At 39.4% G+C, this 60948-nt stretch overlaps 2 protein-coding genes across 5 annotated transcripts; both read right to left on the bottom strand.

The window, feature by feature from the left end:
- Positions 1–214: 214 nt before the first annotated feature.
- Positions 215–41363, bottom strand: LOC108697831 (carnitine O-palmitoyltransferase 1, liver isoform-like). 4 transcript variants are annotated; one of them, XM_041571636.1, is made up of 19 exons: positions 41209–41363; positions 29725–29888; positions 27881–28020; positions 26241–26412; positions 24307–24408; positions 23549–23686; positions 22275–22352; positions 21635–21742; positions 19042–19126; positions 16040–16235; positions 12983–13171; positions 8690–8795; positions 8464–8580; positions 5290–5454; positions 4839–4973; positions 3366–3518; positions 1440–1553; positions 911–1003; positions 215–801 (listed from the first exon to the last, which is right to left on the bottom strand). In XM_041571636.1, the coding sequence occupies exons 2-19, from the start codon at positions 29863–29865 to the stop codon at positions 730–732; spliced, it is 2304 nt and encodes a 767-aa protein (XP_041427570.1). In that variant the 5' UTR covers positions 29866–29888; positions 41209–41363; the 3' UTR covers positions 215–729. The 4 variants fall into 4 exon arrangements, with proteins under 4 accessions (XP_041427570.1, XP_041427573.1, XP_041427571.1 ...); XM_041571639.1 differs by having other exon boundaries at positions 26241–26409; XM_041571637.1 differs by lacking the exon at positions 41209–41363 and adding an exon at positions 40826–40955.
- A 12811-nt stretch (positions 41364–54174) lies between these two features.
- On the bottom strand, positions 54175–60720 carry LOC108697830 (pro-adrenomedullin). The gene is made up of 4 exons (XM_018228269.2): positions 60506–60720; positions 57089–57185; positions 56822–56989; positions 54175–55627 (listed from the first exon to the last, which is right to left on the bottom strand). Exons 2-4 carry the CDS (start codon positions 57172–57174, stop codon positions 55390–55392), a joined length of 492 nt encoding a protein of 163 aa, XP_018083758.1. The 5' UTR covers positions 57175–57185; positions 60506–60720; the 3' UTR covers positions 54175–55389.
- Between the last annotated feature and the right edge of the window lie 228 nt (positions 60721–60948).

Raw genomic sequence — 60948 nt, 5'->3', positions numbered from 1 at the left:
GCCACCTTAAGTCTCTCTACATGCAAGATGTGTGCAAAAGGCAGTTATTTTGTTAGATTTTGTTTGTACTGGAATCAGTATCTGAGTAAGCTCTATTACATCTGCTAGGAAAGGAAGCCCCCCTATAAGATATATTGGAACTGACTGTCAATGAATATCTGCTGCATGAAGAGAGAATGAAGAGAAACAGAGGAATAGTGACTATAAACGTGATTATTTCAAAAACTATGGAGTATTTGTAATTGATTGTATTTAGAAAGTTTCTAAAGTGTGAGGAAGCTTCCATTAAATTTTCATTTTCACGACAGTTCCCCTTTAAGTGTTGGGGAGGCAAAATGGTCACAGGTTGGACATTCTTGATATATATTCCTGAAAAAGTGTTCAGCTGTATTAGAACAGTTCCCAGGTGCCTTTGTGGCAATGGTTCGGACATTTTGTAAAACATTTCCCAGCACACGAGTTTTAAATAGTCCCCGGCATAACGTTAGGTATTTGATTGGTCTCTTCTGATTGTACGTCTACATTCATGAAAGTACTGTATGTGCGTGTTTTGCTCGTGTGAGGCAGTGCTGTTCATGCAGTATAGTTTGCTTCGTGTGTGCCTTTCAGGCTAAAGAAAACAACTAAATGGTCCCTGTATTTGCTTTGGATTTACGTTTGTATTGCTTCCAGTTCCAGGAGTTTTTCCACAGATGCTTTATTGTAGGTGAACTGGAAAGAGTTAGAGAATCAGTCCAGCTTAAACAAGGCTAAAATGTCAAGGAGTGATTCCTTAATGTGTTTTCCAAACCGGTGAGAATCCTGCAGACATTTAAAAAAAAAAACAGAGTTAGTTGGAAAGAAAACATACAGCCAATTACCCTCAAAAGTGTTCTCTCCTCCCCCACAATAAAAAGGTGGAAGAACTCACCGTTTCATGGCTGGAGAATTTGCCGGATATATGGAAATTGATAAGATTTTCACCAACAATAATGTAGGAGACTCCATATCCATCATCAGCCACCTAAATAATAGGAAGCAGTATAAACAAAAATTGATATACTTAAAAAAATTAGAAAAAAATAGCAAATGTAAAGAGGCACACTGGTTATTTATTCATATCGCACATGGGGCAGATTTTTGGAAGAAAACACTTTGGGGCGAGTTTACTAAGGTTCCAAGGGTAAATTCAAATTTAAAGAAAAAATTTTGGTCAAAACTCACAAATTCAAATTTAAAACCATCAACTCTAATTTGAATTTGAATGTGAGATTTATCCCATCTCGACCCTGGAAACTAATTTGACTATTCTCCACCTAAAACCTGCCGAGTTCATGTAGAAGACAATGGCAGAGGTCCCTTGAACTATTTGAAGATGTTACGGTAATTGTAGAGATCAGTCAATGACGAAAATGACGCCCAATAGACTTCAATGGGAACTATAACGAACTTTCACTCACCGGTCCAAAGCCACCGCCACATGACACATACTCTGGGTGGTTTACTAAGTCAAACAGTTCCACTTGTTGAATAGGGGTCTGACTAGTTGAGAGGCGCCAGGGTTCGGAGAGTACCTATATTCAAGAGAATCATTTATATTTTAAATTGCTTTATAATTATCAAAACAATTCAATGGTGGCAAGGTATTAACCTAAAATATGGGAGATAATCCACTATATCTATATATATATATATAGATATATATATAGTGGATAATGTACTCCCTACTGTAATTTATAAAGATATTATGTTACCGAGGAGTTATGTGACCATATAAAAGCACGAGGCCGAAGGCCGAGTGCTTTTATACAGGTCACATAACTCCGAGGTGACTTCTAATATCTTTATAAATTATAGCAGGGGGTACATTATGTATTATAATCTACATTTTCTAGGTGCAGTGTCTTGATTCCTAAAGATGTCTGGCTTTGCTTTATGAACTACAAAATTAGCCTGTTTTGCTTCTGTCCCATTTGCTGTTCTACAGTACCTGTAGTTGAATTCCTAGTTTTGTTCTACCCTTGCCTTCTTGCCTGCCATGGGTAACACCATAGGAGAAAGGCCAGGGAGGGAGGGAGATTGAAGGTGGGAGAGAGAGAGGTTATGCAAAAACTGGGAGGGTCGGTGGAAAGAAGGGGGGGCAAGAACAGAGAGAGACCATGTGAGGGGAGGGAGATCGGAGAGGGTTCCTAGACAAAGTGAAAAATGGAGAGGCAGGTAGTGAAACTTGAGACGGGGGTGTGAGAGAGATAATATGAAGAGGAAAGGGAGAGCAGTAAGGCATCATAGGATGAGGGAGCAGACATGGATGTGCAGGGGGGAACGAGAAATGAGACCGAAGCAATAAGGGGCAGTATCCGAGGAGTGAGAAAGTTTCCATTCTTAGGGGATAGAGGGCTGAGTTTTGTTCGCTTCTGTGAGACCCCCTCAATCCCAGCCTATCCCTCCTGTGCCCAGGAATAACCTCAGCGCTGATCATTCCCACGCTTACTTGTCTTTTGGAGCACAAGCCTTTCTGCTGCTGCTTCCCTTCCCTGCCTGCGTTGCCATTTGTTTCCTATTAGATTTATTTGGCTGAATGCAAAGTCCATTGGCTGCTGATATATATATACAGTATATCCCCCTCCATGCATTAGAAACAGCAACAACAGCAGCAGGGCTACTTGGCAGCCCGAGCACTGTGTTAGGCTGCAGCAGTCACTCAGCACTAAACAAGCAGCGCTGCTCCTAACAGGAGGGGGGAGGGTGATTAACGCCATATTAGGTCAAAACCGCACCTCCTTAGATGTCTCCGGCTGACAGTGCTGCTCCCCTGGCTGGGCTTAGAGGTTTGGCTCTCGTGAAAGGAGGAGCGCTCCGTGCTGCGTGTGCTGCGTAAGTAACATTTAATCCTGGCAGTCAGATGGGAGGGGGGAAAGAGCGGAGGAAGAGCTGCAGGGAGACGGAAGTGCTGACTCAAAGAAACGGCGCGTTCTGACGTCAGAACGCGCCGTTTATAAGGATATAATTTACAGTCTGGTCCCATAGGGAAAGGACCAGACTGTAGATTATATATATATATATATATATATCTATAAATATATATCTATATATATCTATCTATATCTATATCTATATCTATCTATCTATCTATCTAAATCCCATACAACTGGTGCACTCTAAACTGTCCTCAAATGCCTGGGTGCCAGTCAACACATTAGTATAGCAGAAAACAAACAAACCGCACTCCAAGTACTTTGTGTCTCAAAAGCCAAGTGAAGATTTATTCTTGCTCAACGTTTCGGCGCTCCAACTGAGGCGTCTTCAGGAGAGTTTGTTTGTTTTCTGCTATATATATATATATTTATTAACGTATAACCACAACTGCTCAATACAAAAGCATGTACCTCTTTCAGGAAAGGTGAGTCCACCCCAAGGTACTTTGATACAACATACAGACAGAAAAGATGTCTATCAATTCCACCTCCGGTCATGGCCTGACGGTAAAGCATCTGATGTTTCTCAGCTGCGAGTCGAAAGAGCTTTAACCTTTCCTCATTCTGCAGACATAAATGTTTGGGTTATTATTTAATCCTCAATGGAAAAAAACAATCAACCAATTGTGTTAAACTGAGTGGCTAATGGCACATGTGACTATAGAATCAATCCCAGGGGGAAAAAAGATGATGTTCTAATAGGAGAGTTGCTTTATAGACAGTGTATTGTAGGTCTACTAGTTACTACTTAATGTAAACATAAAATCTTAGCCCCAACCCTGAGTAACTTTAATCCTTCTCAGCTATTGTACTTTTCATGCACAAAATCAATTGCATGTACATTTGTAATAATATATGCATTATGTTGATACATATATATATATATATATATATATATATATATATATATATATATATATATATATATATATATATATATATATATAGCTTGATAAAGGTCTGAATATGTGACAAACGCTGATTTTGCACAATAAAAAGGATATTTTCATTTTTAAAGGGGACGTAAAGTCTAAAAGTCTAAAATAGAATAAGGCTAGAAATGCTGTATTTTGTATACTAAACATAAACATGAACTTACTGCACCACAAGCCTAATCAAACAAATGATTTATACTTTCAAAGTTGGCTACAGGGGGTCACCATCTTGTAACTTTGTTATACTACTTTGCAAGACCAAGACTGTGCACATGCTCAGTGTGGTCTGGGCTGCTTAGGGATCGTCATAAATTATTAAAACAGCACAAGTCAAATAATATCTGACAGAAGCCGATACAGCAAGACTGACTAATAATCAGAATATACAGACTGCACTGGGTCCTGTGTTGTCATGTAATCTAATGTGGATTTTATAGTTTTTGTATTGTTTAATACAAACTTTCTCCAACTCTGCAGAACCAGTGGCTGCAGCAAAATAATCCTCCAAATAGAATCCAGTTTATCTGTTTAAATTTGGCTTCATGATCTTTGTCATATATATATTTAAATATATATTTTTGTGTATTACATATTTATATTTTACAATATTTACTATATATATATATATATATATATATATATATATATATATATTTCATGACATCACTCCACGCACTTTCCCACAGTTTGCTGTTTATTAGACACACATGAATAAATGTTGGTTACTTTGATAAAGGCTAGAGCGCTAGTCGAAACGTCAGTTCTTCACTTTTGCAGACCTGTGAGTGCGGACATTGTAGTACATTTCTCAGATAAAGCCACTCTACTGGCTTTATCTGAGAAACATTAAAACAAATCATGTGAAGCATACGGCAAAGCAATATGATCCCAGATATAGTATGTAGTTTGTTGTGTAAGGACTGAAATGATAATAAATCTCGTCACTTACACTTTGAGATGGATTCATCATTGCCTTTGCAAAATCAGATGATTCCACCGTACAGGAGCGCACTGTTTCTGTCCTTCCTTCTCGGAAAAGTCGGGTCATGGATGCTTCGTAGGTTAGACAGAACTTTCCCTTGTCCTTAAAAGGAAGACAGTCGTAAAAAAACAAGTCCAAAACACTGCATTGCTACAGTTTACCCGTTTCCAGCTGCAAGCCTGAGCTACATATTAGATGATGCTATGGTGCATATGAATCCTCAACTCAGAATAAAAGCCCTTTGGTGTCTGTGTATGTCGTCTTTTCCTGGTTTGATACCAACGGACTGATCAGAAATGCTATAGCGGATTTCATATTTTCCAATTTATAATCCAAATGGATTACTGGAGAATGGTGTTTAATATTTGATTGAGAATTATTCTTGAAAAACAACTAATCAAGGGGCAAAGTGGCTCACCCTATAGTGTGCAAGTTGCAGAGCAATTTGAATGAAGGCATCAGGGCTGGTCCTGCACTTTTTTATTAAGCCTTTACCAAACTCCTTGAAGGGAAATGTGTGGAAATCAACATCGTCTGCCAAGGCTTTTGCAATGGTCAGGGAGCTCTCAATGACTTCTTGGCACTATAAAAACAAGAAATTGCTGTAAACATTTAACACATTTTGTAAATACAGACATGGGACCTGTTTTTCAGAATCCAAGCATTTTGGAAAACAGGTCCCATGCCTGGCTTAGTGCTTTCCGGATAACTAAAAACTTTCTGTAATTTGGATCTTCATACCTTTAAGGAGAAGGAAAGCTACCGAAGCAGTTTATTGCCAATACAGTAGCATTAGCCACAATAGTGCAAGCTATACCACTATATATATTCTGTAGAATGCTTTACCATACCTGAGTAAACAGCTCTAGAAGCGCTCTCTGTTTGTTTAGGATAGCAGCTGCCATATTAGCTCTGGGCTCAGATTACAGCAAGGAGGGGAGGAGGGAGGGAGAGAGGAGCAAACTGAGCATGCTCAAGCCCAAGCCCTGGAGGTTTATGCTGAAAACAGGAAGTCTGATACAGAAGCCCATGAGTACACAATAGAAGGAAAGAAATGTGGTGTTTCTTTTGACAGAGGACTCTGAGCAACATTATTTGAGGGTTTACTGGTGTATTTATATAGACCTTTCTGATAAAGCTCATTTAATTTTACCCTTTCCTTCTCCTTTAAGTCTACCAGAAAATCATGTAAACATTAAATAAACCCAATAGGCTGGTTTTGCTTCCAATAAGGTTAATTATTTATTAGTTTCGATCAAGAACAAGGTACTGTTTTATTATAATAAAGAAAAAGGAAATAATTATTAAAAATTTGGATTATTTGGATAAAATGGAGTCTATGGGAGACGACCATTCTGTAGTTTGGAGCTTCCTGTATAATGGGTTTCCAGATAACAGATCCAATACCTGTAATTCAATGTCCAAACCATTTACTTAATTCCATATACAGTTTATAAAAGCAGTGTTATAAAGACAAACTATTTGCACCAATTTCTCTAACTTAATAAAAGGACACTACTTTCTATTAAAGCATTTCATAGTGATTTATTTTAATACTGTTCTCTTTTTGCCCCTCCAGCATTTGTTTAACTACAAAAAAAAAAAAGTCTAGCTTGTAAAAGTGGAGCAATATAAATGAACAGATTCAAGTGCTATGTTACAGTGAAGAGTCTGTGTGGCTAAAACACTCTTCTTGTTTGTTATAGTTATACAGGAGCAGTGACCAGCTCCATGTTGTAGCTCCCACCCATCCCAGCTATAGTCAGGTGATCCCACTGGTGTCTAATGGAAGGGCAGTCAAATATGGAGGTTTACTTTGAAAGCAGCAATTGGGTTGCAGGTAAAACCTAGTCCCTTTGTAAAATGTATAATGAAGCAATAGAATTCTTAATGAATCAGATGCAATTTGAGTGTAGGACTGGCCAGATATGGGATGACTTTGATGTAGTTGTTCAGCTTAAATATATTGTAATATATGGACAAACAATCCCTGTTTTGTTTAAAGGGTAAGGCATTTTTCAGTAGCAGTATGCACAAAATGTCGCTGTCTTAAATATATTGATAATGGGTTGAGTGCAGAGGACTTTTGTATTTGTCTATATGTATTTTGTGGTCACAGCCTTATTGCACCCCCGCCTAATGGTTTTAAAAAATAGTGGTGAGCACAACTTTCCCTTGTTTGCTAAAACACTCTTCAGGCCTTGCACCCGGTTCACAGCACTGAGGAATATGATGGAGTTCAGTACAAAGAGCTGCACAAAGTCAGACAAGCAAACAACACGTGCCTTTGCCAAATAAAGCTTATAGTAAAAGTGGCCTTACATGACCAACCAGGTACAGTGTCTGACCTATAGGGCTGTGAGCCAAATGGACAGATACAACACAGACCACCTTTACATTGATCTGCTTGTTAAAGTATAAGGAAAGTCGGTATTTACTTAGGGGTGCCAAAAGTTAGGCACCCCCAAGTGATTATATATACTTACCTGACACCCTGGGCCGGTGCTCCTATCAGGAGAACACTGCACTGGTCCGGGGGTTATTCAATCGATCAGCTTCCTTCTTCTTCTTTCTTTGCGTGGGTGCGCATGTGCAGTAGAGAGAAAAGCCGAACTTTAAAGGAGAAGGAAAGGCTTGCAGCACTTAGGGGTGCCAAATGTTAGGCACCCCCAAATGATTGTATATCCTTACCTGAAACCCCTGGCTCCTATCAGCAGAAAACTGCACCGGCCTGGAGTTATACCAGTGAGCACCACGGAGCAATCTTCTTCTGTCTTCCTCCTCCTTCGCGCAGTAGAACAAAAAGCTGAACTTTAACTAAAAAGTCGGCTATTTGGTTCAACTGCGCATGCGTCTGCCCCGGGAAATTTGAAGAAGACGGAAGAGGATCGATCCGTGGTGCTCACTGGTATAACCCCGGGCTGGTGCAGTTTTCTGCTAATAGGAGCACTGGCCCAGGGGTTTCAGGTAAGTAACTACAATCACTTGGGGGTGCCTAACATTTGGCACCCCCAAGTGCTGAAAGCCTTTCCTTTAACGAAAAGCTGGGTATTTCGTATTGCTGGAAGAACCCCCGGACCGGTGAAGTTTTCTCCCGCTAGGAGCACTGGCCCAGGGTTTCAGGTAAGTATATACAATACTTGGGGATGCCTAACTTTTGGCACCCCAAGCCTTTCCTTTTCCTTTAAGGCTCAAAATAGTATGAAGCGAAGAGGATCAGCGGCTCCTCTTTACTTCAACTGCTCATGCAAAATACAATTTTGGATCAAAGGCTTAGTCAACAAATTGACCACCATCCAAAGTATATGAGTTTGGGATTATGGGGCCACCATACATACACTGAAAATGTTATCAGTATGTGCTCGACATCATATGAATTAAATATCACATTCACTTTTACATAAAACATTCTAGAGGAACACATAGAAGATAAAAATGTGTTAAACTCACTTCCTTCAAGTTGCTGTGAATTACAACTTTTCCAGTCTTGATCAGGACAGCAGCTAATTAAGGAGCAATAGAATTGCCACATGTTGTCAGTCTGACAACCCCAAATATGTCTGTAGAGCAGATTGAAATGCTTAATACCAACCTCCTCAGAGATTTCCCACTGGAGCCTTTGGGGTACAGGTAAGTTGGAATCCGCTTGGCCCTTGCAGTTTCCTTCCTCATTGTATCCAAGCTGAAAGCAGTCAGTAGCCAACACAAACTACATACAATAAAACAGAAAATATTTACGATAAGTAAGAGAAAAATTCCTTCGGCAAATGACTAAAAGGGCAGCAAGCCTCTAACTGTCAATAATAATGATTTAATACCTCCCACATATGTCCAACAACGGGTGCATCTGCCCAGGAATGCTCAGCATTCAGTCCTATTTTCCCATTCTTGAAGACAATAAAAGTAAAGGACTTATCAAACCACCTGAAATATTGAAAAGAAAATGAATTATTTATTTTTTCTGCCCAGTAAGTCTATAAAAGTCTAAAAAGGTCTTCTCGCTGAACAGTAAAGATGAAAAGAAAAGGCCCTTACCAAAAAAACAAATTAGGTTTCCCATTCAACGTTTAGGGTCTGGCCACACTGGCAGATTCGGGGAGATTAGTTGCCCGGCGACAAATCTCTTCTTCTTTGTGGGCGACTAATCTCCCCAAACTGCCTCCCATTGGCTAGAATGGGATGGCAATCGGTGTGATTCGTTTTCCGAAGTTCCCCAACGAGGAATCTTCGGAAAACAAAGCGCTCCGAGTGCCATCCAGCCGGTGATTTCCTTCTAGCCATCGGGAAGGAAGTTCGGGGAGATTAGTCGCTCCGAAGAAGAGATTTGTTGCCGGAGTCAATTAAATTTCCCTGTTTAGCTCAAGACATAACAAAAACATCGATTTTTCATGATTAAAACAATAGGCAAAAAGTATGTTCATAAGCCCTATTTTTTGCACCCATGTTGCATGGGGAGGGGGCATATTATAGCCTTTAAATGTTTCTATTGTCTATTCTTGTAATAAGCTATATCTATGTATTTTGCTTTAACAATGCTCTGATGTTCACGCTTCTTTTTCAGTTCTGTACACTTATGGGCAGATTTATCAAAGGTCGAATTTGGAATTCATGCGATTTTTTTTTACTGTAATAAATTCGAATATACTCAACTCGAATGGGAGGTTATTTAAGAAACGATTCTAATAGGCCCAACCCAAAAATCGAATTGAATCCAGGATTCGGTTCGGGATTCGGCCTTTTTCAGCAGGATTCGGATTCGGCCGAATCCTTGTGTCTGGCCGAACCGAATCCTAATTTGCATATGTAAATTAGGGGCGGGTAGGGAAATCACATGACTTTTCATCACAAAGATTTTTTTCCATGTTTGCCTTTCCTGTCCCTAATTTGCATATGCAAATTAGGATTCGGGTTTGGTTTGTTATTCAGCTGAACCCTTCACCAAGGATTCGGCCGAATCCCAAATAGTGGATTCCGTGCATCCCTAGAATTTACTATTCAACCTTTGATAAATTTGCCCCTTAAATTTATTTCTTAGGAATCTTGCACCTGCTATTTCACAAAGTTTGTCTTCACTTGTGCATTAAATCTGTGGGTTTAATTAAATCTATCGGTTTCTTTTCTTATTTCAAGTGATGTGAATATATATTTTGTTATGTGCAGGGCTGTAGTTTGTGTGTTTTTACAATACATGCAGACCTAAAGCATGGTGATCCAAATTATGGAAAGATCCCTTATTTGGAAACCCTCAGGTCCGTTGCATTCTGGATAATGGATCCAATACCTGTATAATAATAATTGGTTTCAGACTGAATCTTACCACAGTGGTTGAAAAGATATGTTTTAAATATAGCAACAATTAAGCATGACAGCAGCTCATGTAATTCCATAACTGTGTTGTGTGCTGAGACACTTAGGGGGTTATTAAGTCTGAATGCCAAAAATGTGAACAATTCAAGTTTTTTTACTATAAAATTCAAATTTTTAGTGGAAAAAATCTTGAATTTACGGGATTTATTATACCCCGAGGATGGAAAAAGTCAGAATCGGAAAAACCGGCAACTCAGAACTGCCGAGGTTGCATATAAGTCAATGGGAGAAGTCCTGAAGATATCATGTATGTAATGGGTTTTGTGCAATAATGTGAAGATTTTGTGCATTTCAGGCAAATATCCCCAAAAAATTGGAGCTTTTGGGCAGAAAATCCTAAAAATTTTGTGATTCGAATCTTCATACGATTATCAGAAGTTTTTTCCAGCACTGGAATTTTTCAGGAAAATGTATTGATAAATAAGGAGAAATAACCCGTAGGGATTTGGTAGGAGTAGATTTCATAAAAGAATGAGGTATTTTTAATGTAAAAAAAACTTGAATTTTTTGGGATTTATTATACCCCGAGGATGGAAAAAGCCTGAATCTGAACATCCAGCATCTCAGACCTGCCAAGGTTGTATATAGGTCAATAGGAGAAGTCCTGAAAATATCCTGTATGCTCTGGGTTTTGTGCAGATCTTGTGCTTTTCAGGCAAAAATCCCCCAAAAAATTAGAGCTTTTGGCCAGAAAATCTGAAAAATGTGCGTGATTTGAATTTTCATAAGATTATCATGATATTTGGAGTTTTTTCCGGCACTGGAATTTTTCAGGAAAATGTATTGATAAGTAAGGTGAAATAACCCATGCAGATTTGGTCGGAGTAGATTTCAGAAAAGAATGAGATATTTTGTGATTTTGATAAATAACCCTCTAATAGATCAAAAAGGACTCCCACTAAGTAAGGTTGCTGGGTTACTTAACCCTTTTTGCATGGGACCCTGATCTTCTTTCGAATAAAGGATACCTAAGGGGTCATTTGATACAGACCAGGGTAAGAAGTGCAGAGCACTGAGAAGAACAAGCGCACGCCCCTTGATTTATGTTAATTCGACTGGGAGGTTATTTAAGAAAACATTTGAATATCTAATATTCTATCAAATAGTCCTGACCCGAAAAATTGGAATCGTATTCAAATTGTATTTAAATAGTATTCGAATCGTACAAATCGAGTTTTCCTCCAGATAAAAAAACTCGAACGTCAGGAAGGCTATTAACACCTCCAAATGGTTTTAAGGACTTTTAAATGAACTCGGCAGGTTTTAGGTGGCGAATATTCGAATCAGGACTGTTTCCATGGAGAGGTGTGATAGATCTTACATTCAAATTTACATTCAAATTTGGAATGTGGGAATTTTGACACCAAAAGAACTTCGACAATTCACTATTCTACCCTTAATAAATCTGCCCCTTAATGTCACCTAATCATATAATTTTATTGCATTGATGGTAACAAGGTAACCCTTAATTAGTGCCAACCCTTAGGTTACTAACCCTTGGCTTACAGTCTGCTGATGACACTTATTAAAGCTATTTATATAAGGATCAAAGGAAGCGACGGTAACAAGGAATGTTTATATATGTGAGGAACAGAAGTGACAATGACAAACCAACTCACCCTGAGGGAAAAACACAGGTGATACTGAAATGACAAAGTTATATGACGCTTGTTCTAGTCCTTAAAGGGGAAGTAAAGTCTAAAACAGAATAAGGCTAGAAATGGTGTATTTTGTATAGTAAACATAAACATGAACTTACTGCACCACGATCAACTAAATGATTTATGCTTTCAAAGTTGGCCACAAGGGGTCACCATTTTGTAACTTTGTTAAACATCTTTGCAAGACCAAGACTGTGCACATGCTCATTGTGGTCTGGGCTGCTTAGGGATCATCATTTATTATCAAAACAGCACAAGTCAAATAATATCTGCCAGAAGCCGATACAGCAAGACTGATTAATAATGAGAATATACAGTCTGCACTGGGTCCTGTGTTGTCATGTAATCTAATGTGGATTTTATAGTTTTTGTATTGTTTAATACAAACTTTCTCCAACTCTGCAGAACCAGTGGCTGCAGCAAAATAATCCTCCAAATAGAATCCCAGTTTATCTGTTTAAATCTGGCTCCATGATCTTTGTCGCTGCAGCTGGAAACAGTAAAGGGGATGTAAAGGCAAAAATAAAATCCAATACAAATCTCTACACAGTCGCCGACTGCTCTTCAGGGAAACAAACAAAGCTGCTTGAGTTCTGCATGGCTGGGAAGTAAGGCGGAGGCTCCCCCTGCTGTTCATAAGTATGATTGTTTCCCTGCAGAGCAGTTAGGGACCGTCTGACAATTCCTATCCACAGCAGTAAATGAAGGGAGAATTTCACTGCATACAGTTAGGTTTCTAATAAAAACGGTACACATTGTTTTAATTACAGTATATTGGAGAGAGGTTTCTTTTTCATTCCAGAAAGTAAAAATGGGATTTTATTTTTTTGCTTTTACATGCCCTTTAACTTTTTGCTAATAAATATTTAAAGACCATAGTAGTACAGCCTTGTATGTACATAGTATACGTACAATCTGAAAAATATTGCTGTAACACTGCTGCATTGTACACACTGGTCTTAACATAACCTGTGCTTGGCATCAAAAGGTATTTAAATATATACAGATATGCAGAGTTACAGAAATGGTTTGAGTTCAGGTATTTGATAAAGAAAAAAAATATGAATTTGACAAAAATCCAACCTGTCGTAGCATTTCCCATGCAGAAGGGATTTGGCATAAGCATCTAGAGAATTCACTGGATCTTCCGTCCTTAATCCTTCCTCATCGTCTTGTAAAGTGACAAAGAAAACTGCTCTTTCTACTAGATCCAAAGCCTGTAAGTTCTTCCCACTCCTGAAATAGGTTTTACGAGCCTTGGCCCAAGCAGTTCTATAAAAGAAAATACAATGCAAATTGATTAAAAGTTTTAGGGGCCGATTCACTAAGGGTCGAATATCGAGGGTTAATTAACCCTCGATATTCGACTGGGAATTAAAATCCTTCGACTTCGAAGTCGAAGGATTTTAGCACAAATAGTGCGATCGAACGATCAAAGGATTATTCCTTCGATCGAACGATAAAATCCTTCGAATCGAACGATTCGAAGGATTTTAATCCAACGATCGAAGGAATATCCTTCGATCAAAAAAAGTTAGCCAAGCCTATGGGGACCTTCCCCATAGGCTAACATTGAGTTTGTTTGCTTTTAGATGGCGAACTAGGGGGTCGAAGTTTTTTCTTAAAGAGACAGTACTTCGACTATCGAATGGTCGAACGATTTTTAGTTCGAATCCTTCGATTCGAAGTCGTAGTCGTAGTGGAAGGTCGCAGTAGCCCATTCGATGGTCGAAGTAGCCCAAAAAATACTTCGAAATTCGAAGTTTTTTTACTTCGAATCCTTCACTCGAAGTTAGTGAATCGGCCCCTTAGTCTGACAGCACAGATGTGCAATAGTGCCAACGCCAATAAACTGTCTTCTTTTCAGTTCAGCTGGTTTCAGATATTTCCGACATTTTATTTTCTATTAGTTACAGTTTTTCTAATACAGATATGGGGCCTATTATCCAGAATGCTCGGGACCTGGGGTTTTCCGCATAACAGATCTCTCTGTAATTTGGATCTTCATACCTAAAGTCTACTAGAAAATCATATAAATATTAAACAAACCCGATAGGCTGGTTCTGCTTCCAATAAGGATTAATTTTATCTTTGTTTGGATCAAGTACAAGCTACTGTTTTATTATTACAGAGAAAAGGGAAATCATTTTTAAATATTTGGATTATTTAATGATAATGGAGTCAATGGGAGACGGCCTTTCTGTAATTCTGAGTCTGGATAGCGGGTTTCCGGATCCCATACCTGTATTGAACTTTAACGTTTTTCACCTTCTTATGTCTTTCTAAAGCAGGTCGGGGGAGGGGGGGTCGCTGACTCTGTAAATTGTTCTAAATTGATACATTTAGTTCATTCATTTGTTATCTTTATCCCTGCTGATCAGAATCTCTGAGTTTCCTTAAAGGCAGCTGTTAGAATTGATACAATAGTTGCTAATGTTTTCCAGATGCTGCTAAAAATTGTATCAAGTAATGTAGCAAATTGTAAACAGTTCAGGAGCTGCAGTTAAATGTCAATTTAGAAACATGCCTTCCCCCCAAAAAAAGGAAGTCAGAAAACTGAACTGAAAAAGGTGAATTGAGGTGAACAAGGTTTTTTAATATGTTATAGAATGGCTAAGCAGCTTTTCAATTGCCCTTCATTTTTTTTTTTTTTTTTTTATAGTTTTTGAATTATTTGCCACCTTCTTCTGATTTTTTTCCAGCTTTCAAATGGGGGTCCAATAAAAGACCAATGGCAAAGGTGCTAGGAATAGGGCATTATTTGATGAACTAAAAGTTAACATAAAGCACCATCAATTTAATGGCCACACGGGTACAGCCCAGATATCCTTGTTTGCACAACATGCTGCATTTTATGCAATTAAAATGCATTCATAATACAATATAATAAGAGAGGCGAGATGAGTGCAGTTGTGTTTAGAGAAATGTATGTAAGTGCTTTATATGCATTTTATTGTTTTCAGCACACATTTTTAAGACATATAAAAATATCCAGTCATATACGACGAGTTTGTTACATATAGAACAGAATTGCACAGTATGGTCATTTGTTCCAATAAACACAGTGGGGCTCATTTATCAACATTGGCCAAATTTGCCTATGGGCAGTTAATCCATAGTGGCCAATCAGTGATTGTCTTTTTAAAGCCAGCTGCAAGTAGAACAATGAATGCAGCAATTTGATTGGTTGCCATGGGTTAGTGACCAGGGATATGATAAATGATCCCGACTATTACAATAAACAAAAACTCACAACTAAACATAAAGCAAAGTGCAAAGTCTGTACAGGTATGGGTTCCGTTATCTGGAAACCAGTTATCCAGAAAGCTCCGAATAATGGAAAGGCCGTCTTCCATGGGCTCCATTTTATCCACATTTTTAAAAATGGTTTCCTTTTTCTCTGTAGTAATAGAACATTGCCTTGTACTTGATCCCAACTAAGATATAATTATTCCTTATGGGAAGCAAAATCAGCCTATTGGGTTTACTTAGGGGCAGATTTATCAAGGGTCAAAGTAATAAAATTCAAATTTCAAGCTATTTTTGTGTACTACGGCTATCAAATAGGCCAAAATTCGATTTGAATTTGAAAAAAATTTGACTATTCGAATATCAAAATTTATCATGTACTGTCTCTTCAAAACTTTGACAATTCTAAAACCTGCCGAATTGCTGTTTTAGCCTATGGGGACCTCCAAGAACCTATTTGATGTCAATTGGTGGAGTTTTTTTTTTTTAAAAATACTTTGAATTGATCTTACTTCGATTGAAACGATTCAAATACAGCCTATTCACCCGCAGAAAAAACTCTTTTTGTACTTCGAATTTGGAAGTTATGGGAGTTTAAAAAAAACTCCCATTACTTTGAAATTCGATCCTTGATAAATCTGCTTTTCTAATAGACTTAAGGTATGAAAATCCAAATTACACAAAGACCCATTATCCGGAAAATCCCAGCTCTTGAGCATTCTGGAATACAGGTCCCATACCTGAAGTATGAGGATTAACTGCATATTTCTGCTAAACTATGACTTAGATTTTGGTATTAGGAACTTTTTAACCCCACCACCATCCTAAAAATTATGAGAGTGGAGATTAAAAATATTTTACTGCTTGAACTTGAATAAATATTGCTCTTACCTTTCTCCAGCAGTTAATGCAGCCAGCTTCTCCTCTCCAGGCTGAGGTGGGCTCGGGTCATTTAGGATATGCTGGAACTGGAGCTCTAGCTCTTTAGGATTCAGGAGGCGTCCTCCATGGTACACCCAGACTCTAAAGAAGCGACCCTTATGATACACCACTATGTGCTTGCTGTCTGCATAGTGCTGGATAGTGTCTGTGCATAGATATGAGGAAACGTGCATGGAAACAGCAGACGTGAGACAGAAAGAACATTTCTATTGGCCAATAACTATTAAGTAGCCATAAAGGGGTGGTTCACCTTTAAGTTAACTTTTAGTATGTTATAGAATGGTCAATTTTAAGCAACTTTTCAATTGGTCTTCATTATTTATTTTATCGTTTTTGAATTATTTTCTGACTCTTTCCAGTGTTCAAATCGGGGGGTCACTGACCCCATCTAAAAAACAAATGCTCTGTAAAGTAACACATTTAGGAGCAGATTTATCAAAGGTCGAGGTGAATTTTCTAAATGAAAAAATTCGAATTTCGAGCTATTTTTGTGTACTTCGACTAGGGAATAGTCCAAATTCGATCATTCGAAATGTATCATGTACTGTCTCTTTAAAGATTCGACTTCGACCATTCGTCATCTAAAACCTGTCGAATTGCTGTTTTAGTCTATGGGGGACCTCCCAGAACCCATTTGGAGTCAATTGGTGGACTTCGAAATTGGGAAAAACTTTGAATCGAATTCGATCAAATGCGCTATTCTTTCGATTCGTAATTAGAATTCGGCCAAATACGGACCTATTCGATTGAAAACGGACCTATTCGACCTAAAAAAAACCTTTGACTTCATTTCGGTTGGTCTTTTTGAATTGAATGTCGAAGTTTTTTCAATTCGAAATTCGACCCTTGATAAATCTGCACCTTATTGTTATTACTACATGTATTGCTAATCTTTCTATTCAAGCCTTTCCTATTCATATTCCAGTCTCTTTTTTAAATCAATGCATGGTTGCTAGGGTACTTAGGACCCTAGCAACCAGATTGCTGAAATTGCAAACTGGAGAGCTGCTGATTAAAAAGCTAAATAACTAAAAAACCACAAATAATAAAAAATAAAAACCAATTGTCTCAGAATATCACTGTCTACATCATACTAATAGTTAACTAAAGGCGAACAACCCCTTTAAAACATCTTATTTGAATCTTCATAAATGTTTTTAAAATTTGATTTAATTAAAATTTTAAAAGAAAATCACATTTGATTTAAAATAAAACCCTCATTCTAAAGGCCAATTGAATGGTAAAATTTTTCTGTGTTTTAACAGTTAACTTTTAATTAAATCTCAACCTCGTATTCATTCCTACAATTACAGATGGAGGGCAATATCATAGCCATTACAAGACCTATTTCTTTCTGCCTCGGAACTTACATCTTAAATGCAGAAGGCTCATGTCTGAATTTGATAATGATGTTTCTCTGAATGGTTTAAATGATTTTTATCGAATTTAAACATTTCCTATCAGTGAAATCAGATGCACAAGAACAGAAATTAGGATGTTAGTAGAGAGCGCTACAGCACTTCTTTCAAGCAGTTAACCCTTTATTGGAAGTGGATGGAAAAATTTTAAAAAATGTGACAAAAAAGACTTATTGAGCAGTGCAATGCTTTTTAAAGGGGAACTATCTTGAAAATGAAAATTTAGTATAAGCTTCAGCTGAAATAAGAAACTTTGTAAATACAATCAAATAAATATTCTGCATCGTTTCTGAAATAATCGAGTTTATATTCACTATTCATCTCTCAGCATCTGTTTCTCTTCATTCTTTCTTCATGCAGCAACAATATGCTTTCCTCAAGCAGCAATAACTGATTCCAGTACAAACAAAATCTGACAAAATAACTGCCTTTTGCACAAATCCTGCATGTAGAGAGACATGAGGGGGCAAATTTACTTATGGTCGAATATCGAGGTTTCAATTAACCCTCGATATTCGACTGTCGAAGTTAAATCCTTCGACTCCGAATATCGAAGGACTTACCACATTTCTTTCTTTCGAACGAACAATTAAATCCTTTGAATCATTCGATTCGATGGATTTTAATCCATCGAACGATTTTTCTTCGAACAAAAAAATATAGCAAAGCCTATACCTTCCCCATAGTTTTTTTAAAAGAGACAGTACTTTGACTATCGAATGGTCGAATGATTTTTAGTTCGAATCGTTTGATTCTAAGTCATTGTCGAAGGTCGAAGTAGCCAAAAAAAACATTCGAAATTCAAAGTTTTTTTTTATTCTATTCCTTCACCCCGAGGTCTTATGATTTTAATTAGGGATGCACCGAATCCAGGATTCAGTTCGGGATTCAGGCTCTTTCAGCAGGATTTGGGCGAATCCTTCTGCCTGGCCGAACCAAATCCTAATTTGCATATGCAAATTGGGCTGGGGGAGGGAAATCACGTGACTTTTTGTCACAAAACAAGGAAGTAAAAAATTATTTTCCCTTCCCACCCCTAACTTGCTTATGCAAATTAGGATTCAGTTAGGTATTTGGCCGAATCTTTCACGAAGGATTCAGGGGTTCGGCCGAATCCAAAATAGTGGATTCGGTGCGTCCCTAATTTTAATACAGTGAGCTCTAATACATCTTCTAGGCAAAAGGAGCCCCCTATAAGATATATTGGATCTAACTGTCAATGAATATCTGACACCCAACTGCTGCATGAAGAGAGAATGAAGAGAAACAGATGCTGAGAGAGGAATAGTGAAGATGAATTTGATTATTTCAGAAACTATGCAGAATATTTATTTGATTGTATTTACAAAGTTTCTGATTTCAGTATGCTGAAGCTTAAACTATAGCATAAACTATTTTATTTTTAAGTAAAAAATAAAATAGTTACACAATGATTAACCTAAGACTAGACAGAAGCGTTCCAATGCAAGAAATGCAAGCCACAATAGGATAGGATATATATAATATCCTACATATGTACATGTTTGTTCCTACCTGTATCCACTCCAGGGATGCGACATGTGTTAAACATGTGCTCGTATTGAGCTGAGCACATTGGCAAACAATCTTGGATCATCAGCTGTGTGAATAGAGAAATGGAAGCAATAGAAAGGAGAGAGACGGAAATAAACAAAAAAGGAGGAAGGGAACATGTATACGAGGACAAATGAAGGCAGACAATGATAGGGCAACAGAAGGAGGAGGATTCAGATAAAACAAAGCAGCAGTGAGATGCAGTTTGGAGGTGTGCATATGTTTTGGGATTAAAAGAAACCCACAGAAAAGAGGCACCACACAAAAAGCAGGTTAAAAAGAGAAAAGGGAAGCAAAGAGAATACACTAATCAATAAAGAGACAACACCACTTCAAAGGGATAATGTTATATATTAATAAAGTAATTGTCTCCATACTATATACCAGAGTTTGCTCACACATGCAAAGATATAGACAAACTTTCACCCTTTCAGGAGGTCAGTTTGTTACATTTTTATTTGTACGGAGGGTTTGCAAAAAATATTAGGTGCTTTTACTGTAAGCATTAAAGGGATTCTGCCATGATTTTTATGATGTTGTTTTTATTTCTAAATTACACTGTTAACACAGCAAATAATTCACTCTACAATATAAAATTTCATTCCTGAACCAGCAAGTGTATTTTTTTAGTTGTAATATTGGTGTGTAGGTGCATCTCAGGTCATTTTGCCTGGTCATGTGCTTTCAGAAAGAGCCAGCACTTTAGGATGGAACTGCTTTCTGGCAGGCTGTTGTTTCTCCTACTCAATGTAACTGAATGTGTCTCAGTGGGACCTGGATTTTACTATTGAGTACTACCAGGGAGCTGTTATCTTGTGTTAGGGAGCTGCTATCTGGTTACCTTCCTATTGTTCTGCTGTTAGGCTGCTGGGGGGAAAGGGAGGGGGTGATATCATTCCAACTTGCAGTACAGCAGTAAAGTGTGACTGAAGTTTATCAGAGCACAAGTCACATGACTGGGGGCACCTGGGAAACTGACAATATGTGTAGCCCCATGTCAGATTTCAAAATTAAATATGAAAAAATCTGTTTGCTCTTTTGAGAAATGGATTTCAGTGCAGAATTCTGCTGGAGCAGCACTATTGACTGATGTGTTTTGATTTTTTCCCATGACAGTATCCCTTTAAAGGAGAAGGAAACCCTGCAGAAAAAAACCCGTACTTCCCTCCCCATGTAGATCCTCCTTTCCCAAGGCTAACTGCTCCCCGGGGAAATGCCCCATACTTTATATTCTTACCTCTTGTCGCAGATTCCGGCGGCGGACTTCACGTATCCATCTTCAGATTCCTCTGTAAGCTGACTGGGAGATCAGCAATCTCTGTCAATTTCGGCGCCAACATACCATCTCACAGTCAGCTTACCGAGGACCCGGAAGATGGATGCTGTTAAGTCCGCTGCCAAAATCTGCAACGAGGGGGTAAGTATAAAGTATGGGGCATTTAGCCTGGGGGGAGAAGGGAGGGGGGTCTGCATGGGGTGGGGGGGTACAGGGTTTTTTTCTACAGGGATTCCTTCTCCTTTAAGGATATTTTTTCAGGCAGTTAAAAGCATCCCATATTCCGCCAGCTTTGTGTATGCAATTTAGCTCATGCCCAAGGCAGTGCAGAAGCTACAAGTAGATGTAATGACCCAAGGCACATACTGTGGCAGTGAATGAAGATTCTGGTAGAGAAAATAAACTTTGTCAAAATAGAAAACTCCAACTACAAAAGGCAAACCCCCAGTCATTTCGTACAAAAACGCAATTTAGAAGTTAAGAACAGACAGAAAATGCTGATCATTGTTAGGTACCATTCACCATGAAGGGAAAACTGATGAGGCTGAAATCTTGGATCACCCACTCACTCGCCTGTCTCCTCTCCAGGAATGCGGGTGGTGTTAAAGGTGCGCTCCCACTGGGACGAGCACAGTGGGATTATGGAGCCAGGGACTCTGCTCATGACACAGTTTTAAGAAGGGGAGGCAGAATACAAGCACGGCCAAGAAACAGAGCCATCGCAGAGGGATACCATGGGGTAGATAACAACGCAAGTAAATTGATATGAAGGTTTGGTGGGAACTCCAATCCACTTCTCCAAGCAATATGAAGGAGATCTAACTCACACAAGATCCCTCTAACACAGAGTCATATCCTTATTTTAGCTTTGTGACCCAAAAAGGGTTTTCAAAGCAGTTATGCATCTTGTTTTAATTTTCTATTGTAGGAAAAAATTACATATTTCTTAAGGATAACACAAAGACCCACTGTAAATAGAATAAAGAGTCTTTTTTAGGTTACAAATCTGCCAGATCTATTTACAGGCCTGCTTACAACAAACTAAAACCCCTTCTTAATAGGAAGTTCAAAATACAGGTATGGGACCTGTTATACAGAATGATCAGGACCTGGTGTATCCCAGATAATGGATCTTTCTGTAATTTGGATAGAAATCATGTAAATATTAAATAAACCCAATAGGCTGGTTTTGCTTCCAATAAGTAAGCTGCCCGATATCTTACACCCAAATTCCACACACACACACAAATATACGTTATTTTCTTATATTTTTCTCACCGGCTTCAGCTCTTCACGAGTGAGTTTGCGTCGGTACAATAGGATAGCATGAACAGTGTTCGCTGCACGTGCCGCTTGAATTGGAGTAGGAGTAACGTACAAAAAGTCCTAAAGACAAACAGGGAACACATTTTGATTTTAATCATAATTCTGACAATAAACACTATCATTTGGTTGCAGGTTTGGCAGTTTTGAACCAAACTGTCCCTCCACTAGTAAATTAAATCTGCAACTTGTCATAAGCATCATACAAAACTAGGGATGCACCGAATCCCTAGTTTTTAGTTTAGTTTGGGATTTGGCCAAGATTCTGCCTTTTTCAGCAGGATTCGGCTGAATCCTTGTGTCTGGCGGAACTGATTTTGAATCCTAATTTGCATATGTAAATTAGGGACGGGAAGGGAAATCACATGACTTTTCGTCACAAAACAAGGCAGTAAATTATTTTTTTGCACTTTTTCCTTTCGTACCACTAATTTGCATATGCAAATTAGGATTCTGATTCAGTGCGGTATTCAGCCAAATCTTTCACAAAGCTTCGGAGTTCAGCCAAATCCCAAATAGTGGATTCGGTGCATCCCTATACAAAACAGCAAGTTCAATTTGGGGATACGTGCATTAAATATTAACAAACACTCACCATTGCATAATAATTGCTGTTCACCATTATGGGTCCTCTTCCACGAAGGTAAATATAATCTTCCCACCAATCACTCACCTAAAAAATTATAAAAGTAGAGTTACAAACTGATGCTGCTATGACGTTGCTGAACTTTAAATATGTTAAGGTTAATATCGCTAGAGAAATTTTAAAGTTTATACAAGGCTGCCTAAATGGAAGCTGAAGGCCAGATAAAGCCCTCCAAGGGACTTCTTTTGGCCCCAAACCTACTCAAGGGGTACACCAACATATTTATAAGTTTGAGCAGAAATGTCAGAGTGATAATGAGCCACTCCAGGTAATTTATGTTACCATTTAGAGTAAAGATACATTGGGTTGGCTGACATATCTGTTTGAACCTTGTAAAATGTGGTATCGCTTATTAACCCACTACTATGAATTCGATTAATTAGGGATGCACCGAATCCAGGAATCGGTTCAGGATTCGGCCTTTTTCCTTGTGCCTGGACGAACCGAATCCAAATCCTAATTTGCATATGGAAATCACATGACTTTTCGTCTCAAAAGAATAATTTTTTCCACTTTTTCCTTTCCTGACCCTAATTTGCATATGCAAATTAGGATTCGGATTGGTATTTGGCCAAATCTTTCACCAAGGATTCGGGGATTCAGCCAAATCCCAAATAGCGGATTCGGTGCATCCCTAAGATTAATAGTGCAATACAACAAAGGAAAGGCATTGCTCTAGTTAAAGGAGAAGGAAAGGCTAAAACTAAGTAAGCTTTATCAGAAAGGTCTATATAAATACACCAGTAAACTCTAAAAGTAATGCTGCTCTGAGTCCTCTGTCAAAAGAAACACAGCAATTCTTATCTTCTATTGTGTACTCATGGGCTTCTGTATCAGACTTCCTGTTTTCAGCATTAACCTCCAGGGCTAGGGCTTGAGCATGCTCAGTTTGCTCCTCTCTCTCTCCCTCCTCCTCTCCCGCTGTAATCTGAGCCCAGAGCTATGAGTGAGCAGGGAGAGACTCTGGTAGGAAGTTATATCACAGTAAACTAATATGGCGGCTGCTATGCTAAGCAAACGGAGAACTTCTAGAGCTGTTTACTCAGGGATGATAAAGCATTCTGCAGAATAAATATAGTGTTATAGCTTGCTTATTGTGGCTAATCTATTGGCAATAAACTGCCTTGGTAGCTTTCCTTCTCCTTTAAATAAATAGTTATTGTATAACTGGAGGGTTACTAATTCATTTAAGGGTAAGGAATATCGAAGGATTGCGTTCTTACATAGTTGGAGGCCCACCAGGATTTTATCTTCAGATACCACTGCAATCTTGGAGCCAAGCTCCCTTCAAAATCCTTTGCAAGAGCGGTCATTCGTTTGAACTCTTCGTCACTCATCAGTGGTCTAACAGAGTCCAAGTACTAAAAAAACAAATAAAATATATGCGTCACTCATCAGTGGTCTAACAGAGTCCAAGTACTAAAAAAACAAATAAAATATATGCTTCCCTATGTGTAAAAAACAATGTACATGAAACTATATAACAAAGTTAGCTGCAAAGATGGGTCTAGATTGTGGACAAACTTGCTATAAGGTAATTGCTATGCACATGCATTGTTTTGTTTGTAGGTTCAGGATTTTAACCCCCCATATACCCAGATGTATCTATCCGTCCTCTCTATTTGCACCGCATTAAGAAAAATACTTTTTACAACAATTACAATTACCCACTGAGATTCATTTTCCTAATAATGCTTGAGATTGAGAGCAACGGAAGTTTTATTCAGCAGGAATTGAACGGAAATGTTGATTTTAGATGATGCAATCAGTACACATTACTGAAGCTTCAGATAAAGCACACACCCTGTACCTGTAACTCCACAGAAAAAAAATTGGGAAAAAGGCACAAACATTGAAAATTTATGGACTGTCAGACAGTATAGGAGAACAAAATCCTTCTTTGAAAACTTTCTTGCAGACCCATTTAAAAATATTTGTCTGTATTGTTTATATCGAGAATTGTTTTCCTTAGCAAACGTACCCGCTGCACTGTATCTTTAATTCCTGGAACAGGAAGATGTGGCAGTACTGCTTGGTAGCTGTATAGCATTGGATCGCGGCCAGAAAAAATCTTTACCAAAGCCTATGACATGAAAGAAAAGGGAACACAGCAGTAGATATAATTAAATTACACAGGACGGGTTAGATAAATACATGTTCAGCATCAGAAACATGAAGTAGTTCACTTTAAAGCTGTGCAGACCTCTTAAAGTGATACTGACGCTAAAAAACTACTTTATAAGAGGAATTTAAGTCTAAAATAGAATAAGGCTAGAAATGCTATATTTTGTATACCAACTGTAAACATGAACTTACTGCACCACAAGCCTAATCAAACAAATGATTTATGCTTTCAAAATTGGCCACAGGGGGTCACCATCTTGTAACTTTGTTATACATCTTTGCAAGACCAAGACTGTGCACATGCTCAGTGTGGTCTGGGCTGCTTAGGGATCATCATAAATGATCAAAACAGCACAAGTCAAATAATATCTGCCAGAAGCCGATACAGCAAGACTGATTAATAATCAGAATATCAGACTGCACTGGGTCCTATGTTGTCATGTAATCTGATGTGGATTTTATAGTTTTTGTATTGTTTAATACAAACTTTCTCCAACTCTGCAGAACCAGTGGCTGCAGCAAAATAATCCTCCAAATAGAATCCCAGTTTATCTGTTTAAATCTGGCTCCATGATCTTTGTCCCTGCAGCTGGAGTTGGAAACAGTAAAGGGGATGTAAAGGCAAAAATAAAATCCAATACAAATCTCTACATAGTCGCCAACTGTTTTACAGGAAAACAAAAACAAAGCTGCTTGAGTTCTGCATGGCTGTGAAGTAAGACGGGGGCTCCCCCTGCTGTTCATAAGTATGATTGTTTCCCTGCAGAGCAGTTAGGGACCGTCTGACAATTCCTATCCACAGCAGTAAATGAAGGGAGAATTTCATTGCATACAGCCAGGTTTCTTATAAAAACGGTAAACATTTTTTAATTAAGTTATTAAGTTTATTATTAAAGAAAGTAAAAATGGGATATTATTTTTGTACCTTTACAAGCCCTTTAAAATATGAATGAACATTAAAAGTTACCTATAGGTCATGTTTATCATTTTTTGCTGAAAGGTCTGTTTTTGCAAATAATTTTTAGTTGACGTTCCTAAACCTGACTGTTTTGCCAACCAGACTGTTCCATCTCAGCCTGTTGGTTAAAGTTTCCAATGCCAACGGACTCCTGCTGCACAAATATGGCAGCCCCCTTATAGAGGAGCACAGGAAGTCAGATAGGTTATGTAAAAGCTCTGAGCAAATACTTTATGGCAAAATTAGAAGTAGCAATCAAAGCCAGTACTATGGTAGATGTAAAAATGGTTTAATTTCTTGTGTCAGCATCTCTTTAAAGGAACAGTAACACCAAAAATGTGAAGTGTTTTAAAGTAATGAAAAAATCACGTAGTGTTGCCCTGCACTGGTAAAACCGATCTGTTTGCTTCAGAAACTCTACTATAGTTCTTATAAACAAGCTGCTGGGGAGCAATGCTGGAAACTCAAAAAAAGGCTATATGGCACAGGATAAATAGTGTATAACAGATAACACCATTATGTTTTACAGAGCTTCTCTGCTATCTGCTGTGTAACCTGAGCCTTTTCTCCTTTGAATGGCTGCAACATTGCTACATAGCAGCTTATTTATATACACAATAGTAGTGTTTCTGAAGCAAACAGCAGTTTTACCAGTGCAGGGCAACACTGCATTATGTTTTTATTACTTGAAACACTTTTATTTTTTGGTGTTACTATTCCTTTATAATAACACTATCCTTTTTATATGGAAGCACAATAAATACCAATTTACAGAAAGAACCAACTGTTTAATTACAATTGCATCTTCACAAAAACAAATATTCAGTACTTACAAACCATAACTTAGTTTTGGCTGACACCTTGCCGTGTTGCTCATACATCCATCCATGGTACGATAAGAGTTGTTTAAGAATAAACCTCATGGTCATAATAAGTGCAAACCAAAGTCCAGTAGAAAATAGGAGGGCACTTAAAATGCTCTGGCCCTGATGAGACAGATAACTACTGCAAAATTAAGGGGGAAAAGACAAGAGCAATTAAGAAAGGAATAAGGAAGGTATATCACTGCCAAATATACTGCTGATATCTTACTATGATTGCATTTTAGACATTGTAAAAAGCAAAGTACTCATTTACACAAACTAACTGGAATTCAGTGTGCTTGTTCAGGAGGTGTTTGTTGAATGCTTCAAGTGGAACTATTGCAAAAATGAAAATTTAATATAAGCTTCATCATACTCAAATAAAAAACTTTCTAAATATAATCAATTAAATATTCTGCATCATTTCTGAAATAATCAGGTTTATCTTCACTATTCCTCTCAGAATTAGTTTCTCTTCATTCTGTCACGTGTTGGTTGTCAGATATTCATTGATAGTTAGATCCAATAGATCTTATAGAGGGGCTTCCTTTCCTAACAGATGAATTAGAGCTCACTCAAATAACGGATTCCAGTACAAACAAAATCTAACAAAATAACTGCCTTTTGCACAAATTCTGCATGTAGAGAGACATGTCTGGTGATTAGAGTGAGCTCTAATACATCTTCTAGGCAAAAGGAGGCCCCTATAAGATATATTGGATCTAACTGTCAATGAATATCTGACACCCAACTGCTGTATGAAGAGAGAATGAAGAGAAACAGATGCTGAGAGAGGGATAGTGAACATAAACTTGATTATTTTGGAAACTGTACCAAATTTTTTATTGATTATATTTATATTTCAGTATGCTAAAGCTTATATGAAATTTTCATTTTTGCAATAGTTCCCCTTTAAATTAAATGAGGCGTTTATCCTTATGAATATTTAATCTGCACAATTTCATGTAAGGAAACACTGGGAACCTTAAAGGACAAGTAACATAAAAAAAAACAAACAAAAAAAACAAATTTGTTAGTTTACATCGAGAAAAAACCCACCTAGACAAATTTAACTTTAAAATCGCAAAGTCTTTATTAAGAAACAACTTACCGTAACTCCACTTGCGATCAGGCGATCCATCGTACTGCGCTCAATTTCTCCTCCCTGCCTTCCTTATACGAGATAGCCAGGGAAGAGAAATCGAGTGCCACACGATAGATCGTCGCCGTGTCACCTTTTCGAAAGAGGAGTGGAGTTTCGTTAAGTTATTTCTTAATAAAAGCTTTGCGATTTTAAAGTTTAATTTGTCTTGGTGTTTTTTTCTTCTATGTATACTAATGAATTTTTTTAAAAAAAAAAACATGTTCATGTTACTGGTCCTTTAACTATGCAACTGCTTTACTGTTGGGAATTATGAGAGACAAACTCAGAATACTATAGGGATCCACTTCCAGATACAGGTATAAACCAACTGTGAAAGAAAAATCAACTCTGCTCATACACTTCGTCCAGGAATACCTATGTCCTCCTGTTTCAATTCTGCAACAGTGTCTTTTAAAAGTGGACCTACTGAGAAATCAGTAAAATAGGAAAATAAAAAAAACCATACCTTACAGGCAGATGTTCTTTTATCTTTTCTATCATTCCCATGGATGGGTCAACACGAGCAAACAAGGTGCCCATGATAGCAATAACGACAAAAAACCAGCTCGATGGGCTGGCAGGGTAAACTCCAGTGATAAAGCTATTCTGCAGAAAGGACACAAAATAAATATAAATCCAAGTATTGGCATTTGGTAGATCCCTTTAGATGATGACTGGATTGTATCTGCATGTGTATAAGATCATTGGCAAAATTAAAGGGATTCTGGTATGATTTTTATGATGTATTTTTTATTTCTAAATTACACTGCAAATAATTTACTCTCCAAAATAAAATTTCATTCCTGAACCAGCAAGTGTATTTTTTTAGTTGTAATATTGGTGAGTAGCCGCCATCTCAGGTCATTTTGCCTGGTCATGTGCTTTCAGAAAGATCCAGCACTTGGGCTTTCAGAAGTCGCACTGAATATTCTTTGTGAGGCAACTTCGGAAAACAAAGAGTTCCGAGTGCCTTCACACCGGCAATGTGCTTTCTAGCCGGCGGGAAGGCATTTAGGGGAGATTAGTTGCCCTAAGAAGAGGTGATTTGTCGCTGGGCGACTAATCTCCCCCAGTAGCCACGTCTGCCACCACCCTTAGGGCAGATACACACGCTGCTATTTCGGAGATTAGTCGGCCAGCGACAAATCACTTCTTTTTCGGGCGACTAATCTCCGTGAACTGCCTACAATTTAAATCGCCCCATGAGGAAACTTCAGGCGACTTCGGACAGCCGAATCGACCAGAGTGCCATTGCGCCGGCAATTTACGTTCTAGCCGGAAGGTAGGTCGGGGAGATTAGCCGGCCGAAGAAGCGATTTGTCGCTGGGTGACTAATCTCCCAAAATAGCAGCGTGTGTCTCTGCAGTTAGGGCAGGGGCAGATTCTGGGAGATTTAGTCCCTGGCAACTAATCGCTTCTTCTGTGGGGCGATAACCCCCCCCGAACTGCCTTCCCCCTGCTATAATGAGAAAACGCCAGTGCAATGGCACTCGTGGCGTTTCGATTTCCGAAGTCGCCCAAAGTTGCCTCACGAGGAAACTTCAGACGAAGCGCCGCAAGTGCATTGGTGCAGGTAATTTTTCATTTTAGCAGGCGGAAGGCAGGGGAAGGCATTTCGGGGAGATTGTCACCCCCGAAGTAGAGGCGATTAGTCGCCAGGCGACTATATCTCCCCATATCTGCACGTGTCCCCCTGCCCTTCTACCAGGCAGCTGTTTTCTTGCGTTAGGGAGCTGCTATCTAGTTACCTTCCCATTGTTCTGTTGTTAGGCTGCTGGGGGGGGGGGGGGGGAGGGGGGTGATTTCACTCCAATTTGCAATACAGCAGTAAAAAGTGACTGAAGTCTATCAGAGCACAAGTCACATGACTGTGGGCAGCTGGGAAACTGACAATATGTCTAGCCCCATCAAAATTAAAAATATAAAAAAAAACTGTTTGCTCTTTTGAGAAAGGGATTTCAGCGCAGAATTCTGCTGAAGCAGCACTATTAACTGATGCGATTTGGGAAAAAACTTTTTCCCATGACAGTATCCCTTTAAGTGGATAGCTCCCATACATGATCTGATCTTCCTGGCAACTGACAATAAGATGTTAGCCTGCTTTGGCTACCATGTATGTAATTGGTTAATAACCTGCATAGGTCTCCCTGTTTCTACACAGCTCCCTCTGAACATCTAACCATTTCATTTGTTGAGAAAGATAAATGGAAAACCATTCATACTGGCTTTTTATGGCTCTTTAAGTGACTATTTTTTATGGAAAAAGATGGGCACATATCAGGCCATAAAGGGAAGATTCTAATATTTTACCTTTATCCGGGCAAATTTCTTCTTCCATGAACGTAACCCTGAGAGGTAGACCTGTTTCAGTGCTTCATGACTCAGACGGAGGTCAATACCTTCAGGAGTAACTGTAAACTGAAATGCCACAGCCTGGTGGGCTTCTGCCATTTTGGTACTTAAAATCTGTCAACCTGCAGGACAAAAAAGGGCAAGAGTAGTTGTAAGTCAATGGAATCTGTGCCGTCAAATACAGAAGACCGCACAATGTTAACAGTAAAAGTTCAAAATGAAAATAACCTTTTAACAATCATATTTTGGCACTTTTGAGAAAACAATTTTGTTCTTCAGTTGTCCAGTTTAGGACCCCTGACCCAAAGCAACTAGGCAGTGGTGTAAATTATAAACAGGGAGGTCCCTGCCCTCTACAGTTTACAGTCTCTCAATATTGCATTGCCAGCATACGATTGGATAATCCAATGTTTTCCAAAAGTAAAACAAAAAAAAACAGTCCTTTCTTTGTAGGCATGTAATCATGCTATTGAGGGGACCGCACAAAGGACAATTTTGGGCTATATAATCAATAAGGGGCAGATTTATCAAGGGTCGAATTGAAAATTCTAATTCGAAATTTCTAATCTTTTATGGTCAAAACTGTCAAATTGGACTAGGTAGTTATTCAAATTCGATTCAATTGTTTGAAAATTCGAATTTGATTTTTGAGATTTAACATACTCTGGCCCTTTAAGAATTCAAATTTGACTATTTGCCACCTAAAACCTGCCGAAATTGCTGTTTGAGTCGATGGGAGAGGTCCAAGGATCAATTTGGAACTATCTGCAGCCTTCCTGACATTCTAGATTTTTTTGGAGAAAAAAAACTGGAATGGAGTATTTTTTTGCAGAGAAAAATCTCGAATGGAGTTTGATAAATTCGAATCCAATTTGAGTTTTTTAGGGTCAAACCAATTCACCTGAGTTTTAAAAATTAGATTTTATTAACAAATTTCGATTGGCTGAATTTCGAATTTATGTGAGTTTAGGGGAGTTTTTAAAAACTCACATGAATTTTAAATTCGACCTTTGATAAATGTGCCTCTTGATGTCTCCACAAAGTACAAAATTCAAACTACACCGATCCAACCAACTGCATCACTCACAGTCCAAATTAAAAATGTAATATGTCAATGCCCTTTCTTTAAGCAGAGTGATGATTAGCAGCTCTTTCCTGCTCAGTATGGATCATTGCTTCTTAGCCCTTTGTTTTGTAAAACTGGATAACATCATGGTCATCCCTAGTTTGCACAGAAACTTTTCCATATAAGGGTGAAATCAGTGGCATCCCAGAAAATCTTAAGCTGGTTGCATTGGCACCTACTGAAGTCTCCCCTATGACTAGTAGAAGATTAGGCAGCCAGACAAGGCAAGATGAACTAGGACTGGGCCTCCTAGGGTTGCCACCTGGCCGGTATTTTACTGGCCTGGCCAGTAAAAATTATGGTTGATCCTAATGTTACAGGTTTGGGACCTGTTATCCAGAATGCTCGGGACCTGGGGTTTTCCGGATAACGGATCTTTCTGTAATTTGGGTCTTCATGCCTTATGTCTACTAGAAATTCAATTAAACATGAAATAAACCCAATAGGCTGGTTTTGCTTCCAATAAGGATTAATTATATCTTCGTTGGGATCAAGTACAAGCTACTGTTTTATTATTACAGAGACAAAGGAAATCATTTTTAAAAATTTGGATTATTTGGATAAAATGGAGTCTACAGGAGACAGCCATTCTGTAATTCGGAGCTTTCTAGATAGCGGGTTTCCGGATAAGGGATCCTATACCCGTATTAATAGGGAAAAAAGATAAATATATAGGAAGGCCAGTATTATTTTCCAGAAAAGGTGGCAACCCTAGGCCCTCCAGGCTGCTGTCTCAGGGGGTGCGTAACTTTTTCCTTCGGAGTTCAGGGCAGGGAGTGGGTGTGGGCCAACTGGGGCCCACAAGAGCTGGGGCCCACAAGAGCCGGGGCCCACTGGGTTTTCTTCTTGTATCCCGCCGGCCCAGTCCGACCCTGCGCACCAGTGACATCACTAGCATGCTCGTTTAATACAGGGCCAAACGATCGGATTATACAAAGGAAATGGGCACCAACGGGTCATACGACCACGAGTCCTCGATCGCAGGAAAAAGCAAACCTGCCTGATCGATATCTGTCTGATTTTTGGCCTGATATTTATCAGGGAGATGCGTCGGAAGCCCCCTACACACAGCTGCCGAATTGGTCTAAAGGATTAATATTGGCAGCTTTAATCTGCCCATGTATGGCCACCTTCAGATCTCAAACATGCAACACACAAATGTGCCTTGCTATATCTGGCTGCCTAAACTTCTTCCAGCAGGTACCGACCGTGCACCCATTCCAAACGGACGTAGGCTCAGCAGCGCAGATAAAGTACATATAAAATAGAATACAAATAATGATTGAAAAAAAAGCTAGATCATGGGCCCCTTGTGTCTCCAGGTGATTAATTGTTGCACATTTCTACATTTTTGGAAGCGGGAATATCTTAGAAGGGGGGCTTGCGGAAAGTGTCGCCTAGGGACCTCACATCCTATTAATCCACCATTCACTCTTGCAAAGGAAACCGTTTACAGTGTAATCTGATTTTTATAGTATACGGAAAAAGTCTTCTTGGTGGATATGTGGAAGTGCAAACCACTGGCGGGCCCCAAGGGGGTGCAGGTCCTGGTGCAATTGCACTTCCTGCTCTCCGGATAGTTCCACCACTGAAATCAAAACAGTACCAGATCATATTGGTACCAGTACCACAGTACTGAATATAAAATTATTATTTATTTTATCCATTACACTTGGTTGATTCTAATCCTGCCAAAAAAAATAGCAGGATAATCAGTCCCATGATGTCCATTATCAGCAATAAAACACTCCCTTTTCCTTAGGGATCTTATAAAGTCACAGCTTGGTTACAAACTAAATGCACTAGTTACACAAAAACATTTGTAAGTGGCTGAATTGTTCCAATCTATAGGTGAAAACAAAATTCCTGTAGGTGACTTATTGCTGCTTGTGCCATTGCCCTCGTCTCATAGAAACAAAATAATCTGCACCAAATTAGTTTCAATTGAAGTGCCATAATCTGGGGGGGGGGGGTTGACATCATTAAATTATTGAAGATGCAATAAGTTATCATGACTTTGTTACTCATTGTTACAACATGCCCTTCTCACATACGAAAGCTGTATGATATCAGTTGTTATCGTCATCGGTAAACAATGAATCTTATGAAATCCATGGCAACCATGCTGGCACGCAGATAAGAGATATTTAGCAAAATTTGATTCAACACACACACTCACACATAGAAAGAGAGAGAGGGACAGAGGAGCTTACGAGAGTTCAGAGCAGCAGCAGCAGCAGCAGCCATGCTTCCTTCAGCAGCAACTGCCACTTGAGAGTGGGGTGGAGTCAAGCCACGTAGGATTTGGTTTTAATTCTGATGTCATCTGAGAAGGGAATTATGGGGGGTGGAGTGAGCTGGCTGAGGAAGATCCAAAGGAAACAAAGTTTTACTGCCAGGGATGTAACTAGAGAGGAAGCAGACCCTGTGGCTGCTTGTGGGAAACAAAGTTGTATTGCCAGGAGTGTAACAAGAGAGGAAATAGACCCCGTGGTTGCTTGGGGCAACCAAATTTTACTGCCAGGGCTGTAACTAGAGAGGAAGCAGACCCTGCGGCTGCTTGGGGGAAACAAAGTTTTACTGCCAGGGGTGTTACTAGAGAGGAAGCAGACCCTGCGGCTGCTTGGGGGAAACAAAGTTTTACTGCCAGGGGTGTAACTAGAGAGGAAGCAGACCGTGCGGCTGCTTGGGGGAAACAAAGTTTTACTGCCAGGGATGTAACTAGAGAGGAAGCAGACACTGCGGCTGCTTTTGGGAAACAAAGTTTTATTGCCAGGGGTGTAACTAGAGAGGAAGCAGACCCTGCGGCTGCTTGGGGGGTCCTGGAGGTAAAGGGGGCTCCACGAGGCCCCAATAAATGAACAGTTTCAACATATATTGGTAAAACAGGACAACCTCTGGATATGTTCGCAGACCCTGCGGCTACTTGGGTGCAAAGTTTTACTGCCAGGGATGTAACTAGAGAGGAAGCAGACACTGCGGCTGCTTGGGGGAAACAAAGTTTTACTGCCAGGGGTGTAACAAGAGAGGAAGCCCTGCGGCTGCTTGGGGGGTCCTGGAGGTAAAGGGGGCTCCACGAGGCCCCAATAAATGAACAGTTTCAACATATATTGGTAAAACAGGACAACCTCTGGATATGTTGGGGGCCCTAAAGTGGTTTACTGCCACTCCTAGTCAGATTGAGCAAGGTGTTGGGGCTGCAGGAGAATTAAGGCTAATGCCAGATGAAGTGCTAGTGCCACCCAGAGAATGTAGCACCAGGAATGTATGAGATCTGTCCGTCACTGGGCATACATTGGGGCTCATTCACAACGTGAACAAGGTGCGGATTTGCAAAACAAGGAACAACGGACACATCAGTGCCATGTTTAAGGGTTTAGGCAAAAACATTCAAAAAACAACCATATGCAAATAAATATGAGCAAAGTTTATAAATGACCTTCATTCCGACCAGAAACCACTTAAGTGCTTTTGCATCAGTTGCATTTCTATTTTTGGGTTCACAAGTCCTTTGAAGGGGTCATTCACCTTTAAATTTTTATTATTTTATTTATGGTGTCATTTTCCAGTTATTTCGCTTTTTGTTCAGCAGCTCTCCTGTTTGCAATTTTAGCAGCTATCTGGTTGCTAGGGTCTTGTTTACCTTAGCAACCAGGCAGTTGTTTAAATGAGTTCAAAGTAACAATGAGTACAAAGTAACAATTATAAAAAAAAATTATAAATTCACAGAGCAATTGTTTTTTAGTTTTTGGTATCAGTGACCCCAATCTGAAAGCTGGAAAGATGTAGAGAAAGGCAAACAATTTAAAAAAATATATTGAATAAATAATGAAGACCAATTGCAAAGTTGCTAGGAATAGGCCATTCTAGGACACAGTAAAAGTTAACCCACCCCTTTCATTCAGAAGTGCTTTGATATCAGTATCAATGCGCTACCTCGTGAGATAGAGTAACTTTATATGGGGCAAAGTTTACAGCCCACGTAATTAAGCAACACAATTTAGCACTCCCACTGGCAATAGGGTGTGGAAGTTTCTAACATGATCCTCTTCTGCTTTTTAAGTTATTAATGGGCGAGTCAAAAATCTTGTTTCTATTACTAAAAATGTCACATTATTATCGGAAGGTCTTTTTTTTGGATCCCAACCCAAATAATCGCTTAGAAAAACTATTTTTTATAGCATGGATGCATAGAATCCAGGATTCGGTTCGGGCTTTTTCACCAGTGTACGGATTCGGCCGATTCCTTCTACCCGGTCGAACCAAATCCAAATCCTACTTTGCATATGTAAATTAGGGGTGGGGAGGGAAATTGAACGACTTTTTGCCACAAAACAAGGAAGTAAAAGATGTTTTCCCCTTCCCACCCCTAATTTGCATAAAAATTAGGATTGGGTTCGGTATTCGGCAGAATCCAAAATAGTGGATTCGGTGCATCCCTAAAAAAAACAAACGAATGAATTCTGTAGCAAACACCAAATATAGCCAAAAAGGGGTTATTTATCGAAATCCGAATTTATCTCATTTTCTGAAATATACTCAAACCAAATCAGCACAGGTTATGTCTCCTTATTTATGAATACATATCCCTGAAAAATTCCAGTGTGGGAAAAAAACAAAAAAGCATATGAAAATTCAAATCCTACGATAGAGTCCTGCAGCAGGTTGGGTACACGCAGGTTACCCGCAAAAACCTGCGGAACCCTGCGGGTTGCAGATAGAAGTTTCGGGAGAGGGTATAGAGGCGGGTCTGCGGTTCTCCACGTTTGCGGATCGTTGGTCCTTTTTTTTGATCACGCCTACTTCCAATGATGTCACTTCCGGTTTACAATGACAGCACTTCCTGTTTCTTGATGGTCAGATTGCGGATCAGGTACTTGCGGATCGGGTAGGGGGTCCAAGTAGGTAAGTAGGCCTCTGGTACGGTGATCCTCTTTATGGGTAAAAAGGTCCCCTGCTATTTGTCTATAATGTCCTCTAATGTACTTGTAAAGTCTAATCATGTCCCCTCACAAGCGCCTTTTTTCCAGAGAAAACAACCCCAACCTTGTCAGTCTCCCCTCATAATTTAACTCTTCCCTCCCTCTAACCAGTTTAGTTGCACTTAGTCTCTGCACTCTCTCCAGCTCATTTATATCCCTCTTAAGGACTGGAGTCTAAAACTGCCCCCATACTCCAGATGAGGCCTCACCAGGGACCTATAAAGAGGCAGAATTATGTTTTCATCCCTTGAGTTAATGCCCTTTTTTATACAAGACAGAACTTTATTTGCTTTAGTAGCCACAGAATGACACTGCCCAGAATTAGACAACGTGTTATCTACAAAGACTCCTAGATCCTTCTTATTTAAGGAAACTCCCAACACACTGCCATTTAGTGTATAACTTGCATTTATATTATTTTTGCCAAAGTGCATAACCTTGCATTAGAGCTCACTCTATTAAAATCACCAGACATCATGTCTCTCTACATGCAGGATTTGTGCAAAAGGCAGTTATTTTGTTAGATTTTGTTTGTACTGGAATCAGTAATTTGAGTGAGCTCTGCTACAAAATGAGCCCCCCCCCAATCACATATATTGGATCTAACTGTCAATGAATATCTGACACCCAACTGCTGCAAGAAGAGAGAATGAAGAGAAACAGATGCTGAGAGAGGGATAGTGAAGATAAACTTGATTATTTCAGAAACAATGCAGACTTTTTAATTGATTATATTTAGAAAAGTTTCATTATGATAAAGCTGATATAAAATTTCGCAATAGTTCCGCTTTAATTACAAAGCTGCAGTTGTGCCCACTGCGCTACAAGTTCTGTAGTAAGAGAACAATCCTATGAAAAAAAAAAAAAAACAACGAAAATCTTATCTGTTACAGCAGATTACCTTATCTCAAATCATAAAAAGCTCCTGTTTCCTTCATTTCACCCCTCCGCTCTTACCTGTCAGAGAGTCGCAGTGTGAAGCACCCAAGCTGTTATGAAAGAAAGCATGCACAGCTCTTTTTCCTTTAGATCAAGGTAAGCCCCGCACAACAGGTTTGATGTGTTTGATTTAATCAGGTGAACGCCTCAGTTCTTAAAGGACCAGTAATATCAAAAAATTCAATTGTTTTAAAGTACTAAAAATATAATGCAGTGTTGTCCTACACTAGTAAAACTGCTGTGTTTGCTTCAGAAACACTACTATTGTTTATATCTAGTATAGGTCAATCTAAAAACAACTGGACTTGCTGAGTAATCAATGAAGACGTTTCACTACTCATCCGAGCAGCTTCTTCAATTCAACTGACTGGTGTGGGAAGTTCTCGGCATATAAACTCTTCCACTAATCCATTTACAATGGCACATTGTAACTCTTCAGAGAGGTGACATCTGAAGAAACTCACAGAGGTGTTGATTCTGTGTAGTTGTGATAGGATTATCCAATGTGTCATGCAACTCCTAGATACAGGTGTTACTTGTGAGAGTTCCATGAATGGATGTGTGAAGTGTTGTGAAACCGCCGGGGTACAGATGTTAGAACAGCATTGTATGTAGCAGACAGGTGGTGTCGAAGGCCCCCACCTCTGTTCAGAGATGGTCTCTCCACCTTGACATGAATTGCCTCTTTCACGCCTCGTTCAAACCAGCGGTCTTCTTTATCCAAGATTTGGACCTTGCTGTCTTCAAAGGAGTGTCCCTTGTCTTTTAAGTGTAGAAAGACAGCTGAGTTTTGCCCTGTAGAGTTCTCCCTCCTGTGCTGAGCCATTCGCTTGGAGAGCAGTTGTTTTGTCTCCCCAATGTATAGATCTGTGCTCTCCTCGCTACACTGGACTCCGTATACCACATTGCTTTGTTTTACTTTTGGTGTTGGATCCTTTGGGTGTACCAGTTTTTGTCTCAGTGCAACTCTCACAAGTAACACCTGTATCTAGGAGTTGCATGACACATTGGATAATCCTATCACAGTAACTACACAGAACCAACACCTCTGTGAGTTTCTTCAAATGTCACCTCTTTGAAGAGTTACAATGGGCCATTGTAAATGTATTAGTGGAAGAGTTTATATGCCGAGAACTTCCCACACCAGTCAGTTGTACTGAAGAAGCTGCTCAGATGAGTAGTGAAACGTCTTCATTGATTACTCAGCAAGTCCAGTTGTTTTTAGATTGACCTATACTAGATATACTATGACCTGGATGAATGAAAATCTTCATAGTCATACTATTGTTTATATAAATAAGCTGCTGTGTAGCAGTGAGGGCAGCCATTCAAAGGAGAAAAGGCTCAAGTTAAACAGCAGATAGCAGATAAGCTCTGTAGAACATAAGGTTATCTGTTATCTATTACTTATCCTGTGCCATTGCTATTCAGCAGCTTGTTTATATGAACTATAGTAGTGTTTCTGAAGCAAACACAGCAGTTTTACCAGTGCAGGGCAACTGTACATGATATTTTCATTACTTTAAAACACTTTCATTTTTTGGTGTTACTGGTGCTTTAACTGCAAGGACTATAAGGAAAGAAAAAGAAGGTATGAGCCAAGGTAAAGCAAGGAAGTGCTAAACAGGACACAGCAAACACGTCTAACCTGCACATTCTCTCATAGGATTATGGAAGAGGAAGAAATTCAAAGGTGGGATATTTATTAGGGCGCTTCATTTTCCGAAGTCGCCCGAAGTTTCCTCATGAGGCAATTAAAAGCGACTTTGGAAAACAAAGCGCTCCATGTGCCCCCCCCAGACGATTTTCATTTTAGCCAGCGGAAGGCAGATCGGGGAGATTAGTCGCCCCGAAGAAGAGTAGATTTGTGGCCTGGCAACTAACTACCCCGAATCTGCCCGTGTGGCCAGACCCTTACCCTGACTTCTACTTTTCTTCTGCCTATAAAATTAGCACCCAGTAATGATACTACCTTTCCTTATCCTTTTATAAAGCCATTATTTCTGGTGTATATATTGAAGGCAATTAAACTGAAAAGTGGGATATAGGTACAGGTATGGGATCTGTTACGTGGAAAGCCATAGACTGCTTTTTAATCAATACTGATTTTTCAACAGAATTAGTAATAATAAAACAGTATCTTGTACTTGATCCCAACTAAGATATAATTAATCCTTATAAGAGTTGAAAACAATCCTATGGGGTTCAATGAATGTTTCAATGATTTTTAAAGGGGAACTATCGCGAAAATTTAATATAAGCCTCAACATACTGAAATAAGAAACTTTGTAAATACAATCAATTAAATATTCTGCATCATTTCTGAAATAATCAAATTTATATTCACTATTCCTCTATCAGCATCTGTTTCTCTTCATTCTGTCTTCATGCAGTAGTTGGGTGTCAGATATTCACGGACAGTTAGATCCAATATATCTTATAGGGGGGGCTCCTTTTCCCAGCAGATGTATTAGAGCTCACTCAAATAACCGATTCCAGTACAAACAAAATCTAACAAAATAACGGCATTTTGCACAAATCCTGCATGTAGAGCATTATTTAATGCTGCCATGGGCAAAACATCAGAACATCGTCTGATTACTACTTTATTTAATGTGAATGGTTAGTGGCAGGTCGGAAGATTGGTACAGACGATCGCTCGTCCGACTTTCAGGCTTTATCTGCACGTCTATGGAAGGTTTAAAAAATAAAATATGGAAGTAAATTGAAAAAAGCATGCGCTTCTGGTGAACAATGTAAAAACAACTGAGCTGAAAAAAAGTGTTTGGAAGGTGAGCAACCCCTTTAAGGATTGGAGATCCAAATTACATAAAGATCCGTTATCTGGAAAACCCCAGGTCTCAAGCATTCTGCATGACAGGTTCCATACCTGTACTAATATAGGCTTTCCCCAGACAGTAAAATGCATTAAAGGAGAACTAAAGCTTAATTAAAGAAGCAACTAAAAATGTTGTACATGATGTTTTGTGCTTCTGTACCAGCCCAAGGCAACCACAGGCCTTTAGCAGTAAAGATCTGTGTCTCCAAAGATGCCCCAGTAGCTCCCCATCTTCTTTTCTGCTGATTCACTGCACATGCTCTGTGCTGCTGTCACTTACTGAGCTTAGGGACCCACTCACAATATACAGTACACATAGAATAGAAATGTCACAATATAAAGGTGGCCATAGACGCATCGCCAAAAGAGTGGATCTCTCCCCAATATGCTCAGATTGAAGTAGACGATATCGGTCAATCCGATCGTGGGCCCAACGATTGGATCATAATGGATCCGATATGGGCGACTGGATCGCGGGACCACATACACGCATAGATGCGGCCGCAATCCAACAGGATTTTTAAACCTGCCAGATCTCGATCAGGGAAGCCCGTCGGATGGCCCCACACACAGACCAATAAGCTGCCAACTTGCTCTGTCTGCAGCTTTTATCGGCCCGTGTATGGGGGCCTTAAGGCTGATTAGTAATTAAAACTGACAATTACTATATGGCAGCATAGAAACCAGTGCAATCAGCATCAGAATTTAATAATCAGCAAACCTGTAGAATCAGCTTATATTACAGGGGAAGCTCATTTTCTGCTGGATAATTAGTGACGAGCCCTAAGCTTAGCTTCTCAACAGCCAATCAGAGCCCACTGAGCATGTGAGTGTCACAGACACTTTCCAAGATGGTGACCCCCTGTGACAAGTTTGAAGTCCTGGATCATTGCTGCTATTGACAAGCTCAAACTTTAGCCTCGTGCAATAAGTTCACTATATAAAATTTATAGCCACATTCATTTTTAGGGTTTAGTTCTCCTTTAACGCAGAATGCATAAAATTATATAAACACATTCGCAGATGGAGATGCTCGTATGGGACAGGCACAAAGAGTTAAAAGGTCATTTTGCTTTGGAATATGTAACTGATCTTACACCTCTGTTACTGGCTCACTAGACAAGCTGGAGATCCACACTCCTGAGATTCAGTGGAGCAAATCATTCTCCCTACCTTGATCACTAGACTGGCACCAGGTCAGTGTGAAAGGGAAACCAGGAAGTCACCCAGCAGTATGGGAGATAAGGCTGAGGTAGTGAGGGCAGCGGATGTTTAAAAATGGCATCCTGAGATTAAGCAAAGTTTCAGCCCCATAATGCACTGCCTCACGGGCAGGGACAGTTACCCTAGTATCTCTATGCAAGCAAAGCAATGAGAGCAGCTGCTGCTATTGGAAGGAAAGTGTGAAGTAATACAGCTGGCTGGTCTGTTTACTGTTTTGAACAGCAGCACTGAAGAGGGATTTTGTTGTATCAGCCCCATATCCCAGTATTATATGCCCCCTTGCTTTAATTCCATAGTGCCCCTCAATAAAAATGGTTTAAATTGCGTTTTACCTCACGATGTCTGTATAGAGGCACGCTCTGCCCACTTATCTAGGCTGAAATCAGGCTCGCGACTTCTCCGTCTCTTCCACAGGAAGTGATCACAACTGTGAGTGACAGGCACAACCCTGCAACAGCAGCCCAAGTCCCGCCCTTTTCTCTCTGCTCCCACCAAACTGTGTCACAGTCTCCCTGCTCATGGTGGTGCAGCTTTTCTCTGAGCTATTAGTTCTCATTCCAGTCAGCTACCATTATTCAAGGTCAGGGAGCAGTCACAGAACAGCAGCCAGTCTTCAACTGTCTGGGAGCAGTTCTAGTTCTGTCACACACAGCTGGAGGGCCCCTTGCCCACATCAATGAGCATTTCTGTTATGTCACTATTCAAAAACATTAAGGGTTGAATTATTATTTCCTGAGGTAAAACAAGGTAAAAGTGAGTTCTTTATCTTGCTTGCCTTGCTCTTTTTTCCCCACAGTCTTTTTTTTTTGTTAGTCGCATAATAAAGAAAAATGGCAAAAACAATTGCAGAAAAAATTATGCACTCACTTTTTTCACCAGATTTTACCCAATTGTGACACTCAATTCATTAATAAATAAAAAAAACAGGGTATATATCCCCTTTACGGCTACTGTCCAATGGGGCAATAAACTGGAGGTATTGGCAGGGATAAATCTGACAAAAAAGATCTTAGTTTATCCGAATTTGCCTCTGGCGACTTTGCAACTTTGCAATGAGTAGCTCTTATCACAGATTTCAACTATTAACGGTGGAGAAGCATTTCAGGAGATTTGTCGCTCACGGTAGAGTCCTGCTCGGAACCAGTTTCTAAGACCCATACCCGACCCGAACCCTCAGCCTGCAGCCCACAACTCGAACCGCGACCTGCATAATTAACCACCCGGACCTGCAACCGCTACCCGACCTGTACCTGCAACTGCCTTATCCACAACCCGACCCGCCGATCACCATCAAACCGGAAGTGACATCATCAAATGTGCCCAATAGTCGAGAGGGACAGAAGCGTGCTGTGTGATGTAAGACAGCTGTGCCAGAAGTCAGATGAGAGGGGGAGATGAGTGGAGGGAAAGCTTCAGGGAGAGAGCTGCAGCAGGAAGAGACCCGCAACCCGTCCCGCAGACCCGCATCTATACCCGCACCAGAAAAGCCTACCCTCATTCCGCAGGGTACCCACTTTTTTTGGTGGTAACCCGCAAGTACCCGACTCGCTGCAGGACAGCAGCCATAATGTGAAAAAGGTAAGTAAAGGTAGAATTGCTGTGGTGATGATTATCATTGTAGCCGCTTAGTGGTTACCCAAGGTTGGCTCTTCAGCCTTGTACTGTTTGCTGAGTCCTCCACCTCAGTTAGTTCTCCTGGAAGTCCCCTGTGCCAACTTTAATTCCCACTGCATAAATCTTGAGGAACATTTTCCACTGCACATGTACTTGCCCAACCTACAGGTGAGGAGATGATGGCATAGTACTAAGCAAACCATTCTCCAGGTCTAGTCATAATAAAATAACCCATTGTTAAATGGACCTTAACCTGCATCCTAGTCACACAAATAAGTGTCTGCTGAGACAGGTGTCATGAATGCAGTAGGAACCCTAACCCCTGTGATCAGATATGCTCTTTCAGCCAACGTTGGACCCACATAGGAAAAAAAAGAGCAATATGCTGTTTGCCAAGCCTTAGGCAACCTGGCCAATCGTGTCGCCAAATAGACGCGAATAGGTGTGCGCCCCCGAACAGTCCCACACAGCAGGCAGAGTGAGGAGAGAGGTGACCGGACTAGAGGTAGGAGGCAGAGTAGGTATGTGCTTGGCGCCCCCCAGCATTGTGCCCTAGGCACTAGCCCACTCTTCACTATACCTATGACTACGTGTGTTAACACATGAAACGCTTTAGGAGGAGAAATGTTGGGAAATAAAGTAACGTTTTAATCCACCGCTGACCTCTGGTTTGTGAAAGTGCACGCAGCAGTTTTGAAGTGATTGACGTGCCTACTCTGCCTAACCCCAGTTCCAGCCCTGATACCAAGCTGTCAGTCTGCTCCAGGGTGGGAACTAGGGGTAGGCAGCCTAGAGCGCAACGATTGGGGGAACTGGGCCTCTATGGCCTACCCCTAGACCGGACTCACCTGCCACTCAACTTGTGTGTCAACTTTCTCTGCTCTTTATTGCCTTAAACTCGCAGGCAGAGCCAGACTAGCCCACCTGGATACCAGAAAAACTCCCAGTATCAGTGGGCCATCATGCTGCTAAACATTTGGCTAATTTGATGGCCTTTCCCTATTTCTATGAAAACAAAGGCTAAATAGATGGAATAATAGATTATAGTATTATAGTATGTAAAGAAAAGAGACTAAGAGGATAGAGGTTGAATATTACTGAGAGTTGGCCCTTGGTCCAAGGTTTTTGGGTGGGCCCCTGGTATTCTAGTCCGACACTGCTCACAGGACAGGATTTTAAAGCGAATATAAGTAGTGCATAACTATGCCCAAATGAGAGGCTGGATATTTTCCTATTCTAGATCTGTTTATTAGATTAGATTAAATGACATATACAGATTGATTACATAAAGCAAAATTAGGTACAAAATCAAATTGAGGGAAACAGGAATTGTTTGTTTTACGAATACTTACTGACAATGTCCAAAAGGAAAGCTTGGATATAAGATTAACCTCCAAATGCGTTTGGCAGGTTTACATTAGAGACACTCTGGAGTTATATTTAGTATATGTTAGTAGTCCGTTACATAAGGAGAACTCATTATAGCTACAAACAGTGCGAGGAGACAAGTGGGCCCATAGATATTTAACTGTTCATCATGCATAAAATCATGAGCAAAATAGTATTTTATTGTGACAGCTCTGTCAGACTGTATGGCATTTCCTCGCACTGTGCAGTATTACTGAACATTTCTAGAAATGCAGCACAAGGCGGATCTTAGGTCCGTATGTACTTTCTGGATTAAAACAACAGGACAAATAAGCCTTGTACAAAGACATGTGACCAAACAGGAACAAGGTCATTTAAGGCAACAAGATAAGATTTACAGAGTTTACATTCCCTGCTTTGGCTTTGCACACTTGTGTAAACACATGAACGTCATGGAAAAGGCGGCCCTTGCAAACAAACTGGTATCTGCTTGAACTTTTAAAAGCATTTTTCACTATACTATGCCCATTTTGTACAACTATTTGCAACTATTTACAAACACAAGGGGAGATTTTACACACAATGCCCTTCCCCCCTATAATTCCAGAGTAATAAAAGTCTAACTTTTGCGGTTTGCAAATCAGAAGTAATTAGGGATGCACCGAATCCTCTATTTTGGATTCAGCCGAACCCTCGAATCCTTTGTGAAAGATTCGGCCGAATACCGAACCGAATCTGAACCCTAAATGCAAATTAGGGGTGGGAAGGGGAAAAAATGTTACTTCCTTGTTTTGTGTCCAAAAGTCACGCAATTTCTCTCCCACCCCTAATTTGCATATGCAAACTCGGATCGGTTCGACCTGACAGAAGGATTCGGCCGAATCCGAATCCTGCTGAAAAAGGCAGAATCTTGGCCAAATCCCGAACCGAACCCTGTATTCGGTGCATCCCTAGAAGTAATTACCTCAGGGAGGATGGCTTCATATCTGGTGCACTGGCTTCAAAATGACATCTGTTCTTAAAGGGCAAGTCTGCTACTTGTAATGACACAGCCCCAGTGGGAACCCTGAAATTAACCCCAGAGTTTTTGGAAGCCCACAAAGGCTTGTGCATTCCTCCAAATTGTCCCATTTTTCACGGGATAGTCCCTCAGTCCTGATTGTTACTGAAATTTCGCTTTGATCTGAACTTAGAACTCTTTTGTAACAATTAGCAATAAGCAAAGAAACAATTGTAACAATTTAAGATAAGGCGGTCTCTTGGGGTAACTGTGACTTGCAGCTTAAAGGGGTTGTTCACCTTTAAATTAACTTTTCGTATGACGTAGAGAGTGATATTCTGAGACAATTTGCAATTGCTTTTCATTTTTTATTATTTGCAGTTTTTTTTAGTTATTTAGCTTTTTATTTAGCAGCTCTCCGGTTTGCAATTTCCAGTAATCTGGGTGCTAGAGTCCAAATTACCCCAGCAACTATGCACTAATTTGAATAAAAGACAGGAATATAAATAGGAGCGGCCTGAATAGTAGGGATGCACCGAATCCACTATTTTGGATTCGCCCAAACCCCCAAATCCTTGGACCCCCAAATCCTTCACGAAAGATTCGGCCGAATACCAAACCGTATCCGATTCCTAATTTGCATATGTAAATTAGGGGTGGGAAGGGGAAAACATTTTTTACTTCCTTGTTTTGTGACAAAAAGTCACTCGATTTCCATCCCTGACCCTAATTTGCATATGCAAATTCGGTTCGGCCTAGCAGAAGGATTCGGTCGAATCCAAATCTTGCTGAAAAAGGGCGAATCCTGGATTCGGTGCATCCCTACAGAATGTGTAGCCTTACAGAGCGTTTGTTTTTTACATGGGGTCAATGAATCCCATTTGAAAGCTGGAAAGAGTCAGAAGAAGAAGGCAAAGAAAAAATGAAGGTTAATTGAAAAGTTGCTTAGAATTGGTCATTCTATAACATACTAAAAGGTAACTGAAAGTTGAACCACCCCTTTAAAGGGCAATTCACCTTCATTAGCAAAACTGTAATAACACAGTAACGCAATAACAGCGGCATACCACCCAGTCGCATGTGAATTGGTTCTGAAATAGTAGTGACGTGCAGGAAAATTTGATGAAATGATGGGAAACTTATAAGCAGGCGGGACAACTAACAGTGACAAGGACTGATTCCAGACCTGCCAGCAATTACTGCTGCTTTCTTCAATAGGAGCATGTTGCGTGTTGTTTGGAATAGGAAGTGGGAGAGACTCATTAGCACATAGTACAACTATGCAAGGCGCATCATTGGATACAAGTAATGAACTGCTGCAACTGCCATTTTGTGTACTGTTCTAGCAATAAGGGCAGAATACAAACCATGTAGATTAAATTAAAGCAGGGCTGTCCAATACCTCCCAACATTTTGGAAATAGAAAGAGGGACAAAATGATTTGCTGTGCGAACATTTTTGACCATGCCCATTTTTGTGGCCACAAGTTCATTTACAAAATTTGGCAGATTTGAACACATTTCTGTGGGTTTTATGTATTATTATATTAGAGTTTTGATAATGAAGGTGAATTGGCCTTTAAGCTGTAAGTCACAGTTTCCCCAAGAGACCTGCTTATCTTAAATTGTTACAAAAGTATCTGGGCTCTCTGCCAAAAGCCAATTAAGTTAGAAACATTGTATCTTTTTCAGTGCAGGAGATCAAAGAGTAAGGTTAGGACTACATGAACGTTTTCGGCACGATCCAACACAATGCAGCAAAACGCCGGCAACAAATCGCATGCAACAGAAATAAGGTAAGAGATAGAAATGTCGGATGAAGTAACGGCGTTGCAGCATGCAGCATCTGCAGACGCGTCGGATCAACGCTGCGACTTCACCCGACAATGCATTCACTTACCTTATATCCGGCGCATTCGATTTGTCGCCTCCGGCGTTTTGACGCAGCGTGACGGATCGCGCCAAAAACGTCTGTGTAGTCCTACCCATAGTCGGGACATTTCAATAACAATCCAGGATGGGTTCAGCTGTCAAAATTGGGACTGTCCCACATATATATATTTATATACTATATAAGAGATATATATATCTATTTGCACAAAGAGCGACACTCACAGGATTATTTCAAATGCAAGCAAGCTGTGTTTATTCCACTCAACGTTTCGATCCCCCCACAGGGATCTTCGTCAGGAGATTACAGACAAACAGTTGTTCTTTGTGCAAATACTTTAAAGGATTTCTGGTGTCCCAGTCCAAAGTTGGGCTGTGGACCTGTATTCTTCATTATTTCCTGTAGATGTCCCTGTAATACCATTAAGCAACTACAGATCTAATTATGTGCCCGTAGGAGTTGGTAGTTATGAGCAGTATGCTTTTTATTATTTTGTACATTGTTTTTTAAATCGGGACTTTCCAATACAAACGAGGGACTGCAGGTTGAGCCATCAAAAGAGGCACTGTGCCATTTTCAGAGGGAGGTATGTGCAGAGTAAAGAAATCTGTTCTATGGAAGCATTCACCAAGCCCTACAGGGGACTTGTGGAAGACTGGAAAAAGATGGCAGAAAGTTCCTTACCCCACCCCCCAGATTGGTGTGTTTTTTTTTAATAAGAGGTACTGTAGTTTAGTAGCAGCTAAGCAACTCAATTCTCTAGGGGTGCTTAAAAAAAACTTGGCACCTCCCCAATGATTTTACAATTCCTTTTGCTTAAAAAGGAGAACAAAAGCTTAATAATAAGTAGGCTTGAAATGCTACAAATTTTGTTTTCACAGCCATTTAGCAATAAAGATCTGTGCCCAGAAGATGCCCCAAGTAGCTCCCCACCTTCTTGTCTGCTGTTTTACAGCTCATGGCTGCTGTTGCTTACTGATGTATATACAGTATACATACAATACAAACTTCAAGGCCATTTAGTGCTTAATTCAGATACACATGGCATTTTAGAAACCACTGCAGTTAGCACCAGCACTTAAAGGGGACCCGTTACCCAAAAATATTAATCAAAATCCTATTTTATTACATTAGTCAAGCAAAATGAACTTTAATTACACTATATAAAATATTTGAATCTTGTTTCCTTCCGTCTAGGAATTCATAATTATAGCAAGCAGGCAGGAGCCATTTTGTGGGCACTATTATTAAAGCAAGCCTTGCATCATCTCAGAATCTTGTTTGTGCACCAGAATGGTAGACCTAATGCCCATCTCTATGCACTGGCTACACAATTAAATGGTGAAGAGAACTGGGGGAATGTGGGGAGAGCAGTGACATCTAGGAAGTGCTGAATGGAAAGTGAAAGTAATTGTCTGCCCCGCCCCTATAAGGCATAGAGGAGGGGCAGACAATATTTGATTGACAGCTGAGATTTTTAAATGAGCTTACAACAGCTATGAATGCTTTAATAAAAAATAGAAATTGGATTTTATGTTTAATTTGGAAAGGACTTTTATTATACAGAGTTTTGTGTCTGGGGGACAGGTCCCCTTTAATAATCAGCCCTGTAGCATCAGCTTATATCACAGAAGAATCTAATTTTTCTGCTTGTGATTTCTGATGATTTAAAATCTGGAAAGAGTCAAAAGAAGAAGGCAAATAATTCAAAAACTATATAAAAAAGAATTAATGAAGGCCAATTGAAAAGTTGCTTAGAATTAGCCATTCTAAAGGTGAACCAGCCCTTTAACAGAATCCAAGATCGTGAAGTCATGTACACAACTTTGAAGGTCTGGATCATAACATATATCATTGCATACCATATTTAATATGCAATATGTAAAATACAATATTTCTAGTAGTAATATTTAGTATGATAGAGCACTATTTGTTTTGGCATGCTGGTCCACAGTGACTTGCATCTACTGTATGTATCTCTTCAGACTCCAAATCAATGGAGACATAGGGGCAAATTCACTAAAGCGTGAAGCGCCGAACGCTAGCGTTAATTCGCTAGCGTTGGCCATTTTCGCTACTGCGCAAATTCACTAACGAACGCTGGCGTAGTTTCGCTAGTGTTACTTCGCAACCTTACGCCAGGCGAATCTTCGCTAGCGACGAAACTACGCAAATTCACTAACTTGCGCAGTGTACTGAACGCTACCTTTTACGCTAGACTTCCTTCGCCACCTCAGACCTGGCGAAGCGCAATAGAGTAGATAGGGATTGTTTCAAAAAAAGTCAAAATTTTTTCTAAGTCCCAAAAAACGCTGGCGTGTTTTCTACATGACGGGTGATAGGCTGAAAAAGATCGAAATTTTTTTGGGGCTCCCCTTCCTCCCCCCTACATTTCCTGACTCATGGCAACTTACCTAGACAGTGGGCACATGTGTAGGGCAAAATAAAAATTTTATTGGCTGATTTGAAGGTTTTCTAGGCATTTGTAGTGCAGATACGTGTTCCTCCATTGAAATTTGAATTTCGCGCCGTATGCAAATTAGCCTTCGCTAGCGCAACTTCGCTTTATATAGCGAAACAACGCTAGCGCAACTCCGTAACCTTTCGCTACCCCTGTGCGCAACTTCGCATTTTAGTGAATTTGCGTAGCGCTGGCGAAAATTCGCCTGGCGAAGTGCGGCGAAGTGCGGCGAAGTTGCGCCTGGCGCAACTTCGATTCTTAGTGAATTTGCCCCATAGAGACTGAATAGCGTTGACCACAAACCCCTGAGATCCTAGGATCTTTTATCTCCTCCAAAATCCTGAGTCCCATTCTGAAAACCTAAGGGGGTTATTTATCAAAACCCGATTTTTTTTTTTACTTTTTAAGTAAAAAAAAGTCTGACCAAACTAGAATCCACTATTTGACCTTATTTGTTATTGAAAAAACTTGATAAAATCAGTTCTGGAATGAAACTTGAAAAAACAACTTATTTTTCAGGTTTTATGTCTGAAACGTTCACATTTTTTGTGAAATTGCTTGAAACCCCGGATTTTTTCGATATTTGGCCGAAACTCAGAGCAGACCATGATATCTTCAAATTTGAAATGGGACCATTGCCATTGAATTCTACAGGCCCCCGAGCTTGGAGATGGAGTATTTCTGTATTTGGACTTTTAGCAGCCTCGGGGTATAATAAATCACGAAAAATTCTAGTTTTTTTCACACTAAAAATTTGGATGTTATTTTTTAGAGTTTTTTAGCATTCGGACTTTAATAAATAACCCCCTAAGAGTTTTCAGGTATGCATTGGCCTAACCGTATTCATAGCAGCTAGTGAAAAGTGGCGAGGAAAAATGTATCTTTGTTCCAGGCAACAAAAACAGGAAGAACGAAGAACGAGGGACTACTATTACAAAAACAAACTGTTCTGCTAGTAAATGTTTTCCAATTCTAGAGGACAACAATGAAACGCTGCTTGGTTGATTATCATTCTAATGACTTTTCATATTGGACACTAAGGGGCCGATTCACCAAGGGTCGAATATTGAGGGTTAATTAACCCTCGATATTCGACTGGGAATTAAAATCGAATATCGAAGTCGAAGGATTTAGCGCAGATAGTATGATCGAACGATCGCAGGATTATTCCTTCGATCGAACGATTAAATCCGTTGATTCGTTCGATATCGAAGGATTTTAATCCAACGATCGAAGGAATGTCCTTCGATCAAAAAAACTTAGGAAAGCCTATGGGGACCTTCCCCATAGGCTAGCATTGAGTTCGGTAGCTTTTAGATGGCGAACTTGGGGGTCGAAGTTTTTTTTAAAGAGACAGTACTTCGATTATCGAATGGTCGAATAGTCGAACGATTTTTAGTTCGAATCCTTCGATTCGAAGTCGTAGTCGAAGGTCGAAGTAGCCCATTCGATGGTCGAAGTAGCCAAAAAAACACTTCGAAATTCGAAGTTTTTTTACTTCGAATCCTTCACTCGAAGTTAGTGAATCGGCCCCTAACATAAGGGAGTATATATAGGATGACAATAAAAATTAATTAGAGGATGATGCAGTAAGTGAGATGCCAGGGTTGTCAAAACAAGTGAAACCAATCGTGCAGTGAGAATATGGGGGAAATTTAAAAGCCTGCAAAAATTCGCCAGTGACGGCTTTGCACCCATTGCTACACTTCGCCAGGCAGAAAACCGCTCAGACAACGCTAATTTACTAAAATGCGAAGTTGCGTCCAGGTTGCCGAACGCTGGCGAATTTTCTCTAGCGTTACTTTGGCAATCAAAGCAATTATGCCTAGCGCAACTTCGTTAGAGGTCTTCGCTCGGGCTAATTTGCATACGGCGGGAAATTTAAAGTTGAACGGACGTATATGTTGCAGCAAATACATTACATTACACAGGTCCAGGGAACCTTAATAAAGAAAACAGAGTTGTTATATTGCCCTATATATTTGGGACTTAGAAATTTTTCCACTAAAAATATGATGTAGGTAACAGAAGATTGAGGAAGATCTCTGCACTCCAATGCACTTCACCTGGTCTGTGCTGGCGAACGCAAGTCTGGCGAAAGAGGTAACGTTTAGTAAAATCTGCATCTTAGTGAATTTGCGGAATAACGTCCATTCGCCAGAGTAAAAATTCCCCTGCCGATAGAGTGCAAATGAGCCCTAGCGTCTGTCTCTTTCGCTAGCGAAGTTACGCCTGCATCCGTTAGTAAATCGGCGAAGTGCCTGAATGTGGTAACACTGACGAATTGTCGCCAGCATTAGTCAATTCGTCCTTTAGTAAATCTGCCCCTATGGTTTGTTATATTGAAATAAGTTCCCTTGAAGACCCTTTAGCTTCCAGTCCCTCACAAGAGGACTAGCTTTATTTAAACAACACAAAATGAAGACCATGAGATAGTGTTGTGGGTATTTATTACAAAATAATTGTTTTTGGTTCCTTTTTTTCTTATAAAGGTTTTGTTACCACATATAAAACATTGGGTACATCATAAAAAAATAGGATCTGATTTCACAGACACATCCCAACTTATAAGGCAGTTTTCTTAAAGTGGCAAATACATCATTGCCTGAAGGGAAACTGCAGCTTTTCCTGACACTTCAGATTTATCCGAACACAACAATTTATTTAATGCTATGTTTGCCTTTCCTTGGTTCCCAAAATCCATTCCTGCATTATATAATGTGCTATTCGCTGATCATTTGAAGGATGGGCAATTTATTAATAAGTTAAAGTACAATAATTATATCTTCCACATAGTCCTGACTTGACTCCAGACACTAGTCTTTCCACAATATGCCATAATCTGTTCACGCATGGGTTAATAAGAACTGTGGCTCTTGTTATTCACTTGTGCATGGATCCACCCAGAGTTGTTGTGCTGCTGCTGTAGTAAAAATGTATAAGGGACCTTACCAGGTCTGTGGTGCACGAGTGCTGGTGCGGTTGTGCATTGTCTGTTTTCAGGTACAATGTGACTTTCAGGTTACAGGATCCATTCAAATAATTGCATAGTTATTATTAATAAAACATGGCAGGAGTGACACTAAAAATCAGTCCCAACTTTATCAATCCCAAAGTGACAGTGTTGGAGTCCTTCCATGGATTACTTGCATTTGTGGTGCAATCTGTGGCCAGAGGTTTGAATTGGATTCAAAAATACTGGTGGCAAGTACAGCTTTCTCCCAGTTCTTACGCCCCTATAGTTCCCTATGCAACACTGGCAAATGGTTGCAACAGTGGAGATCTCAATAAAACTTCAACCATTTAGCACGAATGCTTCTGTGTGTGCCATCTGATTTTCTATGAGTATATGGATTACGGATATCAAGGATTGCAGCAAGGTTCCCAGATAGAGCACCACCTATAAATGTGAGCAGATTCAGATTGGGTACAACTCTTTGTATTTCATTGAATGAGTTTGTCACAACCTATAGGGCAAGGTGCCAAAAAAGGGTGCCCTTGGCACTTTGTATCTAGCTTCTACTCTTATAAATAAGGATATCGATAAGAATGAATATCACTATCACACTACTATATTCAAGTGTGATTAAAAGTCTTAAAGGGCATGTAAAGTCTAAACTTGAATAAGGCTAGAAGTGCTCTATTTTGTATACTAAATACAAACATGAACTTACTGCACCACAAGCCTAATCAAACAAATAATTTATCCTTTCAAAGTTGGCTACAGGGGGTCACCATCTTGTAACTTTGTTAAACATCTTTGCAAGACTAAGACTGTGCACATGCTCAGTGGGGTCTGGGCAGCTTAGGGATCGTCATAAACAAAGCTGCTTGAGTTCTGCATGGCTGGGAAGTAAGACGGGGGCTCCCCCTGCTGTTCATAAGTATGATTGTTTCCCTGCAGAGCAGTTAGGGACCATCTGACAATTCCTATCCACAGCAGTAAATGAAGGGAGAATTTCACTGCATACAGTCAAGTTTCTTATAAAAACGGTAGACATTTTTTAATTAAAGTATATTGGAGATAGGTTTCTTTTTCATTAAAGTAAGTTAAAATTGGATTTTATTCTTTTGCCTTTACATGCCCTTTAAGGAAGTGGTATGATGGGAGCAGGAGAAACAAAAGTAAAATAGCTCAGGTGTAGAGAGTTGGGTTGGGTAAGTTTGGAGTTGATATACAGATTTAACAGGATAGAGATGAAGGGTTTGGAACAAGTACAGGTGATGACTACTGAGGAATAAGGAGGCTAAATGAGCTGATATGTGGTTGTAAAAAAAAAGAAAAGAAATGGAGAGAGACTCTACTCTTATATATTTGGCTGGTATGACACATATAAATATAACTTTTTCATGTCAAGGATGTATATACCTTTAATTGTTCATGGGAATGGTACATATATGATAAAGCTGGAATTCAAAGAAAAGGACCTGCTTTGATGCCACTGGGAGCAACATCCAAGGAGTTGGCGAGCAACATGTTACTCACAAGGCACTGGTTGGGGATCACTGCCCTAAGGTGTTTTTAAGGAAAAATTTAATAAATTCAAGATAGCTAGGGTGTAGTTTCTCTTTCTTGATTGGCTTCTTGACAAGGTACTACATAATTTGAAAGCAAATGTTTTTTGCTGTAAATGGATACTTGGAATTGTATACATCTTCTTGATTATATTTCAATGTATCTGGCTCATGTAGTAGTATGGTACAAAGTTCCCCCAGAAGCGTAACATATGAATACCAACCAGACATTAGCTTTTAAACAGCTGCTATGACAGCCATACTGCAGTTTGTATTACATTACCTCTAAATGAGCTGAACCAGTCAAAGCAAACCACTATTTGGCTGCTATGTGCTAATGTCCTAATGAAATTAGTTGAGAAAATCTATCATTCTCTGTAATACAATTCGTTTTCAGTAAGAAAGATTGATAACCCCATGAACCATATGGAAAAATGACACACAAAACGATTTTGTATGTAGAAATCTTTTTACTCTGTGGACACATCTTGTAGATCTTCACATTGGTCTGTCTTCCAGTACATTCTGTAACCCCACTCAAATATATAACTTAGAAATTTAACTTAAATATACAAATAACTATAAAATCTATAAATACAAGTATTCATATATTTACATAAATATTTTATACACCATATTTACAATCCGAACTACCCCGAGTGTGTAAGGGAGGAGGAGAAGCAATCATGTAATGTAGTTTATCTGCAATGTTTCTCTTAGGAAGAAGGAATGTTTTGGGGCACTAAACCCCTCTGTGCTTCTGACCTCTAGAAGTAACCAACACATGGCAGAAGTTGGCCAACTAGTGGATATTTGGCCCGGTTGGCTACCCAGGTGGTTTGGTAGATAACATTTAAGACTCTGTGCAGACCTATCAGGACAGGGCAATTGAGCAGGCCCAAACTTTGCTCTGTACAGGGGCTTCACACTCAGTCTTGAGTCACCTGACAATGCTTAGCTAGAAAAGTTGGACCATGGCAATTCAAAAATAGAGGAATTAAAGGGGAACACATTACCATGTACTAGGTTTATTTTATACATTTTCCTCCTTGCATGTCCACTTTTAAGGATAGGGTGACACAAGCTTGGTTCTTGAACTGTAACCCTGACTTTGGGGATTGGGATAGTGGGGTAGTTCTATAACAGCTGGAGAGCTGCAGGTTAACCAGCCCTGCTTTAGACACCCAAGTGCACAATTGCTCCCCTTTTTTGACACGGCATCCCATTATTTTCAGAGATTGTAGTCATGTCATCTGCATAAAGCAAAGCATTTAATTCCATTCTAAACATTATGTGGTGATGTTATTGTCGGCACACTGAGTTACACAGTAGATTACAAGGAGGTTATCTCACTACAGCTTGATACGATACTCCTTATTATAGTACTTTCACAAAGCATGGAAATGAAGAATACAGCTTGGCTCTTCAATAACTAGGTAAATCAATGACAAGATCTTTTCTATTAAAGGTTTCACTACACGCTCATCTTCTGCCTCTGAGGCTAGTGGCTTGCAGTATGACCACCCAGGAGCCCATGTCAGGGGTTTTGGTTTTACCCCAAAGGAAGTCCTAAAGACCACAAATTCTGCTCTACTTATTGTTAGATTCCATGCTGCATTATTCTTGGTTTTGTGGAGTAAGCGTAATGGTCCCACGGAATGCTTCTTATGTGGCCAGTAATATCCCTGATAAATCAGTTCTCTTTTTATTCTGTAGCAGTGAACGGCGTCTCCTGCCATATCCTAAAGGATCATTGGTATGTCTTTTGGAGTCATCTTTGTAGCCATTGTTTCCAAGGCGGTGAAGCATGCTGGCCAAGTTCTGAATCTGACAAGTGCCCAGGTGGCAGCCCCGTATGGATATTGGTGAAATATAACGCTTTTCTCTAGGATGAAGACGGGAGCTGGAGAAGACAAATTATATATAAAGTCATGATCTTCACTATGTTTTCATTCATTATTAAATATTTATTTCTTTAAATCGATAACAAATAAGTTATTTTTTTCAATATTTTGTTTTAGTAGGGGGAGAATGTAGTAATGCAGTATATTAAGGGGGTTATTTACTAAACTCCGAATGCAAAAATTACGAAAAATGTGTTTGTTTTTTTTTTTTAAATAAAATCGTGATTTTTTGGAATTGATTAAACCCAGAGGATGGAAAAGTCTGGATCAGAAAATCCAGCATCTCAGACTTCTCGAGGTTGCATATAAGTCAATGGGAGAAGTCCCAATGATTTTTTGATGTGCGCTGGATTTCGTGCAATACCTCGAAGTTTTCAGAGTTTTTGGGTGAAAATTCAGAAAAAAATCGTGAAAATCTGATTTTTCCCACAAAGCAAATTTTCGGTAAAAATTTAATAATAAATAAGCATAAAAAAACCCAAGCAGATTGGATCAGAGTTTGTAGCAGAAAATATTAACATAAATTCAGACTTTGATAAATAAACCCCTAAATGATAAGTAAACCGTTAACATAAGTGAATGTAAAACTGATGAGGGGGCTATTGTAAACACTATTGTAATTTACATTCATTATTTATTTTTTCATTCCAAGATATTAAGGGATACATGTACTGTTAATCTGAATGAATTTTGTTCCAACAGCACCACCTGCTGGTCAGTTTCCCTCAAGTCTGACCACCAAGTAGTCAAGGAAATTTTTGGAGAAAGAAAGCGGCTGCTCTGATGTTCTTCTGCTTAGGAAAAAAATAGAAACCTTTCTTAAATCTTTCCTAAGCAGAAGAACATCAGAGCAGCCTCTTTCTTTCTCCTGACAACTTCTTTGACTACTTGGTGGTCAGACTGGTGGGAAACTGACCAGCAGGTGGCACTGTTGAAGCAAAATTCATTCATATTAACAGAACATGCATCCCATAATATATTGGAATGAAAAAAAGGATAAATAATGAATGTACATTACAAAAGTGTGTACAATAGTCCCCTCATCAATTTTACATTCATTTCTTTTAAAGGTTTACTTTGATAGGTTGCTTTGGGTCCAGTGACAATGTGAGAACTTTTTTATACCCACAATATAGTGGAAATGACCAGTAAAATACAGTAAGTGACAATATCACAACAAATATATGATGTACCTTATGTGAGTATTCATGCTATTTATGGAATTGTCCCTTGGCCGATATTCTTTATTGAGCTCTGTGGGCGTGTGACCATCTGCAACTTGTCTCTCTGTCCCACCTGACGTCTTTCTTCCAAAATCTCGTATTTTGTCCAGGAATGATACAACCGGTGGAGGCATCCGTCTGTATAAAATTGAAAAGAACAGTTTAGCACAAATCCTGTAGATGGAAAACAATGGGAGTATTTTCAATGAGGACAATAGGAATCTGTAATGGGTTTACCTGTCTCTGTTGTCCATCCAGAGGGCATTGCAGAGGTTGAGACTGATCACAAGCAAAGGCAACACGAGACTTCCATGTGCAACCATGACTCACAAATCTGGAATGGCAAGCAAAGGGAAAATAAATACACTAATTATAGTTTCACAGCGTTGTAGTTAAACAATGAGCAGGCCACTTCCTCTAAGGGGGTCTATGGTTACATTTTAGCGTGAGTTGCCTGCTAAAGGCTTGGACAATGGGCAGTGCAAAGGATGCTATTACAGCTCTACCTAGTTTAGTTCCTGAGGAAATATTTGAATGAACAATAAGAAGGGGAGATGGTATTGCCCATTATTGTGGTTATTGTGCACTTTCTCAGCTGGGGTGCATAATCCATGTGTTGTGCAACCTTCACCTGTCAATTTGTAACCCAAACACCTTAATCCATCAATAAGCACCGAAAGCCTTTCACCTAGATAATTCCAGTTCCTGAGTTGAATTACTTCCCGCAGAATGCGTATGAAATTGGCTAATGCCATATAATGATCTTTCTCGTTATCTGTATAATTGTTTATATGGGAAGAAGGCTTTTTAGGGGTTAATAGAATGGGCTTCTCTTGTACATTATTCCTGTTTACTTTTTGTATTGAATGCATTTGTTTATTTGGATTTTATGCAAGATTATCTAAACATTTAGGGGCAGATTTGAAGTGATAACTACTTATAGTATTTTTCACCGAATTTGGCCGTCGAACGATCGAAGTAAAATCGTTCGATCAAATGATTAAATCTAGAAGGTCCCCTATCTAGCACTTCGGCAGGTTTAATTTGGCGAACTATTGAAGTCGAAGTTTTATTAAAGAGACAGTACTTCGATTATCAAATGGTCGAATATTCAAAGTATTTTATTTCGAATCGAATTCAAAGTCATTTCGAAGTCGTAGTATCCTATTCAATGGTCGAAGTATCCAAAAAATTACTTCGAATTTAGAATTTTTTTACTTCGAAAATTCCCTCAAATTCACTTCGACCCTTGATAAATCTGCCCCTTATTGGCAAGGGGGCTATAATATGGATTATCTATAACATGGATGCATTTTATATTTTGTAAACTGCCTGATCAGCTGCAGCCCCGTTTCATATTTTTTTCCCTGTTGTTAGTATTGACATTCCATACTGATACTTTTAGGGGTTATAAGTCCGAATGCTAAAAACGAAAAAAAATCTTTTGCTATAAAATCAAAATTTTTAGTGGAAAAAAAAAACTTGAATTTTTCGAGATTTTATTATACCCCAAGGATGCAAAAAGTCTGTTTCTGAAAATCTGCCATCTCAGACCTGCCGAGGTTGTATATAAGTCAATGGGAGAAGTATCTATCCTATTTGGAAGTTTCTGTAGTCTGTGCTGGAATTAGCCTGAGAATTTGACTTTTTCAGACCTTTAGGGCAAAAATCTGAAAAATTCTGACTTTTCCAGAAGAAGCCCAAAAAAATCATAGGATTTGGGAAAAAATCGTACGAGTCAGGTTTTCGATCAATTTTAGAGATTTTTTCCCTGATCCGATTAATTTGAGCTTTTTTTTTTAATAATAAATAAGGTCAAATCATGGATTATAGTTTGTTGAACTTTAAAAAAAAATATCAGAAAAATTCAGATTTTGATAACTAACCCTCTTATTGTCTTTCAGGGGTCCTCCGGCCCAAAAACATGAACACGTAATTCTAAGCAACTTTCCAATATAATTAATTTCAGTAGGTTTTAACGTTATTTGTAAATGGATTTGCTAATGGAAGCCGTATCTCTCCTACAGTTTACATTCTCTGCACTCCTGGCTCTGACTCCTGAAATAATATAGTAGAAGCCTGTGGATTGACAGCCCTGGAGGAGAGACCTGATATCTGCTACATTGTTCCAGAAGTTGCTTTCAGTTGCAATTACAGCTACAAATAATTTTCGATTTTAACGCAGTCTACTCTACTGGCTCTAGCTTTTTGGACAGTATGTGAAACAAGTCAATTAATAATAATAATACCTTGACAAGGAAAAAAAACATCAACTTCATAAAATTTTTGTTTTATTTTGTAGAAAGATCATTTTTGTGTCTTTGTGTTGCAGGTGGTGGATTAAAGAATGAGCAGCAGATACATCTAAGCAACATTCTCCAGCAATTCATTACAGACCTTTTATTTATACTATGATTTCAAAAAATACATCAAGGGGCCTATTCATTAAGTTCAAGTGAAGGAATAGAAGTAAAAAATGCTTCGAATTTCGACGTTTTTTTTGGCTACTTCGACCATCAAATGGGCTACTTCGACCTTCGACTACGACTTCGAATCGAAGGATTCGAACTAAAAATCGTTTGACTATTCGACCATTCGATAGTCGAAGTACTGTCTCTTTAAGAAAAAACTTCGACCCCCTAGTTCGCCACCTAAAAGCTACCGAACTCAATGTTAGCCTATGGGGAAGGTCCCCATAGGCTTGGCTAACTTTTTCTGGTCAAAGGATAATCCTTCGATAGTTGGATTAAAATCCTTCGAAACGTTTGATTCGAAGGATTTAATCGTTCGATCGAACAATTATTCCTTCGATCGTTCGATCGAAGTATTTGCGCAAAATCCTTCGACTTTGATAGTCGAAGGATTTTCATTCCCCAGTCGAATATCGAGGGTTAATTAACCCTCGATATTCGACCCTTGATGCATCTGCCCCCTAGTCTTTGGAACCGTAAAATAGTTTCCTTGCCCTAATCTATTTGGCTCAGGACTGGTTCTATTCGAGAGCAGTCACGCTGCAACCCCCCTATTAAATTGCATCAGAAAATACCTCTCGTTACAGCAGAATAAGGAAGCCTCTACCCGCTGCTGAGAGATTTACAATGAGCTGTAGTTAAGGTGTGTGTCCTAATGTAGAGGTGCTCCGGCTGTTCATTAATTTTAAAGAGCCAGAGCTATGCGATTATTGGGCTAAATATTTAAATATCAATTTTTAAATTTGATTTTAAATCAAAATAAAGCCAGAAAAATTCTACAGAATCTTAAAAACATTGGCATATCTCGGTGGCAAATCTATTTTGCTTTTAAATTCTTCATACTGGGGATTTTTACGGTAATACAACTGGTTTTACAGTTATTACTTCTCATAGTTATCAGCGTGCATAGATGGAATTTAAAAGTGTAATACCCTTATATTAATAATTTATAGAATTTGGAAAAATAATTATTTTTTTGTGTCTTGGTTTCAAGGGTCAACATAAATATATTAACAAGCTTTTTTTTACTTTGTAGGAAGTTTTTCCCTTTTATTTTTTTTTTCTAATTGCAGGATATCAGCATTGTTCATGTAATATAATATATAATATACTACAATATACTTAAGGCTTAAGAAAATGATAAATAGTTTGTATATATAATAGAAATAATTTGCACCCTTACCTTGTGGGATCTTTATAGAAATCCTTAGAATCTCCAAATCGTAAGCACAGTAGTTGGACAAGTAGCTGCTGGTGGCAGGATCTGTCCCCTTTTGCTGGCAGCTGTGCTGCAGTTTCTTTTATATCTTGCCTGACGTCTGACCTGGTAAAAGGAAGAAGGAGAGGGGGCACGTGCTTGGTGATGTCAAACCCACAGGGGCATAAACAAATGACTCACATGTACTGTAGGAGTGCATTGTTTGGAGCATGTTAATGCATATCTGTCAGCCCTAAGCCTTGCAGGTTTGCAGTAGCTGTTCACACATACACTAATGCAGCCTTGCTATGTTTTATATTGGTTATCATGTTGGTATGAGCCAAGCCCAGAGGCAATAGGACGGCAGCAACAGGAGGCTGCCTTCTACTAAATCAAAAACAAATGTGATAATAAAAGGGTTACAATTG

This window comes from Xenopus laevis, chromosome 7S, assembly GCF_017654675.1.
Source record: "Xenopus laevis strain J_2021 chromosome 7S, Xenopus_laevis_v10.1, whole genome shotgun sequence".
NCBI classification, from domain to species: Eukaryota; Metazoa; Chordata; class Amphibia; order Anura; family Pipidae; genus Xenopus; species Xenopus laevis.
Note: the sequence above shows the minus strand (reverse complement) of the source record. Positions and strands in the feature narration are given on the sequence as shown.

What these genes read in the sequence shown, in the direction of transcription:
- LOC108697831 (XM_041571636.1), bottom strand. Translation starts at nt 29,865, where the DNA reads ATGGCAGAAGCCCACCAGGCTGTGGCATTTCAGTTTACAGTTACTCCT. An exon ending in CATCCCTGGAGTGGATACAG is followed by an intron (nt 16,236 to 19,041) that starts GTAGGAACAAAC and finishes ATCTATGCACAG; the next exon opens with ACACTATCCAGCACTATGCA. An exon ending in GTGGCGGTGGCTTTGGACCG is followed by an intron (nt 1,004 to 1,439) that starts GTGAGTGAAAGT and finishes CCTATTATTTAG; the next exon opens with GTGGCTGATGATGGATATGG.
- LOC108697830 (XM_018228269.2), bottom strand. Translation starts at nt 57,174, where the DNA reads ATGGTTGCACATGGAAGTCTCGTGTTGCCTTTGCTTGTGATCAGTCTC. An exon ending in TGGATGGACAACAGAGACAG is followed by an intron (nt 56,990 to 57,088) that starts GTAAACCCATTA and finishes AATTTTATACAG; the next exon opens with ACGGATGCCTCCACCGGTTG. An exon ending in AGCATGAATACTCACATAAG is followed by an intron (nt 55,628 to 56,821) that starts GTACATCATATA and finishes TGTCTTCTCCAG; the next exon opens with CTCCCGTCTTCATCCTAGAG.